Source organism: Rhinopithecus roxellana, chromosome 12 (assembly GCF_007565055.1).
Source record: "Rhinopithecus roxellana isolate Shanxi Qingling chromosome 12, ASM756505v1, whole genome shotgun sequence".
NCBI classification, from domain to species: domain Eukaryota; kingdom Metazoa; phylum Chordata; class Mammalia; order Primates; family Cercopithecidae; genus Rhinopithecus; species Rhinopithecus roxellana.
In genome coordinates, this window is record NC_044560.1 from 116,148,226 (window position 1) to 116,219,297 (window position 71,072).

At 43.8% G+C, this 71,072-nt stretch overlaps 2 protein-coding genes and 1 non-coding gene across 7 annotated transcripts; 1 reads left to right on the forward strand and 2 right to left on the reverse strand.

Annotated features, from left to right (window-relative positions):
- Positions 1-248: 248 nt before the first annotated feature.
- SIGLEC5 (sialic acid binding Ig like lectin 5) lies at positions 249-23,898 on the reverse strand. Of its 4 annotated transcripts, XM_010376555.2 has the most exons (9): positions 23,536-23,877; positions 23,069-23,452; positions 22,594-22,872; positions 22,300-22,338; positions 20,956-21,213; positions 20,584-20,868; positions 20,270-20,369; positions 18,949-19,030; positions 1,790-2,290 (listed from the first exon to the last, which is right to left on the reverse strand). In XM_010376555.2, exons 1-9 carry the CDS (start codon positions 23,720-23,722, stop codon positions 2,099-2,101), a joined length of 1,806 nt encoding a protein of 601 aa, XP_010374857.2. In that variant the 5' UTR covers positions 23,723-23,877; the 3' UTR covers positions 1,790-2,098. The 4 variants fall into 4 exon arrangements, with proteins under 4 accessions (XP_030769376.1, XP_030769378.1, XP_010374857.2 ...); XM_030913516.1 differs by lacking the exon at positions 18,949-19,030 and having other exon boundaries at positions 249-2,290; positions 23,536-23,886; XM_030913517.1 differs by lacking the exon at positions 20,584-20,868 and having other exon boundaries at positions 23,536-23,883.
- A 14,065-nt stretch (positions 23,899-37,963) lies between these two features.
- On the reverse strand, positions 37,964-44,550 carry LOC115891977 (sialic acid-binding Ig-like lectin 14). 2 transcript variants are annotated; one of them, XM_030913519.1, is made up of 7 exons: positions 44,388-44,550; positions 43,921-44,304; positions 43,446-43,724; positions 43,127-43,180; positions 41,416-41,673; positions 41,171-41,306; positions 37,964-38,365 (listed from the first exon to the last, which is right to left on the reverse strand). In XM_030913519.1, exons 1-7 carry the CDS (start codon positions 44,422-44,424, stop codon positions 38,326-38,328), a joined length of 1,188 nt encoding a protein of 395 aa, XP_030769379.1. In that variant the 5' UTR covers positions 44,425-44,550; the 3' UTR covers positions 37,964-38,325. The 2 variants fall into 2 exon arrangements, with proteins under 2 accessions (XP_030769379.1, XP_010374858.2); XM_010376556.2 differs by lacking the exon at positions 37,964-38,365 and adding an exon at positions 40,588-41,047.
- A 20,875-nt stretch (positions 44,551-65,425) lies between these two features.
- LOC115892588 lies at positions 65,426-65,529 on the forward strand. Its single transcript, XR_004052454.1, has one exon. It is a non-coding gene; the product is annotated as a small nucleolar RNA U13 (small nucleolar RNA).
- The last annotated feature ends 5,543 nt before the right edge of the window (positions 65,530-71,072 follow it).

Sequence of the window (71,072 nt, forward strand, 5' to 3'; positions counted from 1 at the left end):
ACCTCGGCCTCTCAAAGTGCTGGGATTAACAGGTGTGAGCCACTGCACCTGGCCGGTTTACTAAGTTTTTAATAGTATACCTTTAATCATCACTAGGTTGAAAGTTATATATTATGATTCTGTTCTTTTAGCCATCATGATACAAATTTACAGCATGCATAATTAACCTATCAAAGTCTTTAGTAAATGAAAACCTCTCTCTCCTCCTGGATAATATATGGATATTAGGACATGTAAAATATGCTTACCTTGGTACTTAGCTGCTGTGTTTGTCAGGAATTCTAAATTATCTTTTGTTTTTATTAAAGTTCCCCCATTTACTTGCTCTGAAAGTTCATTATTGCTCTCATTTTTGAGTTGACTTTACTGCGTATAGATTACAAATTGATGTTAGAAATAGTATTTGCCTTCTTCTACTCTCCAGGTTGCTACTGATAATTCAGCTGTCAATTAAATGACTTTTCTTTTGAAGGCGATCCTTTTTCTCTGGTAGCCGTTCAGATTTTTTTCTTTGTCTTCAGTTTTCTTTGATTCAGCCTTACTTGACACAAACCCAATGTGGAGATGGTCTCTTTTGACATTCCCAACCTTTCGCTGGGCCATAGATTTGACCTTCATTTCCAGAGCCACATGCAAGACCACAGAACCAAAGCTCCCTTTTTCAATATGAGCAAATGCCCTTGGGAATTTTGGCTTAGTGATTCTGCTTACTTTTCTGGGTTCAGGCTTTCCCCAAAATTTTGGCCTCCTAAGCTCCTATTTTATTTTCAGGCATTCTGTACTATTTAAGGGAAGTATTCTTTTTCTATTCTCATTTTTTCCCCAAAAGATTTTATTATTTTCAACACAAGGCTTGATCAAAATTATCCAACCTGTCATAACCAAAGCAGTAGTCACAATTCAACTTCTTTACAGTGATGAAAACGAGGTTTGGGTGGTAGATATTGAGAATCAGTGTCCTCCCAGTACTCCACTGGAATTATCCATTCATTTCCTCATGGCCACTTGCTAAAGTTTCTAACATCATCATTTATCTGGGTTTGGAGAAAGCTAGATAAGTAACTGGCGAATTTTTAGCTGCTTTTGGTTTAGCATTTAAAAAAATTAATTAGTTCAATTTTAGAGGAAGAAGAGCATAATTACTTTCTTCAGTCCACTCTTCCAACCCAAGACCACCCATGAACTCATGTTTGGAGGAAAAAATAGTGTAAGCCAGATGAAAGCAAGGAGGCACGACTTCCAGGAGGAGTAATCTCAAATTGCAAAGAAAGTGTTGTATGAACCAGCATGAAAGGCTTAAGGAAGGGTTGGCCAAGAGGAAAGTATAAATAAATAGATAGCAGGGAGGTCATGAAGGACTTTAAGTGACAGGGGAGGTGCTTGTGATGTATTGTCTAAGGGCAGGGGGCCATGAATGGGTTTGGGCAGGAAAGAGTTAGACTCAACTCTTTGGCTGTTGGAAGGATTCCTGTGGGTCTCATAAATGAAGGACTGGAGCTGACGGAATATGATGCAAGGATTGCAGGTAAAAGTGGGCAAAGATATGACCCTGGCAAGGATGTAAGATCCCACATCATGAACCAAGTGCCAGGCTGAGGGGCTGGTCTCTCCTAGGGAGTCTTTGAAGAGTTCTGGGAAGGGGAGTGACACCAACATATTGCTGCCCTCTTTTTTTGTACCTGGTCATCCCCAGCCTTGACAGAATTTGCCAACAGGACCTTCCTATTCAAGGAAGAGAGACCAGCAAGCACTGAGCACATGCCCTGTGCCAGGACCTGTGTTGGTTGACTTCCATGTGTTGCTTTCTTTAATGGTCACAACAACCTTTGAGGTAACATGCATGATCTCTGATTTACAGAATGGGAAACTGAGGCACAGAGGGATGCAGTGAATTGCTTGATGACAGTACCAGGGCCTGGGTTTGAGCCCACCTCTCCAATTCCATCATCTATCTTCTTTCTGCTCTGCTTGGAGCACTTACACATCAGTTAATGTTAGTCACAAGGGCTCTTCATGCTTCAGCAAGTGGTCCCTGACTTGTCCTTCCCCCCAGACAGGCTGTGGTTCCTCCGGCCAGGACTGAGCTCTGGGTGAGTTCTCACTTGCTTGTCTTGACCTCTGAGTACTCCGTGGTGCTTGGGGCCTCCTGGTCCTTAGTCTCCCTCGACTTCATCTCAGAAAAGCTGAGGGAGGCATAATGGAGCTCCTGTTGTTCTCCCAAGGGAGGGGTATCCCCAGCAGGAGATGCTTGGTCTCTGGGGCTGTCTGACCAGGGCTTCTTCCTGGAATCCTGAGTAAAGGAGAAGGAAAGGTGTCACAGTAGGAATAAAAAGGCAGCATAGAATAATGAGTTCTTATATTTATATGTTGCCTTGGGATTTATTTTGAACCTAAATTGGACCGTCTCATGCCAGAAGCAGGGCTTAGTCACCTGGACACAATTTCCAATTCTCCACCTCCTCCCAGTTCCCCAAGGTGGTTAATCCAGATGTCTGCCTGATACAACCACCTCCTTGTGACCAGCTCCCTATGGGACTTACAGCTACAACCTTCTTGACTTACCTCCTCCCGACTCCTGTGTCCCTCATAGGCTGCACAGATATACTGCGGCAGCCACATCTCAGTCACAGTGTGGCTCCACAGAACTCCTGCCTGCTAGCTCTAAACCCCCAGTTAGAACTCCCTGTGGGAAGCCTGCTTGGGTTATGCCCTGGACTCTAACTAAGGCTTTGGCTCATGGGTCCTTCTCTCTCTCTCTCTCTCTCTCTCTCTCTCTCTCTCTCTCTCTCTCTCTCTCTCGCTGCCTACCCACTGGATGAGTACTTGTGTCCTGGTCAGTTCCCTCCTTTCCATTCACCCTTCAAGGGCTGCTGTGCCGTCTTCTCTCTGGGACCTGTGAGTAATAAACTGCTTCTGTTATTTCATGTGTTTTGTTGTGCTGTCTCCTCTGTGCCCCACCCACCCGACAGACCTGAACCTGACTTCTTTTCTGGTTGGGGCTCTCCTAGAGGATAGCTGTCTTGGTAGGAATAAACTGGACACAGGTCATATGAGAGCTGCAAGGACATCTGCCAGGATAAACAAGTTTCCTCTGAGAGGGACTGCTGGTCACAGGCCGGGCACTTAGGCAGTAGGCGGTGTGCCAGGATAAAGGAGTATTCTGTGAAAGTTACACTGTGAACATATGGCCAAATCCCTGGGGTTCCCATTCAAGGCAGGGCTAGAGTTTATGACCAATCCCCAGAAAGAGGCCTCAACACCAAAATAAGAGGAAAATACAATAAATGGTTCCCACAGGGAAGTTGGGCTGATGTGACATTTATCAATTCATCCTTTTATAATCCACTCCTCCTAGCAGGCCACAGGCTGCTTAGGTCAGGGTCTATGTCTGATTTCTCACACTGTACGTGCCCAGGACCTGGCACAGGGCAGACAGGGCTGGGTTCAAATCCTGCCCCCACCTGTCCATATGCATTTCCTGTGAACTCAACTATTCACTCATTCTTTCAAAATTTTGTAATACTATGATTGGTTAGACCATATTGAGGACTTACTAATCACACTGAATCGTCACAAAAAACCCACAACAGTATAAAAGATACCCTAATTATCCCCACCTTACACACAGGGAAACTGAGGTGGAGAGAGGTTAAGTAACTTGCCCGGGGTTATTCATCTAATACATGGTGAGACCAGGATTCGAACCCAGCCCTGTCTCCTCTCTTTCAGGTTCTGGGCACATACAGTGTGAGAAATCAGATATAGACCCTGACCTAGGCAGGAGGAGTGGATTATAGATGAAGCAAATGTATACCTTCAGCATATGTTACAAGGTATCTTATGTGCAAACCAGAAAAGAGATGGCAATTCTGATCCTGGACCCAGGTTCCAAGAAACAGAAACAAAATGGAGCAGATCCTAAGTCCCCAGCAAAGACGGTACCCAGACACAAGAAGCAATTTCTTTCCTCTCCCACCTTCACCCATATCCCTACCCATCACACTGTGGAAAAGTATGTTGAAAGCAATATGAGTCTTCCAACAGTAGCTCAGAAATTTTCTTTTTCAGACAGAGTTTCACTCTGTCATCCAGGCTGGAGTGCAGTGGTGTGATTTCATCTCACTGCAACTTCCCGTCCCTGGCTCAAGCAATCCTCCCACCTCAGCTTCCTGAGTAGCTGAGACCACAGGCACATGCCACCATGCCCAGCTAATTTTTGTAGAGACAGGGTTTCGCCATGTTACCCAGGTTGGTCTTAAACTCCTGGGCTAAGCAATTGGCCCACCTTAGCCTTCCAGAGTGGTGGGATTACAGGCGTGAGCCACTGCACCTGGCCATAAAGTTTTTTAAAAAGGACTCCATATGGTGGCTCAAGCCTGTAATCCCAGCACTTTGGGAGGCCAAGACGGGTGGATCACGAGGTCAGGAGATTGAGACCATCGTGGCTAACACGGTGAAACCCCGTCTCTACTAAAAAATACAAAAAAAAAAAAATAGCCGGGCGAGGTGGCGGGCGCCTGTAGTTCCAGCTACTCGGGAGGCTGAGGCAGGAGAATGGTGTAAACCCGGGAGGCGGAGCTTGCAGTGAGCTGAGATCTGGCCGCTGCACCCCAGCCTGGGCGACAGAGCCAGACTCTGTCTCAAAAAAAAAAAAAAAAAAAAAAAAAGGACTCCATAGTTAGGGGAAAAAAATGACTTCATTGTGTAAGAAAAAATAGACTTTCTGGAGAGAGCTGCTTATATTAGGCACAAGAAAGATGAAATAAAATGAAAAAGTGGCTATGCACACCAGCATTATGCAACCAAAGGAAGAAATAAAGACATATGTCTATCAATAGTTTGTGGTATATGAAATTAAAAAGGGTGAAATTGACAACTGAAAGAAAAAGCACAGCTCAGATTAATAAATAGGATAAAGCAGTATGTTCACCCTTTCACTCAATAACTCTTTGCTGAGTGCTTGCTTTGGGCTAGATGCCGTTCTTGTAAATGAGGACATAAAGCAGACTGAAACCACCCAAATACCTGCCTCTCATGCAGTTCCTTGTTAGACAGAAGGAAAAGTAATACTGGGTAACAATTATAAGTGAGCTCCCCGTGAGCTTGTCACCTTATTAAGCACTCCTTGTAACAATCTGAGACAGATATTAGCATATAAATAGCCCCCTTTCCATAAGAGAAAACAAAAAATCAGAGACGTTCGTTAGCTTATCCAAGGTCACACAGCTTGCAAGTGGGTGAATCTAGAACCTGAATGCAGGACATCAAACTCCAGGGACTATGCTGTGCCTCACTTTACCATTCTGCCTGTGGTATGGAAGTGTGCAGAAGGGTTGAAGGTAAAATAAAGGAGAAAACAAAGCTCTCTCTGCCATAGTTCTTGTCAAAAGAGTGAATTCATACACATTACTGGCTCTGTACTCCAAGACCTACCAAGGACGGAACTAAAGATGGAGCTCCTGGGTGAACAAAATTTTACAAATCAATCTGTGATCAATCAGTCACACTGATATCCATGGGGGAAATTAAAGGCTAATTTGAAGAAAAGGGGTGGGAGAACTGGGCAAGAAGGACAGCTGGCTTATTGATGAGAGGGTGGGTTACCCCAAACTTACTTGAATTCTGCTCCTTTCTCTCCTCTACCCTTCCATTGGGACAAACATTCTGTGCCCCTCACTGCAGAAGTCAGAGTATGGACAGGATAATGATGTGCCAGTGTCCAAGAGGCGTGTGTTGGGTAAGCAGCAGAGGTCCACTGGGGTGAGGAGAAGGAGAACAGAGGTGGAAGCTCACTGCTTCTCCTTGCCGTTTTCTCCACTCCAAACTCCCAGAGCTGGTGAGTCACAATGCAAGGAGAGTCTTCCACCAATGTTGCTTCTCCCCTCCATCTGAAGATGGAGGGATGATTTAAGCTGCCTTACTGGGGTAACAGGAAGTGAAACTGGTTGGGTGTGGTTTGGGTTCCTAAGGGGCTCCACCTTGGGTCTTGTTGCTGTCATTTCTCTCTCTCTCTTTTTTTTTTTTTCCTTTTATTTTTTGAGACAGAGCTTTGCTCTTGTTGCCCAGGCTGGAGTGCAATGGCACGATCTTGGCTCACTGCAACCTCCACCTCCCAGGTTCAAGCGATTCTCCTGCCTCAGCCTCCCAAGTAGCTGGGATTACAGGCATGCGCCACCATACCCAACTAATTTTGTATTTTTAGTAGAGACGGGGTTTCTCCATGTTGGTCAGGCTGGTCTCAAACTCCCGACCTCAGGTGATCCACCCACCTCGGCCTCCCAAAGTGCTGGGATTACAGGTGTGAGCCACCATGGCTGGCATCCCTGTCATTTCTTTGGCTCAGTAAGCCTGACACAGGCCACCATCTGCCCTTCCCTCGTTCAAGAAACACTGCCAGAGTAGCCAGTAACCCTAGGGGAATATGAGCTCACAACTCAGAAGGCTGGGCACCTTTGAAGAAAAGCAAACCAACAGAACCTGATAGACCACTAGAAGCACAAGTACTAGGACGCTTTGGTCAAGAAGCTAAACTGAGCATATTACATGCACTAAAAAGATGTGACAATATTAGCAGTATGAAAACAAGCATAAGAAACTTTGTCAATAACAAAGTGTACATGCAAAATGAATGTGAAACCTAATAAGGAATTATGTAATTATGTACTTGATGCAAAAAAGGCCATGGGGAAATGTCTGAAAAATATCATAGGAAGAATCCAATGGATGGGATGGAGAATAGAATGACTATAATTGAAGGCAAACTAGTGAGTTAGAAGGGCCATCAGAAGTATCCCCTAAAAGGAAGTAGGGAAGGATGAAGACTAAAACATGTGAAAAAAAGATTAAGACAGATGGAGGATAGAAACAGAAAACTTTGGCCAGGCGGGGTGGCTCATGCCTGTAATCCCAGCACTTTGGAAAGCCGAGGCGGGCAGATCACTTGAGGTCAGGAGTTCACGATCAGCTTGGCCGACATGGCAAAACCCTGTCTCTAAAAAAATACAAAAATTAGCCAGGCATGATGATGTGCACCGGTAATGCCAGCTACTCAGGAGGCGGAGGCACGAGATTCACTTGAACCCAGGAGGCGGAGATTGCTGTGAGCCGAGATTGTGCTACTGCACTCCAGCCTGGGCAACAGAGTGAGACTGTCAAAAAAAAAAAAAAAAAAAGAACACTTTAACATTTAGATAATAATAGTTTTCAAATAAGAAAGAAAAGAAATAGAGGCCGGGCGCGGTGGCTCAAGCCTGTAATCCCAGCACTTTGGGAGGCTGAGACGGGCGGATCACGAGGTCAGGAGATCCAGACCATCCTGGCTAAGATGGTGAAACCCCATCTCTACTAAAAACACAAAAAACTAGCCTGGCGTGGTGGCGGCGCCTGTAGTCCCAGCTACTCGGAGGCTGAGGCGGGAGAATGGCGTGAACCTGGGAGGCGGAGCTTGCAGTGAGCCGAGATCCGGCCACTGCACTCCAGCCTGGGTGACAGAGCGAGACTCCATCTCAAAAAAAAAAAAAAAAAAAAAAGAATATCAGAACCAAAGAGAAAATTATAAAAGTTTCCAGGGAAAATGAGTGGATTACCTACAAATATGTGAGATTAAGAATGACGTAAGATTTTTTTTTTTTTTTTTTTTTTTTTTTTTTTGAGACAGAGTCTAGCTCTGTCGCCCAGGCTGGAATGCAGTGGCGTGATCTTGGCTCACTACAGCCTCTGCCTCCTGGGTTCAAGTGATTCTCCTGCCTCAGCCTCCTGAGTAGCTGGAATTAAAGGTGCCCACCACCACGCCTGGCTATTTTTTTATTTTTAGTAGAGATGGGGTTTCACCACGTTGGCCAGGCTGGTCTGGAACTCCTGACCTCAAGAGATCCACCCACCTTGGCCTCCCAAAGTGCTGGGATTACAGGCGTGAACCACTGGACCTGGCCGACGTAAGATTTCTTAACAGCAATACTAAATGCAAGAAACAGTGGGGTGAAGTTTAAAGCACAGAAGGAAAATCACTTTAATTTTAGAATGTATATCCTGCCAAATAAAATTCAAATGTAAGAGGATAAAATATATTTCCAGGCATATAAGTCTTCAGAGGGCTTGAGGAACCCAAATTGAAAACCCATTGGGAGGAAGAATTCAAATACAAAGAGATAAAGAGAAAGTAAAACAGAAAATCTGTGATAAGTATGAGATAGAAAGGTAACAAAATACCTCAGAAAAATGTGTAGTTGTGTATTTTTTTTAAAAAATCAAATAATAGAAAAATGCTAAGTATGTTCATAGTAACACAGAACAAAAACTGCACCTCTACAGAAAATACCAACATTGTAAGAAGTTGAAGGAAGAGAGGCCAAGAGATATAAAAGCACACCAAAATTCTTTTTGTTAGATGTAAGACAGAGATATTAATTTTTTTTTTTTTTTTGAGACGAGAGTCTTGCTATGTTGCTCAGACTAGATTCAAACTCCTGGGCTCAAGCGATCCTCCTACCTCACCCTCCCAAGTAGCTGGAATTACAGATGTGCATCACCGTGCCCAGCAAGATATTAAGCTTCTAAGTAAGAAAGGAGAAAAATTAAATATTGAAAAAATGGAACTAAGTGAAAGTAAAAGGTAAAATAGTAGAAAGAAATTCATATATGTCAGTAACCACAATAAATGCCAGTAAACTCAACAAGGGATGTCAAATTGGATTTTTTAAAACCTGGTTATATACTGTTTACAAAAATCACTGCTAGAGCATAAATACATAAAATGTTGGGAGGATGGGAGAAAATGAAAAAGTATCAGGCATCTAACGAATCAATAAGAAACTAGAGTAGCTATATTAAGATCCATATGCCAGTTCATTCCAGCCTGCATGAAACAGTGAGACCCCGGCCCAAAAAAAAAAAAAAAAAAAAAAAAAAAAAAAATCCAGTCAAACAGACTTTAAAGCAAAAATCATCATTATGAGCCAGGCATGGTGGCTCATGTCTATAATCCCAGCATTTTGGGAGGATGATGTGGGTAGATCACTTGAGCCCAGGAGTTCAAGACCAGCCTGGTCAACATAATGAAACCCTGTCTCCATTAAAAATACAAAAATTACCTGGGCATGGTGGTGGGCGCCTGTAATCCCAGCTACTCGGGAGGCTGAAGCAGGAGAATTGTTTGAACCCAGGAGGTGGAAGTTGCAGTGAACCAAGCAAGATCAGGCCACTGCACTGCAGCCTGGGTAACAGAGTGAGACTCTGTCTAAAAAAAAAGAAGAAAAAAAAGAAAACAAAAAGCACCACTATGAAGAGAAAGAATTACTCTGTTTGATAAAATGTTCAGTTCACTGAGAAGATATAATGCTTTTCTAAAATACATGCTTTTAATTTAAAAGTACCTCAAATATAAGAAACACAATTGATAGAACTACAGTAAGAAATTGACAAATACATTATCATAATGTCAGATTTCAACACACCTCTCTCAAGTATTGACAGGTTGGGAAGATCTATCTACGTCTAAAGATTTGGGTTTGAACATTACAATTAACACACTGGCCTGTTAGTTTAAGAAATAAAAAATATACATTGTCGCCCAGGCTGGAGTGCAGTGGCGCGTGCGATCTCGGCTCACTGCAATCTCTGCCTCCTGGGTTCAAGTGATCCTCCTGCCTCAGCCTCCTGAGTAGCTGGGACTACAGGTGCCTGCCACCACCCACCATGCCCAGGTAATTTTTATATTTTTAGTAGAGACGGGGTTTCACCATATTGGCCAGGCTGGTCTTGAACTCCTGACCTTGTGATCCACCCACCTTGGCCTCCCAAAGAGCTGGGATTACAGGCATGAACCACTGTGCCCGGCTAAAAATATACATTATTCTTAAGCACACGGGAAACATTTATAAAAATTCGTTGTGGCCGGGCGCGGTGGCTCAAGCCTGTAATCCCAGCACTTTGGGAGGCCGAGATGGGCGGATCACGAGGTCAGGAGTTCAAGACCATCCTGGGGAACATGGTGAAACCCCGTCTCTACTAAAAATACAAAAAACTAGCCGGGTGAGGTGGCGGCGCCTGTAGTCCCAGCTACTCGGGAGGCTGAGGCAGGAGAATGGCGGGAACCCGGGAGGTGGAGCTTGCAGTGAGCTGAGATCCAGCCACTGCACTCCAGCCTGGGCAACAGAGCAAGACTCCGTCTCAAAAAAAAAAAAAAAAAAAAAAAAAATTCGTTGTATACAGGCCACAGATCAAGTCTCAACAAATTTTAAAAATAAATATCATAAAACCATGTATTCTGACCAAAAAGCATCTACTTAGAATTTAATTATGAAAGATGTTTTAAAATCTTCATACCTTTGGAATTTTTAATCCCAAATAATTTAAGATTCAAAGAAGAAATCACAATGTTGTTTTAACAATATCCACAACTGAATGATATTCAAATAATATATATCAAAATTTGTGGAAGGGAATAAAAATGAAATTCTAGAGAAATTTATCCCTAACTACGTTTTATAGAGAATGAAAATATATAAACTAAGAAGGTAAGTATCCAGCTTAAAAATTTATCAAAGATCATCAGAATAAACCAAAACAAGTAGAAGGAAGGTGCTGAGAAAATGAGAGTAAAAATCAATAAAATAGAAAACAAAGATACAGTGAGAAAATTCTACAATCCCAAAAGTTGGTTCCATGAAACTGATAATAAAATAGGGAGAGCAATTAACAAGATTTAGCTGGGAAAAAAAGAAAGAAGTCACAAATAACCAATGTCAGGAGTATTTCCAAAAGGGGAAGTAATCTCGACAAAAACAAATAACATAAAGACAAGAGAATGCCACCTATATCCTTTTGTCAAAAAAGAATATGTAAAACTTGGTGAAATGGACATGTCTCTAGAATAAAGCTCGCTGAAAAATACATAAAATGATTAAATTAGGAAAATTGCATAGTGACACCACCAGGCCCAGGTAGTTTGATAAGTGACATCTATCAATCATTGAGGAAACAAGTCATTTCAGTTTTATACACACTTTTCCAGACAATAGAAAAAGAGAGACTAGTCCCCAGTTTCTCGATCTTATCTTGATGCCCAGACAAAAGAAACAGGAGGAAAAAGGAAAATGACAAGTGTATTTGACCCATTGCATATAGATGCAAAAGTGCTGAGCAAAAGATGATCAAACTGAACCTACTGGAGTATTTTTTAAAATGCTATGTACAACCTGCTTTTCTCCCAGGAATGCAGGAGTAGTTTCATATTAGAAAAATCTTTGTGATTCCCCATGGTAAGAGATTAAGTAGGAAAAAATCCTACCAGTAGATGCGTTCAAAAAATACAACTGATAATAGAAAGGAGCTTCCTTAACCTGATGAAAGTTCACAAAACCAAGTGGCAGGACACTGGGTGCATTTCCTTCAAAATCAGCAGTAGCAAAAGATGCCCATGGTCACTATGTCTACTCAGCTTTGTCCGTAATCTCACCCAGCATACTGAAACAAGAAAAGGGAAAGAAGTGCTTAGGACAAAAGGAAGAAATGAGATGTTATTACTTTGCAGATGATATAATCATCTAATTTGAAATCCCAAAAGATTCTAAATAATACCCAAGACCAACGTGTGATTTTTTTTCTTTTTGTAGAGATGGAGGTCTCACTATGTTATTCCCCGGCCTTGAACTCCTGGCCTCAAGAGATCCTCCTGCCTCAGCCTCCCAAAGTTCTGGGATTACAGGCATGAGCTATCAAACCTGGCCTAATTTGTGATTTTTTTTATTGAAAAAAATTTATTTAAAATACTTCAATTTCTATAACAAGTTATTTGAACTAATAAGGGAGCTTAGCAAGTTGGAAGGAAATGAAATCAATTAAAAATGTAATTGAGTTTTACTTGCTGCATTTACCGATAGAATTAAGACAATTCTCTAAATCCAGAGAGCTGACACCCCAGAAGAGGTGGGTGTCACTATCAAGAGATGCACAGTTATAGTGAAGCCCCTCGAGGAACCCAGCCGAGAAATTCAACTCCATCAATGCGGGAAAGAAAAAGGAGAAGTTCGGTGTTGCCAAATGGTGAGGAAATGAAAAGTAACTGGCTACTATTCAAACCCTCCGTAGTCATGAACTGCCCACAGTCTGAGGTGTTACATGGACTTCCGTTGCCAGAGGTTTGTGTGTCCTCACTTCCTCATCAAAGTGATTATTCAGGGCAGTGGGTCAGTTGTTGAAATCTGACATCCCTTAGAAGAAAAACACATCTGCAGAGTATGCATGAGGACAGGCATTTCTTGCTCAGTACCTGAAGCCCAAAAGGATGGTTGATTCTTGAAGAAAATAGCATTACACTTGCATCAAACCCAGCTGCTTTGATTCAGCAAGTCATGGCAGCTAAAAATAGGAATATCACTAATTTTTCAGATGATATCTATATTTCTGAAAAAGAAGAGATCAGCAGGCTTATAAATAAGATCTAAGAATTCTCCAGCTACCAAAGCAAAAAGATTCTAAAGGACACATGCAAGACCAACTTGTGATTTTTTTTAATTACAAAAAAATCAACCCCTCTTATATTTTTAAAACACTTTCACTCTGCATTGTGATAAGGAATCAGAAAATGCACTTTTAAAAAGATAGCGTTTACAATAACAACAAAAACTGGTATTTAGGAAGAAAAATAACGAAAGATGTGTAAGACCTGTGTGAAGAAACTCTACATTACCTCTTAAAAACACTTAAAAAGATTTAAAGGAATAGAGAGAGAAAGACCTACTCTCATGGATAAGAAGGCATGAATTTCTTTTTTTTTTTTTTTTTTTTTTTTTTGAGACGGAGTCTCGCTCTGTCGCCCAGGCTGGAGTGCAGTGGCCGGATCTCAGCTCACTGCAAGCTCCGCCTCCCGGGTCCACGCCATTCTCCTGCCTCAGCCTCCCGAGTAGCTGGGACTACAGGCGCTGCCATCTCGCCCGGCTAATTTTTTGTATTTTTTAAGTGGAGACGGGGTTTCACTGTGTTAGCCAGGATGGTCTCGACCTCCTGACCTTGTGATCCGCCCGCCTCGGCCTCCCAAAGTGCTGGGATTACAGGCTTGAGCCACCGCGCCCGGCCGAAGGCATGAATTTCTAAACAAGTAAAATTTTTCCAGATTGAGCTATAGATTCAATGCATTTTTTGGAATTTGACAACCTGATTCTTTTTTTTTTTTTTTTTTTTTTTTTTTTTTTTTGAGACGGAGTCTCACTCTGTCACCCAGGCTGGAGTGCAGCGGCGCGATCTCGGCTCACTGCAAGTTCCGCCTCCCGGGTTCACGCCATTCTCCTGCCTCAGCCTCCTGAGTAGCTGGGACTACAGGCGCCGGCCACCATGCCCAGCTAATTATTTTTTGTATCTTTAGTAGAGACGGGGTTTCACCGTGTTAACCAGGATGGTCTCCATCTCCTGACCTCGTGATCCACCTGCCTCGGCCTCCCAAAGTGCTGGGATTACAGGCGTGAGCCACCGTGCCGGGCCTTGACAACCTGATTCTAATATTTAAGTGAAAAAAAAAGGACCAAGAATGGTCAAGATACTATTGAAGGAGATTAAGGAAGGGGTTTTGATGTACTCGATATCAGGACTTATTTTTGAATTTATAGACAGTGATGACTCAGGGACAGTAAAATTGACTATTGGAATAGAACAGAGGCCACAGAAAGAGACCCACAAAATACAGAATTTCAATATGTGGCAGAATTGGCATGTAGCTCAATGGAGAAGGGAGAAGGACTATTCAGAAATGAAGGAGAAACATATCTGGATCAACACTATACACCACACACAAAAGTCATGTTTGGATGAATGGAGGCAAGATGGTGCACTTCCGGGTTCTTCATCCCCCCCCCAACTTTTCCCGCGCGTGCGAAAATGCAGCCGGCGACCCGGGAAGGTGCAGACCAACTAGGCATGCGCCAGGTGACGTCAATCCGGAGAGACCAAGATTTACCTGGTCGAACCTGCGGAACGCCCCCGACACGCCTGTGCCCCGCCTATCGCCCTCCCACTCCTAGAAAAGCCGCTCCGGACGAACGCCACGCACGGACTTCCCAGCTTCCCCACTGCGGTGGGGACTGTTGGAACTCCGTCGGAGAGCTGCCCGGGTGACTCTGTGGGCCTCATTTGTCGGGGGCCAACAGACCTCTCCCTACCCACCTTCTTCCCCTGAAGCTAGGTGACCAAAATAAACTTGCAGTTTTGCTCCTACACTTGCCTACTCGCTGGTTCTTTTGTGCCCGCTCTGGTGGTCTTAGAAAAACAAATCAAGTCAACCCCAGATAGAGTGAGTACTTAAATGTCAAAAGAAAAGCATACTCTCTATGTCCATCAGTTCAATTTTTTTTAAGTCTGAGATCCCACAAATATGTGAGAACATGCCATGTTTGTCTTTGTGTGCCTGGCTTATTTCACTTAACATAATGATCTCCAGTTCCATCCATGTTGTTGCAAATGACTGGATCTCATTCCTTTTTTGGCTGAATAGTACTCCATTGTGTATATGCACCACATTTTTTTTATCCGTTCATCTATTGATGGACACTTACGTGGCTTCTGGATTGTTTGCAACTCAGTGGATCAATGCTTGAGGGAATGGGCACCCCATTCTTCATGATGTGTTTATTTCACACTGCATGCCTGTATTCAAACAGTTCATGTACCCCATAAATATATACACCTAACATGTATCCACAAAATTAAAAATAAAAAAAATTAAAAAGAAAAGCATAAAACTTTTAGTAGAAACTATATTTGAATATCTTTCTAATCTTAGGATGGGTGAATTTTTTTTTTAATGAGATCCAAAACGTACTCAATAGAAAAGAGAGGATTTGTGAATATGATTATATTACAACTAGGAACTTATGTTCATTGAAGATCACTTTAAGAAGTGAAGACAAGCTACGCATTGGGAGAATATATTTATATTTATGACACATATAATGAGAAAAATAGTGTAAAGATGTATAAAGCCCTCCAACAAATTCAATAAGAAAAAGTCAAACACCCAATAGGAAAATGGGATCCAGATGTGGCCAGGCATTTTACAGAGGATGAAAACACAGAGAGATTTTTCATCTTCATTGGTTACCAAGGAAATGCAAATCAATACCATAGTAAGACAGTAAAATAACCTCCAAAATTGAGAAAACTGAGAAAAGCAAGTGCTGGAGAGATGAGAGAATGTGGGGAAAAGAAAGAGAGATCAGCCTGTTACTGTGTCTATATAGAAGGAAGTAGACATAAAAGACTCCATTTAGTTCTGTATTTGAGATGCTGTTAATCTGTGACCCTACCCCCAACCTTGTCCTTGCTAGAGACATGCGCTGTGGTAACTTAAGGTTAAAAGGATTTTGGGCGGTGCAGAATGTGCTTTGTTAAACAAGTGCCTAAAGGCTGCTTATGGTTAAAGGTCATCACCATTCTCTTAAATCTCAAGAAAGAGAAAAACATTTGTCTCCTGCCCCTCCCTGGGCAATGGAACATCTCCGGGTAATACCCATTGTGTGCTTTGTTTACTGAGTGAGGAGAAACCGCCTTTAGGAATAAGGTGGGATTTGCTGGAGCAATACTGCTAAAAGGTTTATGGAGATGTCGCATATACATCTCAAGGCACAGCATTTTCCTTTAGACTTATTCATGTTACAAGGATTTTTTGTTCATATGTCTTACTGCTGATTTCCTCCCTACAATGATCCTATTGTCCAGCCACTCCCTTATCTTTTTATGGTAAAGATAATTATCAATAAATACTAAGGGAACTCAGAGGCCGGTGCCGGCGTGGGTCCTCTGTATGCTGAGCGCTGGTCTCCCGGGCCCCGCTTTTCTTTCTCTACACTTTGTCTCTGTGTCTTATTCCTTTTCTCAAGTCTTTCGTTTCCACCTAACGAGAAACACCCACAAGTGTGGAGGGGCAGGCCACCCCTTCAACAGAACAACAAGATTTCCTAGGCATAGATGAGAGTATAAATGGATGTAATTGCTTCGGAAAGCCATTTTTCATGACCTTGTAAAGATGCCCGTTCACATGCCCAGCGACGCGGCAACTCAATCTTTAAAGAAAAGCTCTTACGTGTCAATACCATGAGACAGGGATAAGAATGTTCAGAATGGCTCAAATGGAAAAAGTCAAGTGTGCATCAGTATGAGCTTAGGTGATAGATACAATCATAAAATATAATATGATAGCGGTCACACCTATAATCCCAGCACTCTGGGTGAAAGAGATCAAATGGAAAAAACTAAAAGGCAGAAATGAAGTCCACAGGCTCACAGCCCGGGCGGCACCCTGACAGCCCGGGCGGCGCCCTCAGCCTAGTTAAAAATCGACCCCGGACCCAACCGATTAGGTTAATTAGGTTATCTATAGACTCCGGACATTGTAAGGACAAACGTTGTGAAAGTCTCTGTCCTGCTCTAATTACCGGTGTCTGCCACATATCTTAGTCCTGGGCCCAGTACAAACACAATCCTCTATTTTTTCCCAACTTCCTGAGCCCAACACATCCCCCCCCGACACACATCTCAGAAACACCACCTAGAGAGCCCCTGATAAGATCACAACCGTTTGTAGTTTTACTAAAAGCGCGGGAACAAATGGAAAACTGTTAATTGTATTAACCAATTACCAGTTGTAATGCTGCAACCAAAAGAATTCCTTTGTACCTCTGTAACCTTACATATCCTGTATGCATCGGGCTATAAAAAGCGGCCACATGCATCATTCAGGGCCCTCCTGTATGTTGTAGAACAGAGGGACCAAGTTCGAACTTGCATTAAAGATCCTTGCCGCTTGGCTTTGACTCTGGATTCTGGTGGTCTTCTTCGGGGAACAAAGGGTCTGGGCATAACATGGGAAGTCAAGGCGGGTGGATCAAGACCAGCCTGGCCAACATGGTGAAGCCCCATTGCTACTAAAAATACAAAAATGAGCCTTGCGTGGTGGTATGTGCCTGTAATCCCAGCTACTCAGGAGGCTGAGGCAGAAGAGTTGCTTGAACCTGGGAGGCGGAGGTTGCAATGAGCCGAGATCGCACCACTGCACTCCAGCCTGGGCAATGGAGTCAGACCCTGTCTCAAAAAATATAGATATTATAACTGGGAAAAATGAATACAACTGCAACGTCATACAACATGGATGCATCATAATACAATGTTGAGTCTACAAAGCAAGTCCGAGAAGTGTGCATGGAACACGATACCCTCTGTAGATTCATAAACAATTAAAACTAAATAGTGGTATATGTTAAGTCTACATATATGTGACAACAGTAGGAAGACAAGATTCACAACAGTGGTTACTGGGAATGGATCAGGGAGCAACACAGGTGGATATAAGTTATCACCAATGTGTTAGGTCTTAGGTTGGATGGTGGGTTCGCAGTTATTTATCATATTATGAACAAAAGTGAAAAAGTAAAAGTAATTGATGCTTGTTCCAGTGATTATAGCTTGGTCATGAACTAAGCATTTTGGATAATTCCATTTGGGACAACACTAGATCAATTTTATAAAAGAGGAGAGGAGACATGCTGGACAGAAACAGCGTGAGAAAAAACTGCAGGGGCTAAAGAAGCCCCAGCCCCTGTCCTTCAAGAATTCCACAGATATCAGCCAGGCACGGTAGTTCACACCTATAATCCCAGCACTTTGGGAGGCCGAGGCAGGCAGATCACCTGAAGTCAGGAGTTCGAGACCAGCCTGGCCAACACGGTGAAACCCCGTCTCTACTAAAAATACAAAAATTAGCTGGGTGTGGTGGCACATGCCTGTAATCCCAGCTACTTGGGAGGCTGAGGCAGGAGAACTGCTTGAGCCTGGGAGGCGGAGGTTGCAGTGAGCCGAGATCGCACCACTGCACTCCAGCCTGGGTGACAGAGCAAGACTCCATCTCCAAAAAATAAAAATAAAAATAATACAGAATGCCACATATACGATGAGGGGGTGGAGACAGGTAAAGGCAGTGGTGATGTGTGATGGGGACAGGGATGCATATAGTGCTGTAAACATAGAACAGAAGGGGTAGATGTCAAAGGGAGGGGAAGTGACTAGAGTAACAGATACTGAGATTAGAGCTGGAAGGATTAGATCAAGTAGTCTGGTGGAAATGGGGAAGGAAGGATGGAAGAAACTGTACTTGCAAGGGCTCTAAGTTGTAGGACAGCAGGTCTGTATGGAGACAGAAGGCCAGCGTGGCCAGGCCAAGGGGCAGGATCAGAGGTCAGGAAACAGGCTGAAGTGGCCACCTCGTGGGGGACAAGGAACACGGGCCTGATTCTCTAAGCGACGGGAGCAAACAACAACTCCAGGATGCCTGGGAAGTAATAGTTTTGGGGCGATGGTTCTGGCAGCCTGAAGTTTGGGATGAGAGATGGAGGCAGGGAGGAGGTGAGGCAGGATCTGTGGTCAGTAGAGGTAGGGAGGGAAGATGAGCAGAGGACAAGTTAGTTTTAGTTTTAGAAAGAAGGTCGGTGGCCGAGTGCGGTGGCTCATGCCTGTAATCTCAGCACTTTGGGAGGCCGAGGCAGGCAGATCAACTGAGGTCAGGAGTTCAAAACCTGCCTGACTAACATGGCACAACCCCGTCTCTACTAAAAATACAAAAATTAACTGCACGTCATGGTGTGCACCTGTAATCCCAGCTACTCGGGAGGCTGAGGCAGGAGAATCGCTTGAACCTGGGAGGTGGAGGTTGCAGTGAGCCGAGACTGCACTGTTGCACTCCAGCCTGGGTAACAAGAGTGAAACTCCGTCTCAAAAACGAACAGACAGACAAACAAAGAAGGTTGAATGGGACATAATGATTTCCTGGATCTGGGATATGAAGGGCGAGAACGGGAGAGAAGAGAACTCCCAGGAGACGAGGGAGGAGTGGGTTTGGTGGAAGGCTGAGGAGCTCAGCCTGGACTTTCCGAGTGGACATGCACAAGGGAAGATTCCCAAGCCACTCACCCAGGAGACGGTACCCATAATGGGGTCTTCATCATCTATTTTTTCTGGTCTCCCAGCTGCTTGCTTCCTGCGGACTTTCACTCTAAGGAAAGAAACCAGTACAGTGCAGCTGGGACCACCCAGGTACATGTTCGCAGGCTGCCCCATCCCGTGTTAAGATGGTGAAAATGACAGTGAAGTCATCCAGGCCCTGGAACTGAACTCGGAGACCTTCCTGACATGGGAATGAGGGCTCCATCCTCCTGGATAACCGGAGATTTGGTCAGGGTGCCATGGACTGAATTTCCATCACATAGACCCCCTCTTACACACAAAACCATGGCAGGAATTGTCATAGCAGTGTTATGCATCATAGCCAAGAAGTAGAGGCAACCCAATTGCCCATCAATGGCTGAGCAGACAAATCAAATGTGTTTCATTTATACAATGGAATATTATTTGGAAACAAAATGGAATGAAGTATCGATGCATGCTACAACATGGATGAACCTTGAAAACATTATGCTGAGTGAAAGAAGTCAGCCACAAAGGACCACATATCACATGATTCCATGCACACGAAGTACAGCTGCAGCTTCAGGACAGACAAATCCACAGAGACAGAGAATAGGTTAGGGCTGGGGGAAAGAAGCGGGAGTGATAGCTAAGGGGTGCAAGGTTTCTTTAGGTCTTCGTTTTCCACTTTAGGCTAATGAAACAGTTCTATAATTGATTTTGGTGACGGATGCACAACTCTGTCAATATACTTAAAGCCATTGACTCGTACACTTTCAGTGGATGAATTGTACAAAGTGTGTACCTCAATAAAGCTATTAGAAGAAAGAAAGAAAGAGAGAGAGAGAGAGAAAGAAAGAAAGAAAGAAAGAAAGAAAGAAAGAAAGAAAGAAAGAAAGAAAGAAAGAAAGAAAGAAAGAAAGAAAGAAAGAAAGAAAGAGAGAAAGAAAGAGAGAGACGGAGGGAGGGAGATAGGAAGGAAGGAAGGAAGGAAGGAAGGAAGGAAGGAAGGAAGGAAGGAAGGAAGGAAGGAAAGAAAGAAAGAAGACCTCGCTGGATCTACTCAGTTCTGCTTTTGGTTTGGTTTGGTTTTTCTTTTAAGACAGGGTCTTTCGCTCTGTGGCCCAGGATGGAGTGCAGTGGCACAATCCCAGCTCACTGCAGCCTCAACCTCTATGATCAAGCTATCCTCCTGCCTCGGACTCCTGAGCATCTGAAACTACAAGCACACATTACCACCTCTGGCCTTAGCTCTGCATTTCTGACATTCAGTCTCTCCTACTCCCTACAAACACCAACCTGTACCTTTCCTGGGACCAAGACTTACATTAAAAAGAAGATGAGGCACAGACAGATACAGAGCAGGGCCATGACACCAGCACCACCAAGGGCTGCAGGAACCACGCCTGTCCTGAGGTTCAATCTCCCTGCAGAAAAGAGGGGCATGCAATAACTCACTCTCAGGACTCAGACTCTTGTCCTCCCACCTGCTGGGCAACTTGCTCCAGGGCCCTGCTCAGACAGGAGATGAAGAACCCTGTTCTCCCCACCACCAGTCCAGCCTCTCTCTCCTACCATCCATCGCTCTGGGATCCATGCCCCTCCCCTCAGGCCCCTGCCCTCTGCAATACGCCCCCTGACCTTGCAGCAGCAAGACAGAGCCGCTCTGGGACCCATAGGTGTTCCAGCCCTTGCAGCTGACTTTGAGGCCAGAGGTGAGCCCACCGTGGAGGATCAGGGAGCTGTTGGTCCAGAGCCCAGCTGAGCTGGAGTTGACCTTGAATGAGCCCTGGCTGCTGTTCCCCTCCAGTGGCTTCTCCCCAAGCCACCAGTACAGGGAGGGGGCTGGCCAGGCTCGAAAGGAGCAGCTGCAGTGCAGACTCTCAGCCTCCCAGGAGCAGGAGGGGCCCAGCAGCTGTGGGAGGGCTGTGGGGAGGGAGGACAGGACTCAGCAGGGAGCCTCTTCCCTCTTTAATACCATACAGTTCCTGCTCCAGCTGCCCCCACACTCACAGTAAACTGAGAGATTCAGAAAAATGTGCAGGGAGCCCAGCAGGTGCTGAGCACGGCAGGTAAAGACTCCTTCTTTTGCAAACTCTACTCGAGGAAGCGCCAAGATCCCAGTATCGGAGATGGGGGTGGCGTTCGGGGCAGAGGATGCCTGGAACCAGCTCAGGTGTGCAGGGGGATTGCTGGGAGCTTCACAGAGCAGCCACAGAGCCTGGCCCTCCAGGACCAGAAGGGTCGAGGTGTTTTGCAGGATCTCTAGGGCTTTGGGGAGAGAGGGGCAGGGAGAGAGAGATGGGGTCAGGGAGGCTGACAGTCCCTATTGTTCCCTCCTTCCCAGGATCCAGATGACATCTCCCTCTCCTCCCCTGGCCATGCTGGCTTGGTTCCATCCCGGTTCAAACGCTGGGCCTTTGCACACTCAGGAAACTGACCAAAACTGTCTGAGTCTCATGTCTCCAGAGGAGGCTCAATATCTCACTGGTACATGCCTGGACTGTGGTGGAAAGAGGACAGAGAGCCCCCCGATGGCATTGGGAAATACAGTCCGATAGTGTGGCAGGACATAAGACTGAGAACGCAGGAGTGGAAGGGTGAGAGGAGAAGAACCACAGAACTAGGCTGACTGAGATGAGAGGGACATGGACTGGTCCTTGGTGACTGTGGGAAGAACCAGACCACAGGAGGGATGGGAGATGGGAGAGGTCTAAAGTCTGTTCACCGCTTTGAGCAGAGCGCATGAGTGTGCACCTGTGTGCGTGTGCGGGTGTATGTGCATGTGTGCGAGTGCGGGTGTATGTGCATGTGTGCGTGTGCATGTGTATGTGCGTGTGTATGTGCGTGTGTGCGTGCATGGTGTATGTGCATGTGTGCATGTGCGAGTGTATGTGCATGTGTGCGTGCATGGTGTATGTGCATGTGTGTGTGTGTGCCTGTATATGTGCGTGGGTATGTGCGTGTGTGTGTGTGCGGGTGTATGTGCATGTGTGCGTGTGTAGTGTATGTGCGTGTGTATGTGTGTGCGTGTGTGCGTGGGTGGTGTGTGTTCATGTGAGCGTGTGCATGTGTATGTGCGTGTGTGCATGTGAGTGTGTGCGTGTGCATGTGCGTGTGTGCATGTGAGTGTGTGCATGTGTATGTGCGTGTGTGCATGTGAGTGTGTGCGTGTGCATGTGCGTGTGTGCATGTGTGCCTGCACATGGGGCTCACAGAAGGTGGAAGCCAGAAGACAGTAATTCTCATTCTTGCTCTTCCGAAATCTGATTCCATTCAAGCTCTGATTCTCTACATCTGCTCAGAGACAGACCCAGACACAGGTCCCAGCTTCAGAGAGGAGAAGGTCTTTCCTACCTGTTCCATTCCTGAAGATGGTGATGTTCTGTGGAGCATCTGGGATAAAAAGATATAACCTTGGCTTCAGCAGTGAGGAGTGAGATGGGCATGGGCCCAGGAGGCACCCAAAGAGGAGCCACAGAAACCCACCAAGTGGGGAAGGCTGTCCTGGCTCACTCCCTCCCAGATCCCAAGGCTCAGATCCACACACAAGGCTTCTCAAGTTATTGTTTTCTTTCTCTCTTACACACACACACACACACACACTCCCACTGCCCTTGGGGACCCAGCTGTGTCCCCAGCACCACTCACAGGAGACATTGAGCTGGATAGTTCTCTCCGTGGTCACCTGAGCTCCTCCGCGTTTCACCTGACAGGTGAGGTTGGTGCCATGGTCCTCGGGCCTCGGGGTGAGGGTGAGCTCCGAGGAGCGGGTGGTTTCGGGGTCCAGGGGGCTGAGGGCATCCCCCGTCCAGGAGAATGTGAGAGGTCGTCCCACTTCACAGGATCCTGGAAGGCTGCAGCTCAGCCTTGTGAGGCGGCCGGACTCCAGAGGCTCCAGAAAGTGGACATCGGGTTTCTCTGTCAGGGCTGAGGAGGAGACAGGGAGATACCTGGGCCCCAGGGGCCTGAAGACGTACGGTGTGACCCCGAGAGTGGCCAGGCCTCAGGCCCCGACCTGCCCCAAGTCCTACACCTCCTCCAACCGCCCCTGCCCAGGTCCTGTCCCTGTTCTCACACGGGAGTCTCCACGTCCCAGGGTCCTCTCCAAGGGCCCCCGCCATACCTGTCACCTCCAAGTTCAGCTTATTCTGTACGTAGGTATGTTTTACATTCCTTCCTCTCTCCACGCGAAAAGAATAGCTTCCCGCGTCCCCCATTCTGGCATCTCCAATGCTCAAGGAGCAGTTCTTGTTCCTGACATCCCCAAGGAGGTGGAATCGGCCCTGGGTCTCTGACTTCACTTTTCTGCCTAGGTTGTTTGTGGCCACAGGCTCATCATAGTATGGGCTCTTCTCGTTCAGGAACCAGTAGACGTAGAGTGGGGGAGGGGAGTACCAGGCATTCCAGGGGTAAGAGAAGGAGCAGGGCACGAGGACGCACAGACCCTCCTGCACCGTCACCGACTTCTGCACTTGCAGCTCATACCCTGGCTCCTCCTGCAGGGACCCTGGCGGGGCACAGAGGCTCAGCTGCAGCTCCAGCCCCACCTTCTCACCCCCGTACCTGTCCCTCCTCCCTCAGCTCACTCACCCCCCCACAGCAGGGGCAGCAGCAGCAGGGGCAGCATGTCTCCATCCGCCAGGGCCCCAGCCCGGTCCCAGGTCCCTCTGTCAGGGAAGGAAATGCCCCAAATGTGGGGTGGGGCTGAAGAAGCCCCGACAGGAAGCCGGAGGGTGAGTGAGAGCTGTGGCTGTAGACAGAAGGAGAACTTGGGCATCACGTGCTGTCTGGGTGAGGCGGGGGCTGGGAAGCCATCCTGCTCCCACCCCCACTGGACGCTGCAGGTGAAGATACTGAGGCCCCCAGACGATGCAAGGCTTGTCCAGCTGGGGATCTGGAGGTGATCACCCCTCAAATGATGTTTCAGTCATGAGTGAGATCCTCAGGGGGGTGAATGCAGAAAGAAAAGAGAGAAGAGGGCTTGTCCTGGTGATGAGGTGAGATGTCAGAACCACCCTCCACCCAAAAACCATGAAACATTCTGGAAATACATAATTTTAAATTTGATTTTAAATGTTCAAAGTGACCAGGCACGGTAGCTCTTGCCTCTAATCCCAGCACTTTGGGACGCTGAGGTGGGAGGATTGTTTGAGCCGGGGAGTCTGAGACCAGCCTGGGCAACATAGCAAGACCCCATCCCTAGAAAAAATAAAAGCTATTAGCTGGTGTGGTGACACACCTATAGTCTCAGCTCCTCTGGAGCACTGAAATAGGAGGATTCCTTGAGCCCAGGAGTTTGAGGTTGCTGTGAGCCATGATTGCACCACAGCATTCCAACCTGGGCAACAGAGTGAACCCTTGCAAAAAAAAAAAGTTCAAAAGTGCTGGAAAAAAATTTTTCTTTGACCCAAATTGAGTGGAGGGTCAGAACATGGGAGAGCTGAAGCACTCTTATGTTAAGAAGATTCTTGGGACACAGCACAGTCCAGTTTGGGTCTTGATGGACCTCAGGGTCTTGTAGGATGGTGGTGAAACACAAGCCCCTGCTAAAGTCTCATCCTATTAAGGAGCTACAGAAGCAAATTTGCCACCATCAGGCTAATGAAGCTCAATCTTCAATGCCCTCCCTTCCAGGGTCCACTTTTCAGAAGCCCAGAAGGGGCCCAAGCAATGTGTGGAAATAACCTGCATTGTTACTGCTCTTTTATGAAAGAAATTTCATAATAGTTTCCCACAATTTAACAATGACCTTAACAAATGGTCACATTCTGATTAATGTGTTGTGAGAATAAAGACAGTTTCTTAAGCTAACAATGATCAAAACAAATGTCAACCTCCCATGCCCGAAGAAATACCGACTTCTCTTTCTAGTCTATCTATAAAACTTATATTATAAAATTATTCTCCAATATTGGCCGGGTGTGGTGGTTCACATCTGTAATCCCAAGCACTTTGGGAGGTTGAGGCGGTGGATCACCTGAGATCAGGAGTTCAAGACCAGCCTGGTCAACATGGTGAAACCTCGTCTCTACTAAAAGTACAAAACTTAGCCAGGCGTGGTGGTGCACACCTATAGTCCCAGCTACTCCAGAGGCTGAGGCAGGAGAATCACTTGAACCCAGGAGGCAGAGGTTGCAGTGAGCCAAGATCACAGCACTGCACTCCAGCCTGGGTGACCCAGCAAGACTCTGTCTCAAAAAAAACAAAACAAACAAACAAACAAACAAAAAGCTCCATTATGAAGGCAATCAAAGAATATCAGTCAAAAATATAGGGAAAAAGTATGCAGGTATAGCAGACAGGTAGACTACACTATTAATAAAAATAGTATGCCATTTTTCTGAGTTGTCTCATATTTTGGCATTTTAGATTTTGTGATTTGATGTGTTTTCTCAGTCCAAAAATCATCCCATGTGTGCCAAATTTTGTATTTTTGTATTTTTTTCCTAAAGAGTCACAAAGACTCTCTTCTTAACTATACTTCCGAAAGCTCCTCTGAGCCCTTTTTTCAACCAGGCTTTGTCCTTGGACAGCCTTGTCCGGCTGTAGCAAGAATCCTGCTAAGTCGATTTTGCAAGATTCTTGATATCTGATCACCTTCACTATCTGATCAAATTCCCTAGCCCTCACCCTTGCTATCTGATCATGCTGGCCTGCTTTCAGCAAGAATCCTGTTAAGTCAGTTTAGAAAGAATCCCGGTATCTTCAGCGTCTCCTCTTAGTAGTTTTCCATCCATTGACATACACACCCAGCCTCCCTCACCTGCTGCACCGTGTGTCTTGGCTATAAACCCCCCTTGTCTTTGCTGTATTCTGAGTTGAACCTGATCTCTCTACATTATTGCACTAGTCTTTTTTTAAAATTGATTTCTGTTTGTTTGTTTGTTTTTTTTTGACAGGGTCTCACTGTGTTGTCCAGGCTGGAGTACAGCGGTGCAACCTTGGCTCACTGCAATCTCCCCTTCCCAGGTACAAGCGATTCTCCTATCTCAGCTTCCTGAGTAGCTGGGAGTACAGGCGCATGCCACCATGCCCTGCTTATTCTGTATTTTTAGTAAAGATGGGGGTTTCACCATGTTGGTCAGGCTGGTCTCGAATGCCTGACCTCAGGTAATCTGCCCAGTTTGCCTCCCAAAGTGCTGGGATTACAGGCATAAGCCACCGTGCCTGGCCTGCACTAGTCTTGATACCTGTCTCAGTCATCCTGAATAGCCAATGTCAACAGGTGTCAGAATAATTTTTTCTTTTTTCTTTTTCTTATTGCAAATTCTGAACCTAATTTCTCATTTGAACTGTGAAAGTAATTCATCATACCGACTAGTAGGATCTAAAGATAAAGACTCGATTATGTAGGAACATGGCATTTTTGTCTTTATGTTAAAATCTTTATATTAAATTCCCTCTGCTAAAATACATAGTATGGTTTCTGTTTTCACATCAGCCCTTAACTAATTAAATCTCAAGAGATGAATGAATGAGCATTGGGTGATTTCAAATCCCTTTATGATATAATTCATAGCCAACTAGAAATTCTCTTTAAAGAATTTCCCAAAAAAGATAAAGGGTGTCTTCAGCAAACATCATACACCTAATGAAGTTGCTTCAGGTCCTAGCAATAAAAGAAGGCAATAAAAATAAGTAAAAGGTACAGCAATTACAATGCAATTTTAACAGAGGTCTTTATCAATCACATGATTGCGTACATAGAAAAATCCAAAAATATATACAGATACATTTGAAGCCTTAATAAAATATTTACAAGACTGCCAGAGATTAATCAAATTACAAAATCAGTTATCTTTCCACATCACAGTAATAAACAAAAATGGAATTTTATAAAAGATGCCTTGACAAAAGCTTCAAAAATTATGATATAATTTTTGAATATATAGAATATATCTAACTATTAGAGATGTATCGAACAAAAATATATATATGTCCCCTCTGTGGAGGAAATTATAAATCTGTATTGAAGGACATTAAAGATGTAAATAGGCTGGGCACAGTGGCTCACGCCTGTAATGCCAACACTTTGGGAGGCCAAGGCATGTGGATCACCTGAGGTGACGGGTTCGAGACCAGCCTGGCCAACCTGGTGAAACCCCGTCTCTACTAAAAATACAAAAATTAGCTGGGCATGGTGGCAAGCGCCTGTAGTCCTAGCTACTCGAGAGGCCAAGGTAGGAGAATCACTTGAACCTGGGAGATGCAGGTTGCAGTGAATCAAGACTGCACTATTGCACTCCAGCCTGGGCGACAGAGTGAGACTCCATCTCAAAAAAAAAAAAAAGTAAATATATTGAAAAAGAGGCCATGTTGATGAGTTTGAGAACAATATTCTTCTCAAATACTGCACAAATGTCAATTTTACCCAACAATCTACAGCGTCAAAGGAATATGTCATACAATCTCCCGGGTGATTTTTGTGCAACTTGATAACTCTATTGTAAAATTTACACTGAAATAGAAATGTTCGAGTATGATCAAGACAATCATGAAGAACAATGAATGGTTTTGCAAGATAAAAAGATGTATTATAACATTGTAGAAAATATGACCATTTCAGGCTGGGCACAGTGGCTCACATCTATAATCCCAGCACTATAGGAGGCTGAGGCAGATGGATCACTTAAAGTCAGGAGTTTGAGAGCAGCCTGACCAATATGGTGAAACCCTGTTTCCTTTTCTAAAAAATAACAAAAATTAGCTGGGTATCATGGCATGTGCCTGAAATCTCAGCTGCTTGGGAGGCTGAGGCACAAGAATTGCTTGAACCCAGGAGGTGGAGGTTGCAGTGAGCTGAGATTGTGCCACTGCATTCCACCCAAGGTGACAGAGTGAGACTGTCTCAAATTTTTTAAAAATTGAGAAAATAGGCCCATTTCAATGGTTCACACTTGTAATACCAGCACTATGGGAGACCGAGGCAGGAGGATTATTTGAGTCCAGGAATTCAAGACCAGCCTGGGCAACATGGTGACACCCCATCTGTACAAAACACACAAAAATTAGCTCGGCATGGTGGCTCATGCCTGTAGTCTCAGCTACTTGGGAGGCTGAGGCAGGAGGATCACTTGAGCCCAGGAGGTGGAGGTTGCAGTGAGCCAAGATTGCACCACTGCACTCCATCCAAGCTGACAGAGTGACAGAGTGAGACCTTGTCTGGAAAAAAAAAGACCATTGTGTATTGACCAAGTAGAACAAAACTGAGTACCTGGAAATAGACCTCAACCATAGGAAACATCATGTGTGATACAGGAAGTGGCAAATGATAAATTTTCTTTCTATTTATTTTGGTTTTTATTTATTTGATTTTTTTTTTTTTTTTTTTTTTTTTTTTTGAGACAGTGTCTCTGTCATGCAGGAAGGAGTACAATGGTGTGATCAGAGCTCGCCACAGTCTGAGTTTCTCTAGGTTCAGGCAATCCTCCCATCTCAGCCTCCCGAGTAGCTGGGACTACAGGAATGCACCACTACTCTTGGCTAATTTTTAAATTTTTTTGTAGAGACAAGGTCTCACTGTGTTGCCCAGGCTGGTCTCGAACCTCTGAGCTCAAGCAGTCCTCCCACCTCAACTTCCCAAAGTGTTGGGATTACAGGCACGAGCCACTGTGCCCGGCCAACTTTTCAAAAAATACATGGGCAAAACTTAATGCAATCAAGTTTGCAGTAAGTTTAAAATGAAATTTGACCCCCAGCTCATGCATAAAAGTCAAGTACAGGTAGCTTGAAGACCTAAATATGACAGAGAAAACAATAGGGCTGTTAGAAAATAATATAGCAGGAAATCACTACGAACTTGAGGTAGGAAAGGATTTCTGAGCAAAACATAAATAACACTATTTATTTATTTTTATCATTTATTTATTTATTTATTATTTTTGAGATGGAGTCTTGCTCTGTCACCCAGGCTGGAGTGCAGTGGCGCAATTTCGGCTCACTGCAACCTCCGCCTCCTGGGTTTAAGCGATTCTCCTGCTTCAGCCCCCTGAGTAGCTGGGACTACAAGTACCCGCCACCACGCTCAGCTAATTTTTGAATTTTTAGTAGAGATGGGGTTTCACCATGTTGGTCAGGATGGTCATGATCTCCTGACCTCGTGATCCGCCCACCTCAGCCTCTCAAAACTGCTGGGATTACAGATGTGAGCCACCATGCCCGGCCAATAACACTATTTATAAAAAGAAAGATTGAAAACTTGACCCCTGGCCCAGACCCTGAGCTCTACCTCTCTGAGGTCTTGCCTCCACAGGACCTGCACATCCAAAGGTCTTGTCTCCCCAGGACCCTGACATCCTACCCCAGCTCCCACAAGCCATGCTAAGGAGGCTGGTTCTCTCCATGCTTCGCTAGCGTCCAAAGGGGAAAACTGAAGGACTCCTGCAGAGCACCTGAAGCCCAGAAGTAAAGGTGACCACTGAGACAAGGAGTGAGGTAGCAGTGATGGGTCTCAGGTCCCTGAGAGGGGAAGGCAGCACCTTTTTGAGAGAAGGTAATGGGTGGTTCCTCTTCACTGGGCTCCAGGGTCCCTTCTGAGTGATGAGTAACAAGAGATTTCATCCTAACTCCATGTGTGGCCTCAGCCTGGTCTCCACCTCTTGTTGCTCACTCTTGGAGAATTTGTGCCCCTGTCACTCTCACAGTGACTCCTTAGGTAAAAGGTGTATGTTATACCACATCCTCTTAAGATATATCTCCCACTAACTCCCATCTGGAATCCCCCAGTTCTCAGAGAAGAGTTATTGTCCTGGGAGCAACTGAGGAGGTGACATTGATCTTGGGAATTATATTTTTTATTTTCACCCTCTCCTTTGTGATCACTAGAGCACAGTTACCACGTGCCTGGCTACAGTGAGTTTTAGGATTCCAGGATCCCAGGTGTAGGAGGATGTACAGAACATTAGGTCACTTGTTTCCTTGGGTGAGAGACAGCGATACCTGCAGTGCCAGCCCCAAACCCCACCTGGTCCTCTCTGGCATTTGTCCCACTCAACACTAGAGGCATCTCTCAAGCTGGAGATTCCAGACCTTGCCCAGGGACAACTTCATTCCCCCAACCCCCATCCTCTGTGCTGTCTATTAAGAGCAAGAAACAGTTGGGGTGAGGGAAGAGGAAATTGCAACCAGAAGCCACAAGATATAGACAGAAGGGCAGAAAAGGAAATTTCCCCACAAACTCTACCAGGAAAGCTTGGCCCCAAAGGCAAGGAAGAGGCCAGATTGGCCCACCTCAGGGGCACAATGCCCATCCTAATAAAAGCAAAGTAACACAAAATACAGAATTGGGTGAAAGAAGGAAAAAAGGAATTGGGGTAAAGAAATAACCATTTTCCCATTCAAGAAGGGCTACAGAATTTGCCTTGAGACAGGAGTGTGTATATAGTTTATCACTACTTTGTTTTCAAATCAAACTGGTGATAGTATTTTCACTGAGGTGAAATTCAGATGACAAAATTACTAGTGGTAATTTTGGATGTATACACTTTTGAAGGATGAGGTGAAGAGGAAGTTAAAATGATGCTGGATAAGAAAAGGAACATGAACATTAAGGCTCCCCCTTATGGAGGATAAAGAAAGCATTTTTTAAAGTTCTGGATTCAGTGGCAATGAGATGAGGATTTGGGGGATGACCTCTTGGACTCAACAACGTGGTGATAGGCCACAAAATCCAGTGAAAGACTTTCTGTGGTGGGGATGAATGGTGAATTTCTGCAAAACGATGTCTAGCATCCAATTTAACCTACTTCTTATCCTGAAGGGCCATTCCTTTCTGCTGCTCCCAAACCTTGAATGAAAAATGCTACCCAAAATATATGTGTACAAAGTGCTGGGAAAGGCAGGAAAGAAGTCTTTGTTCTCATGTTTGGGGAAGGGATACCAGCTTGCATATGTCAATCACCCATTACCCTCAGGAACTCTCCCACATATTGTGGTTCAGTTGGCAGCTTTGGATTCTCTGTGATTATTAAGCATGAGAGATCCAGTTACTTTCTGGGGATCTTAAAATCTGAACAGGATGCAAGATTTGGGAACTACTGGTTCATACCATCAAAACTTAAATCTGCTCTTAAACTCTTGGAAGATATCAGCCTGGTACAGTACAATTTTAACAAATTCAAAGCAGGAGAGGAGGAGCTGAGAACAAAGTTACAACCTGTGACTGAGTTGATGGTATGATAAATTGAGGCAGGAATTATGTGGAGGCAATTATGAAGGACTCCAATTAGGAGAGGTGTGGACTGAGAGAACACTCTGGTAGCTATGAAGTCTTTACTTTTGATTGGGCATCCATTGGATAGATATATTTAGCTTGCATTTCTATTATGTTTGACTGAAAGTGTTGACCAAAAAATGTTTTATTTTGGTAAAATAATGCATAACACACATTTTAATATTTTAACCATTTTTAAGTGTATGGTTCAGTGGCATTGAATATATCCATCTTGTTGTACAACTATCACAACCATCCATCTCCAGAACTTTTCCATCTTTCCAAACTGAATCTGTGTACTCATTAAACACTGACTCTCCATTTCCTTCTCACCCCAGCCCTTGGCAAGCGTCATTCTACTTTCTGTATCTATGCATTTGACTACTCTGGGTATCTCATATTAGTAGACTCATATGACATTTGTCCTTTTCTGTCTGGTTTATTTCACCTAGCATAATGTCTTCAAAGTCATCCATGTTAAAACGTTTGTTAGAACTGCATTCTGTTCTAAAGCTGAATAAGATTTTATTTGATGCATGCTACGTTTCATTTATCCATGTATCCACTGATAAACATTTATGTTGCTTCCATGTTTTGGCTATTATCAGTAATGCTGCTGTGAACCTTGGTGTACAAATATCAGACCCCCTGCTTTCAATTCTTGGGGGTGTCTATTCAGAAGTGGAATTGTGAAATTGCTGAATTACATAGCAAGTATATGCTTTTTTTTTTGAGGAATTTTCATAACATCTTCCATAGTGACTGTACCATTTTACATCCCACCAGCAATGCACAAAGGTTTCAATTTCTCCAAATCTTCACCAATATTTGTTATTATCTGGTTTTGTTTTGTTTTTTAATAGTGGTCATTCTAACGTGTATGAAGTGGTATCTCCTAATGGTTTTGATTTGCATTCCTGTAATTATTACTGTTTATAGAATTGTATAAGTCTTTATGCATTGGAAATTATAAATTTGTTTTCAATATTTTGATATTGAGAAGTATTAAAATAAGATGAACTTACTCAACTTACCTTTCAAAATTGGGAGATCTAGCACTCTCCTTATGACAGTGATTAACTGGAGATGAACAGGAACTGCCTCTTTCACTTTGCCACACTTTCTATTATGTACTGTGGTGGTCCAAGCTGTCTCTTCCAACAAAGTTACCCAAACAATAAAGAGGGGAAAAACATAGGATGGAAAAGATAAATTGTTTTAGTCCATTTGGGCTGCTATAACAAAATACCTTAGGCTGGGTGATTTATAAACAACAGAAATTTATTTTTCATAGTTCTGGAGGCTGGAAAGTCCAAGATCAAGGTGCCAGTGGATTCAGTGTCTGGAGAGAATTCTCTGCTTCCTATATAGTATCTTTTTGTGGTATTCTCACATGGCAGAAGAGGAAAACACACTTCCTTCTATTTCTTTTATGAAGACACTAGTCCCATTCATGAGGATGGCACCTTTATGGGTCAATCACTTCCCAAAAGGTCCCAACCTCCCTTAATACCATCATCTTGAGGTTTAAGATTTCAACATACAAATTTTGGGAAGACATACATTTCTATTGTAGCATAAATAGAGTATATCAAGAGTGAAAGCATATAGAAAAGAAGTAAATATTGTACTCTCTTTGCTACGTGTACTTACAGAACTTAAAAGAAAAATACCTGAGGTGTATAAAATTTAAATTCATGAAAAAAAATGAAGAAATTATAAAAGCAGCAAGACATAGGTAGATATTATCTTAGATGGAACCACAATAAGAAACTGATGACTGAATTGTCATGAGAAACTCACCACCCTCCAAAGTGGAATGACATCTCCAAAAGGTTAAAAGAAAAATGCAAAGCTAGAATTCTTCATTTTGGAAAATTATCCTTCAAAACGAAAGAGAAGGAGAAGTGCTTTTATTATGAAGGAGTAAGCTCCTAGCAGAGTGAACCCACCACAACAAAACAAAACAAACAAAAAACAATCCCTACAAGTTATAAGCTTTGAATGGGAAAAAAAAATCTACTTGTAAAATGGGATAAAAGAAAATAGATTCCAGATGGGAGTCAAAATTTGGGGAAGGAGACCAACAAGGAATAAATAGCTTTATTTCAATGCTAGGCCAGAGCTACAATGCAGAAATGGGCTGCTCAAATTCTAATAGAACTTCCATCTTTCTGGACTGAGAAACAAGGGATGAAGCCCAGGGCAACTAGGAACACTGAAACATGAGGTGAGAATTCTGGAAAGGAGAGAGCTAGGGAAAAGGAACTCCAGCTTCTGAGTATAAATGCCTCCATGTCTCTGACCTCAGAACCATGTATGTGTAGGGCATTCAACAAGCACTGCAGGTAAAGATGACAGAATTGCTATGAGACTTGAGCTGTCACCCATCACAGGCAAGGAATAGTCTGCAATTTGACTTGAACCAAATTATTTGCCTGCTTTAAAAAATACTCTTTAAAGTAATATAACTTGCTGCAGAGTCTCCACAATGTAACCTTAAGAACATTTAGGATCCAATCCAAAGCTACTCAACATATGAAAACACAGGAACATAGGAACTACCTGAATGTAACAACACACAGAAAAGGGGAAAAGTGAAAGGCAATACACAGAGGCCAATGCTGAGATGACCAAGTGATAGAAACAACAGACCAGGACTTTAAAGCAGCTACTATAACTATGCTCAAGGAGATAAAGGAAAACATAGTCATAATGAATAAAGACATAGGAAATCTAAGCAGTGATCTAGAACGTATTTGTTTTAAAAGAGCAAATGAAGATTTCGAAACTGAAAACTGCAGTACAGTATCTAAAATTTTCAAGGAAATGGATAACTGAAGAAAGATCCAGGGAATGTGAAGATAGATCAATGAAAATTATTCAACCTGGAAAAAAAGAGAAAAAATATTAAAACTAATAGGAAACAGAGACTCAGGGACCTGTGAGACAATATAAATACGTCTAACTATTTGTAATTGGAGTCCTGAAGGAAAAGGAAAGACAGACAACAATATTTGAATAAAACATCCAAAACACCCTAAATTTGGTAGAGACATGAAAGAAACCAAAGATTTAAAGCAATCCCTCATAAAAATAATATCCAGCCCCAACAAATGGATGAAGAAGTACTCAGTCTCATTAGTAAGTGGGTAAACTTAAGTTCACAACACTAGCAAAATACTACACACTCTCCAAATTGGAAAACTTTTAGATGTCTGAAGATGTCAAGTGCTGGTAAAGAGTGGAACACTGAAAGACAAAAATTGTTCCCATCACCATCTAATAAACTGAAGATATTCATGTGCAATGAGGATGCTGCTCATCAGACCTGATGTCTGATCCTCTTGGCAAGTAGGCTGTCTGTGGGAGAGGAAGGAATTGGTTCTGGGTTAAGGGTAATTCCTGTGCAACACTAGAGGTCCCCAGCTTCTCTTCGTTCTGGAGCCAGATTCACAGACAGAATCTCAGAGCAAAGAAGATATTTATTGTCTGAGTCCTGGGAGTGGGGATTGGAGGCCTAGGATGTCAGTTGGGGCAGGACAAGCAGTGGATGGAATAGTAAAGAAATCTGAGCCTGAGGGCATTTGGGGTGATGAGTCAGTGAGGCTGGGAAATCCTCTTGGTAACATCCCCAGTTGACCCTCTGTGTCCTGAGGAAGACAGGAGTTTATCCTGGCCTCCAAAGCTCTTCCCATCTTGGAGAGTCTCAGCATCTGCAGTGAACACAGAGCTGTGGTTGTAGGGGAGGGTCTGGACTCCCTAGGAATGAAAGAGCTATGCCAGCTGGTGTAGAACAAGGGAAGGCTACAGATTAGAAGAAAGATGACTCCCAAAGAGATTTCTCACCCCAGCAAAGTTAGTACCCAAGGTCAGGAGCCCTCCTGCTGCCCCCTCAGAGACAGAGTAAAGATGTGGAAGTAGGGGAGGGACAGGGAGGAATTGGTGCCAAGATCAAAACTCCACCCACACTACTCAAAGCTCACCCAGGACTCAGGTGATCTGCAACCAGCTCATAACATTTACCCTGCCCTGAGAGCGGGGGATGTGCTCCAGTGTGGGGCAGCTCCAGGATGTTCTGGTCTAAATGAACTTAACCAGATCCTTCCGGCCTTTTCCTGCTGCCCTGACCTAAGCTGAAAACCGAGGACTCTGCTGCTTAGTGTCATATCCATTCCCCAGCCAACAGGTTGTGCCTCTCCCAGGGCATGGAGGTCCTGCAATGACAGTGACTCACAGGCCATGCTCAACAGTGTGGTTCTCTCTGTGGTTGCCTCAGCTCCAAGAAATGGCACCTGAACAGTTAGGCTGTTTTGATCTCCTGGAGAACCAAAGTGAAGGTAAGCATTAAAGTACAGGGCATCTCAGGCCCCCAGGTGGAGAGGATAGGTGTTATTCAAGAGAAATTGAGGGTCATGTTCTCACCACAGTTTCTGGCTGGTTACTCTCCATAGCATGAATAGCAGAGGGTCCTCTTGAAGCTGGGCTTTGATGCTTCCTCCAGTCCCCATCTTCTTGCTGTCTCCTTGAGAAGACTTATACCTGTCAGTCTCACAGCAAGGCTCTTATGTCCCAGGGTACATCTCATATGAGAACTCCAAGTACCTCTCAGTTCCACCTACTTCAACAACCTGAGAGATTCTAGTTCTCAGGGAACTGTTGATTTGAGGGTCTCTAAGAAGTTAGAATCAACTTGGACTTTATTTTGTATATTTGGATCTAGAGTCATTTATAACCACTAGAAAAAAAAGATTGAATTAGCTGCTCATGTTTATTAGAAGTTTGTCCCAGACCATTAGCTTAATTGCAGTCAGTCTTGGAATTCCAGGTGTAGGAGATGGCATGGAGCATGAGGTCACACAGATCCTCCTATTCCATGAAAGAATCTACACCTCTTCTACAGGACAGGCAGAGACCACCAGCAGCTCCAACTCAATCTCCACTTGCATTCCTCACCCCCATTCTCTGCCCCCCCATTCCACTCAATAGTAAGAACTTATTGTCAAACGATAGTAAGAAAATATTAAAAACAATCAGATATGTGAAATATACAACTGATTACTTTCAATGAAGTGACAATAATGATGAAGATGATATAACAAAAGGAACTGTAAATCAGAAGACAATAGAGTGATATCTCTAACCTATCATCCCGATTTCCATACCCAAAGAATTCTTCAAAAATTAAATTAAAATAATATTTCATGTTTTAAAAAAACTTAACACAGCTGAACTCCAGTAGACTTGCAGTATAAACAAAAGTAAGTTCTTCAGTCTAAAAAGAAATAATTTTTGACAGAAGTCCTGAATTTCATGAGCGAATCATAACCATGTAGGTGATTTTTAACAGTTGTCATTGTTGAAATCAAACTATAATGTTCTATGAAGTTGATAACATTTACAGGTGTAAAATATAGGATAACAACAAAAATGGTGGGAGGAATGGTATATGTATCTGAAGATATAGTTGTTCGTATTATTCAAGAGATAAAAATACTGATGCAAGAAAGATTGCAATATGCCAAGGATGCATATTTTAATAACCAGGCAACTATAAAAGAAAGTAATAAAAGGCAAATAAAAATTAAGAGGAGAAGACCGGGCGTGGTGGTTCATGCCTGTAATCCCAGTACTTTGGGAGGCCGAGGTGGGTGGATCACGAGGTCAGGAGTTCGTTAGAGACCAGCCTGACCAACATGGTGAAACCCTATCTCTACTAAAAAATACAAAAATTAGCCAGGTGTGGTAGCACTCACCTGTAATCCCAGCTACTCAGGAGGCTGAGGCAGGAGAATCATTTGAACCTGGGAGGCGGAGGTTGCAGTGAACCAAGATCATGCCACTGCACTCCAACCTGGCGACAGAGCGTGACTCCATCTCAAAAAAAAAAAAAAAAAAAGTGAATTTTATGGTATGCAAATTATATCTCAATGGAGCCGTTAAAAAAACCGCAGTCGATATGGCCAGTTACAGTGGCTCATGCCTGTAATCCCCAGCACTTTGGGATACTAAGGTGGAGGGCTCACTTGAGCCCAAGAATTCAAGGTTTCCGTGAGCTATGCACGCCAACCTGAGCTACAGAGCAAAACCTTGTCTCAGAAACAAAGAAATCACAGTAAATAAATTGAAACAGAATACTAAAATATGTTTGAATAATCCCAAAACAGGGCAGGAAAATGGTAGAAATAAATAAGATAAAATAAAATAAATAATAAAAAAGAAAAATAGGAGTAATAAAATGGTACACCTAAATTCAAGCATATCAATAATAACATTAAATGCAAATACTCTAAAAATTTTAGAGATTGTCAGAATGAGTTAAAATTGAAAGTGTGACCCATATATATGCTTTCTAAAATGTTCACCTCAAATATAATGAGGTGAGGCTAGGACTTAAAGGGTGTAAAAATGCATACTATGCCAACACCAGTCAAAGAAAACTGGAATAGCCATGTTAATAGCAGACAAAGTACACTTAAGAGCAAAGAAAATGACCAAGAACAAAAAGTGATGTTACATAATGTAAAACAGTTGATTCAGCCAACTGTGGAGGCAGGTGGATCACCTGAAGTGAGGAGTTCATGACCAGCCTGACTAACATGGTGAAACCTTGTCTCTACCAAGTACAAAAAAATTAGCCAGGCGTGGTGGTCCATGCCTGTAATCCGAGCTACTTGGTAGGCTGAGACAGGAAAATCATTTGTACCTGGGAGGCGGAGTTTGCAGTGAGCCAAGATCGCGCCATTGCACACCAGCCTAGGCAACAAAAGTGAAACTCCATCTCAAAAAAAAAAAAATTTTTTTTAAGTTGATTCTTTAAGAAGACATAAGAATTCTTAATATGTATGCACCTAACGACAGAGTTTCAAAATACATGACACAAAACTGATTGAACTGAAAGGAGAAACTGAAAAATCCAACATTATGATCAGAGACTCCAACATTCCTCTCTCAGTAATAGACGGAGCTAGTAGACAAAAAAGTTACCGGATATAAAAGTGAACACCATCAAGCAACTATGTCTAATTGCCATTTAACATTTGTCCCATACCAGGGCAATGCACATTCTTTCCAAGCACACGGGGAGCATTCACCAAGATAGACCAGTGTCACAAGACAAACTTAACCAATATAAAAGACTCTCACCGTGGGTGAAAGTGAAAATTAGTTCAGCCATTGTGGAAGACAGTGTGGCGATTCCTCAAAGACCTAAACACAGAAATACCATTCGACTCAGCAATCCCGTTACTGGGTATATACTCAAAGGAATATAAATCATTCTGTTACAAAGACACATGCACACATATGTTCATTGCACACTATTAACAATAGCAATGGCGTGGAATCAATCTAAACACCTATCAATGGTAGACTGGATAGAGAAAATGTGGTACATATACACGGTGGAATACTATGCAGCCATAAAAAAGAATGAGATTATGTCCTTTGCAGGGACATGGGTAGAGCTGGAGACCATTATCCTCAGCAAACTAACACAGGAACAGAAAACCAAATACCATATGTTCTCACTTATAAGTGAGAGCTAAATGATGAGAACACATGGATACATAGAGGTGAACAACACACACTGGGGCCTTTCAAAGGGTGGAAGGTGGGAGGAGGGAGAGGATCCAGAAAATGACTAATGGGTACTAGGCTTAATATCTGGGTGATGCAATAATCTGTACAACAAACTCCTATGACACTTTACCTATGTAACAAACCTGCACTTGTACCACCTGAACTTAAAAGTTAAAAAAAAATCATATCAAGCATGTGTATTTATTAAAATGGAACTAAAAACTCTGTCGCAAAAAAAAAAATTAGTAACAATGTGTTTAAAATAAAACACCATTTTTGGGCCGGGCGCGGTGGCTCAAGCCTGTAATCCCAGCACTTTGGGAGGCCAAGACAGGTGGATCGCGAGGTCAGGAGATCGAGACCATCCTGGCTAACACGGCGAAACCCCGTCTCTACTAAAAAATACAAAAAACTAGCCGGGCGAATTGGCGGGCGCCTGTAGTCCCAGCTACTCGGGAGGCTGAGGCAGGAGAATGGCGTAAACCCGGGAGGCGGAGCTTGCAGTGAGCTGAGATCTGGCTACTGCACTCCAGCCTGGGTGACAGAGCGAGACTCCATCTCAAAAAAAATAATAATAAATAAATTTTAAAAATAAATAAATAAAACACCATTTTTAAATAATGTGTTTAAAAATAAAAAAACAGTAAAATCTGTAATCACTTAGAAATTAAACAACACACTTCTAAACAATCCATAGATTAAAAAAAAATCTCAGGGGAAAGAAGGAAATATTTTGAACTAATATAAAAATATAACATAACAAAATTTTTGTGGTGCAGCAAAAGTGGTGATTAAAGGGAAAATGCAGAACCAGTGGATACAGAAGCCTGACTGCATAATATTCAAAGCAAAAAACCCACCAAAACCAAAAATGAGCTGTTGATGATACGTGTAACAACATGGATAAACCAGGAAAACCATACTGAAAATGAAAGTAGACCCTAAAGCATATATAATGTTTGATTCCAGCTATATGATGCACAGAACCTGACAATATAGATGGATATAGACAGAAGGAGAATCACTTGAACCTGGGAGGCGGAAGTTGCAGTGAGCTGAGATTTTGCCATTGCACTCCAGCCTGAGCAACAAGACAGAAACTCTGTCGCAAAAAAAAAAAAAAAAAAAAAAAAAAAAAGACATAATTTTTGTCTACAAACTCTCACAGAGGCATTAAAGAGTAAAATCGATTATGTTGCATTGTTTTATAAAAGTTTTACTTATTTTATAATAATTGTATTATATAATAATCACAGTGAGGTAGAGTTTTAACTGGAAAACAAATGCTGCCTGTCTGTGCCTATATGGATAAGGAAGTTGAGGAGACCAGAAATTCAAGTGTTAAGAAGGTAACTTTTGGTGGCCAGGCACAGTGGCTCATGCCTGTAATCTCAGCACTTTGGAAGTCCAACGCAGTGGATTGCTTGAGGTCAGGAGTTCAAGACCAACCTGGCCAACATGGTAAAACCCCATCTCCACTAACATACAAAAAAAAAAAAAAAAAAAAATTGGCGGGGCACCGTGGCTCATGCCTGTAATCCCAGGACTTTGGGAGGCCAAGGCGGGTGGATCACAAGGTCAGGAGATTGAGACCATCCTGGCTAATACGGTGAAACCCTGTCTCTACTAAAAATACAAAAAATTAGCCAGGTGTGGTGGCGGGCGCCTGTAATCCCAGCTACTGGGGAGGCTGAGGCAGGAGAATGGCGTGAACCCAAGAGGCAGAACTTGCAGTGAGCCGAGATCGTGCCACTGCACTCCAGCCTGGGTGACAGAGCGAGACTCCACCTCAAAAAAACCAAAAAAAAGCTGGGTGTGTTGGCAGGCACCTGTAATCCCAGCTACTAGGGAGGCTGAGGCAGGAGAATTGCTTGAACCCCAGAGGTGGAGGTTGCAGTGAACGGAGGTTGTGCCATTGCACTCCAGCCTGGGCAACAGAGCGAGACTCTGTCTCAAAAAAAAAAAAAAGGCTAGTTTTGAGTATTGGGGGTATAAGACCGAAAGTACGTTCCCTTCACAGGGCTGGAGATGGAGGATGGAGGGGGAAGAGAAGGGGGGGTGGGGAAGGGGGGGTGCAGATGGGGATGCAGGTGTGGTGGGGCAAGACTCACAAGCAGAGGGGGATAAGTAGACGGGTCTGGGGCAGAAAGGAAAAGAAGGGTAGTCAGTGGGATGTGAGCCTCCAGAAAGAAGCTGACAGTGATGTCCTGCGTCTGTCCCGCAGGGCTGGGTATCCACACCTCGGTTCTGTCTTGAGCAGGAGGGGCTCAGCCTGGCCTCTCAGCCCTGCTCCCCTGGGGGCCTCCACACCTAAAGAGCCAACACGGGCCTCAGATCAGCACCAGCCACTTCAGTTCTGATTTCAGGTGGGGCAGCACAGCTCAGCCCCACCTGGAACTCAGGAGCTTCCTGGAGACAGGCAGGCCTGCTCACCTGGTATAGTAGATCCAGGTAAGGCCGTAGGTGAGGAGGAAGCCAGCCCCCATGAGAGCCCCCCTGATCAGGGTGAGGACGAGGGGCCAGGAGCCCTCCTGTTTCTCGGTTACACATATGCAGGAAGAGGAGCTTCCTGGGGGAAAGGAGAAGAAGGTAAAGTGCTGTTCCCAGGCCTCAGTCCCTCCCACCAACCTGAATACCTCACCAGGTTGTCCACCCTCAGCACCTGTCCTGCAACTCACTCTGCACAGAAAGGATGAGGGACAGGTGCTGGGAGCCCAGCGGGTGCTGAACCCGGCACGTGAATTCCCCTCCCTCTCTAGCCCCTATGTTGGGCAGCTCCAGGATCCCAGACATTGAGGTCTGGGAGGGATTCAGGGCTTTTCCATCCCGGAACCAGCTCAGTGAGGCAGGGGGGTTGCTGTCAGCTGTGCAGGTGAGGAACAGGGACTGGCCCTCCAGGATGGGCACCGACATGCCATTGCTCAGGATCCGCAGGGCTGGGAAAGAGATACACAGCCAGGTGAGTGGAGCTGGGAGGCCCAATTCTCCCTCACTCCTCCCATGAGCTGTAAGAAGAAAGACAAGACTGTGTGGTGAGTGCTGAGGATGGACTAGTCATGCGTGAAGGGGTGAGGACTTGGTGATCAGGTCAGGCTATCAGAAAGAAGGTAGCTGAGCTGAGAAAAGATGGATGAGGGGGAGTTCTCACATTAAGAAGAAGTGGATGGACAGCTCAGGTGCAGATGTGCCAAGAACTGAGAGAAGAAGATGAGGAAAGAGGCTCCTATATCTGCAACCTGGCAGGGAGGACCCAGAGCTCCCAAGACACAATAATGGAGGTAGAGGAAGCAGGTTCACATCTTTTGGAGCCTTGGGTGCCAGGTTGAGGGCCTTGGGCTTTATCCTGGAAAGCAGTAGGGGGCTGTGAGCAAGGGAAACAGAGTTAGCGCTGGATCTAGAAAGATCCTGCTGGAGCCAAGGAGGTCCCGGACCAGAGGGAAGTGGGATGGGAGGCAGGGAGGCAGGGAGGCTGGGAGGAGGTTGGGACAATGGGCCAGGGTTGAGCATGAGACTTGATCTGGGCCTGGAACCAAGGGGATGAGGAGGGAAGTGATAATTGGTGAAGTAAACATGTCAAGACTTGCGGACTCATGGAGCAGCTGATGAGAAAGGGTGCTGTCCAGAGCGATGTCCAGAACAGCCCTGGTATGAACAGGGAAGGAGGAGCTGAGAAGCATCCGAGGGAGGTGGCTAAATGTGCAGATCTGTGCCTCAGAGAAAGGGCTGGATATAAAGTTGTGGGAGGCATCAGGACAGGGTCAAGGAAAAATCGGATCACTCAGGAATGTGGAGGGAAAGAACAGGGTTCTGAGACAGAGCTATGGGAGGTGGGAAAGTCGAAGGCTCCCGAAAAGGATGATGCGATAGAGATGAAGCAGGGCGTGCGTCAGAGGACATGGGGACAGGCAGAAATTCAAGAAAAGGGAACAGCATGTTCTGAGTACTCAAATTCACAGACACAGAAAAGTAGAATGGTGACTGCATGGTGGCAGGAGGGAGAAGTGGAAAGTGGCTGTTTGGTGAGTACAAAGTTTCAGTTTTGCAAGATAAAAGGAGCTCTGCAGTTTGGTTTCGCAACAATGTGAACACACTTAACGCTGCTGAACTGTACTCTTTAAAATGGCTGAGAAGACAAATTCTGTGCTGTGTGTATTTTCTCACAATGAAAAAATACATTTGAAAAAGGGAGCAGAGAAAAGGGAGAAGCTAAAAGCAATACTAGGTCTGTTCGTGCAAGATCTTAGTGACCGGGATGGCGGGGGGCTGGGAGCAGGAGGGACCCAGACCACAGGGTCTTAGGGGTGAGGGAGGGTCTCCTCTCCCAGTGCTGAACCCTGAGCTGATAGAAGGCTCCCATCACAGCCCCAGAGGGAAGACGATCTTTCCTACCTGTGCCTGTGCCATTTCTGAAGAAGATGCTGATGGTGAGATTCTGGGGAGCATCTGGGATAGAAAGATACAACCCCGGCTTCAGAGGTGACAAGTGGGAGGGGCGTGGGCCTGGGAGGTACCCAAGGAGGGGCCACAGAAACCCACCAGGTGGGGATGGCTGTCCTTCCTGCCCACACACGAATTTTCCCTGGTTATCATTCTCTTTCTCTCTCTCTCTTCTACACACACACACACACACACACACACACACACACACACACACACACCTTACTCCCACTGCCCTTGGGGACCCAGCTGTGTCCCCAGCAACACTCACAGGAGACATTGAGCTGGACAGTTCTCTCCGTGGTCACCTGAGCTCCTCGGCGTTTCACCTGACAGGTGAGGTTGGTGCCATGGTCCTCGGGCCTCGGGGTGAGGGTGAGCTCCGAGGAGCGGGTGGTTTCGGGGTCCAGGGGGCTGAGGGCATCCCCCGTCCAGGAGAATGTGAGAGGTCGTCCCACTTCACAGGATCCTGGAAGGCTGCAGCTCAGCCTTGTGAGGCGGCCGGACTCCAGAGGCTCCAGAAAGTGGACATCGGGTTTCTCTGTCAGGGCTGAGGAGGAGACAGGGAGATACCTGGGCCCCAGGGGCCTGAAGACGTACGGTGTGACCCCGAGAGTGGCCAGGCCTCAGGCCCCGACCTGCCCCAAGTCCTACACCTCCTCCAACCGCCCCTGCCCAGGTCCTGTCCCTGTTCTCACACGGGAGTCTCCACGTCCCAGGGTCCTCTCCAAGGGCCCCCGCCATACCTGTCACCTCCAAGTTCAGCTTATTCCGTACGTAGGTATGTTTTACATCCCTTCCTCTCTCCACGCGAAAAGAATAGCTTCCCGCGTCCCCCATTCTGGCATCTCCGATGCTCAAGGAGCAGTTCTTGTTCCTGACATCCCCAAGGAGGCGGAATCGGCCCTGGGTCTCTGACTTCACTTTTCTGCCTGGGTTGTTTGTGGCCACAGGCTCATCATAGTATGGGCTCTTCTCGTTCAGGAACCAGTAGATGTAGAGTGGGGGAGGGGAGTACCAGGCATTCCAGGGGTAAGAGAAGGAGCAGGGCACGAGGACGCACAGACCCTCCTGCACCGTCACCGACTTCTGCACTTGCAGCTCATACCCTGGCTCCTCCTGCAGGGACCCTGGCGGGGCACAGAGGCTCAGCTGCAGCTCCAGCCCCACCTTCTCACCCCCGTACCTGTCCCTCCTCCCTCAGCTCACTCACCCCCCCACAGCAGGGGCAGCAGCAGCAGGGGCAGCATGTCTCCATCCGCCAGGGCCCCAGCCCGGTCCCAGGTCCCTCTGTCAGGGAAGGAAATGCCCCAAATGTGGGGTGGGGCTGAAGAAGCCCCGACAGGAAGCCGGAGGGTGAGTGAGAGCTCTGGCAGTGCACAGAAGGAGAACTTGGGCATCACGTGCTGTCGGATTGAGACCGGGGCTGGGAAGCCATCCTGCTCCCACCCCCACTGGACGCCGCAGGTGAAGATACTGACGCCCCCCGAGGGGCTTGTCCAGACTTGTAAGTCTAGACTCCTGGGGTCACCAGGTCCCATAGCTGCAGCATTTTCCTTGTGCACTTTTGTCTACACAGGAAGGAGAACACCACCTGGCCAGCTCCCTGGGAATCAGGGCCTCGGGATCGTCAGCGAGATGAGAGAATAAATTCTTTATGACATGATAGGAGCTGTGGTGAGGGAAGTACAGGCTGGGGGTTTCAGGTGGGGAAGACTTTCCTCTTTCCAGAAGGAAGGCGAGTTCTCAGGGACAAACACATCAGGTGGACATGACCGGGTCCTTAGCAGTCAAGAGAGATGTGGTCCCCACACCCTTGGATTTGGGTCCCTGATCTCATCATTGTCCTTGTCCCAGGCAGCATCAGACTCCAGCCCTGGTGTTGACAGCCAGGTGAGGCTTGAGAGCTGGGCATTGGAAATGTGGAAGTTGAGAACATGGAATACCAAGTGTGAACCCAGACCCCTCACCTACCGGCTGTTGAACTTTACAAAAGTTGCCTACCCTCTCTGTGCCTCAGTTTGCTCAGCTGAAAAATGCAGACCATAATAGAATTGCTGTGTGGGGATTTAGTGAGGTCTCATGTGTAAAGTGCTTAGGACAGTGCCTGGCCCTGAGAATTCCCTCATCCAACTGATGCTTCATGGGTACCCATGGTGCACCAGGCCCCCTGTTTTAGGAGCTGGAGATACAGCAAAGGATAAACCCTTGGGATGAAAAGGTAAGTCAAAAATCCCAGTGGAGGCTCCTCTGAGCACACTGCCTATGGGTACCCCTGCTCCACGAAGAGCAGTAAAAAAAGAAAAAATAATAAAAATAATAATAAATCCTAGTGGGAAGACAAACATTTAATACGAAATTAAAATACACAGTCTGCTAAAGAATGATATATTTTAAGAAAAAATAAAAACAGGAACACAAAAGAGGAATCAGTGAGGACTGATTTTTTTTTTTTTTTTTTTTTCTGAGATGGAGTTTCGCTCTTGTTACCCAGGCTGGAGTGCAATGGCATGATCTCAGCTCACCACAACCTCCGCCTCCCGGGTTCAAGTGATTCTCCTGCCTCAGCCTCTCAAGTAGCTGGGATTACAGGCATGCGCTACCATACCTGGCTAATTTTGTATTTTTAGTAGAGATGGGGTTTCTCATGTTGGTCAGACTGGTCTCGAACTCCCGACCTCAGGTGATCTGCCACCACTTGGCCTCCCAAAGTACTGGGATTACAGGTGTGATGATAAAATTTTTTACAACAGGGCTTGGGGAGCCACTTGGAAGAGATGACATTTGAGTAAAGATGCGAAGGGTGTGTGGGAATTAGTCCACTGGTATCCATTCCAGGGGAACGGGACATTTAAAAGTCCCAAGGTAGGAACACACGTGGTGTGCTTGGAAAATAGCCATATGCCAGCATGGAGGGGTGATCAGTGGGGAAGATGGTAGGAGGGTAGGTCTGGGAGGTGTCCTGGGTCTGATCATGAAGAAATTTGGGGGCTCTCATAAGAACTTCACTTTTTTCTTGTCCAGCTGGTACCATGGAGGGTGGCAAAGAGAGGAAGAAAGAAGAAGAAGAAAGAAGAAAGAAGAAGAAGAGGAAGAAGAAGAAGAAGAAGAAGAAGAAGAAGAAGAAGAAGAAGAAGAGGAAGAAGAGGAGGAGGAGGAGGAGGAGGAAGAGAAAGAAAGAAAGAAAGAAAGAAAGAAAGAAAGAAAGAAAGAAAGAAAGAAAGAAAGAAAGAAAGAAAGAAAGAAAGAAAGAAAGAAGAAAGAAGGAAGGGGGAGGAGGAGAAGGAAGAGGAAGAGGAGGTTCCTGCTGTACCAGAAACCCTTAAGAAAAAGTGAAGGAATTTCACAGAGCTGAAGATCAAGGCCTGAGAAGGAAGTTTGCCCAAAAGATGCTTCAAAAGACAAGAAGGAAGCTTTTCTAGCAAAAAGCGAAGCACTATCACAAGGAATATAGGCAGATGGACAGAACTAAAATTTGAATGCAAGGAAGGCAAGAAAAGCTGGCAACTTCTATGCACCTGCAGAACCCAAATTGGCCTTTGTCATCAGGATCAGAGGTGTCAAGGTGGGAGCCCAAAGGTCCGAAAGGTGTCGCAGCTCCTTTGCCGTCGTCAGCTCTCGAATGGAAACTTTGTGAAGCTCAACAAAGCATCAATTAACAGGCTGAGGATTGCAGAACCACATTTTGCATGGGGGTACCCAAACCTGAAGTCAGTAAATGAATTAATCTACAAGCATGGTTATGACAAAATCAATAAGAAGCAAATTGCTTTGACAGATAACACTTCGATTGCTTGACAAATATGTAAAGATAGCATCATCTGCTATATGAGGATCTGATTCTTGGGACCTGTACGGCTGGAAAATGATTTGAAGAAGAAATAACTTTCTGTGGCCCTTCAAATTATCCTCTCCCCAAGGTAGAATGAGGAAAGAGACAACCCATTTTGTAGAAGGTGGAGATGCTGGCAACAAGGAGGACCAGATCAACAGGCTTCTTAGAAGAATGAACTAGGGTGTCTATCATGATTATTTTACTGATCTGGTCAGTTACTAAACAGTACCCACGTTCAAATTGAAAAGAAAAACTTGACTTTTGCTGAGTGTATTACCCAGGGTTCTCCAGAGAAACAGAATCAATGGGGTGTGTGTGTGTGTGTGTGTGTTTATTATAAAGAATTGACTCACATAATTATGGAAGCAGACAAGTCCCAAGATCCTTAGTCAGCAGGCTGGAGACCTGGGAGAACTGATGGTGTAGCTCCAGTACACAAGCTTCCAGGCTGGAGATCCAGGAAAAGCCAAAGTTTCAGCTCGAGTCCAAAGGCAGGAGGAAACTCAGATCCCAGCTTGCAGGTAATCAGGCAAAAGGAGTTCCCCTTACTCATGGGAGGGCCAGGCTTTTTGCTCTATCCAGGCCTCCAACTGATTGGTCAAGGCTCACCCACCCTGAGGAGGGCAATCCACTTTACTGATTTAAATGTGAACCTCATCCCAAAACACCCTCACAGGAACACCCGGAATAGTATTTGAGCAAATACCAGGGCACTTTATGGCCCTGTCAAGTGGAGACCTAAAACTAACCATCACCCTGAGCGAATTGTGAAGACAGGGGTTGAACAGAGAAGGGGCAGGATTTTATGTGTTTTCACCTGATCACTCTGCTTGCTTTCCTGAGACTAGACTCTGCTCAGCTGTTGCAATGCTTGGGATGTGAGAGGAGGGTGCTCAGGTCTGCAAGGACACAGTGGAGGTGGTGAGAAGCGTGGGAATTAAGCGTTTGTCAACAGATTGGATACACATGGGAAGAGAAAGGAAAGGGCCACAGATAATGTCCGTGTTTTTGACCTGAGCTGTTGCAGGCTTGAAGCTGCCATTGAGAGAAGAGGAAAAGACTTCAAGAGAAGAATTGGGAGCGCAGCTTGGGGCTTGGTGGGTTAGATGCGCATTAGACATACAAGTGGAGGTGGAAGGAAATGGGTTAGATCTGTTGGTCTGGAATTTAGGAAAAATAGGAGAAAGTTCTGGCTGGAGACAAAAGTGGGGTCATTCGTGTTCAAAGAGTGTCTGTAGTCATGAGCCTGAGTGACATCACAAAGGGCATGAGTTTATTTATTTATTTATTTATTTATTTAAGACATGGTCTAGCTGTCACCCAGGCTGGAGTGCAGTGGTGCAGTCATAGCTCACTGCAGCCTCAACCTCCCAGGCTCAAGCAATCCTCTCACCTCAGCCACTTGAGTAGCTGGGACTACATGTGCATGCCACTATGCCTGGCTAATTTTTTTTTAAAGTAGAGACGAAGGTTCCACTTGTGACCCAGGTTGGTCTTGAACTCCTGGGCTCCAGTGGTCCTCCTGCCTTGGCCTCCCAAAGTGCTGGGATTATAGGTGTGAGCCACCATGCCCAGCCAGGGCATGAGTTTAAACAAAAAAGGGACAGAGACCGTCTTCAGGGCTTCCGTGATCTGGATATCAGACCCACTTTCCCGCTGAAAATAACTAAAAATACAGGGAAGATAATTAATGCAAATCTTCTTAAAACCATGGAAGGGCTGACAAGAGAGAGAAGAATTTACAGTCAAAACTGCAGGAGATGGTGGGAACCAAGAGAGGGAAGCAGAGCACCAAAATCACAGGTGCCCTCCAGGAATTTTGAATGTGGGGAACTTGAATTTGGGGTTTTCTAGACCTGAGGATCAGAGTCAGACTATGCACGAGGTGTAGGGGAAGTGCAGCGTTCGTGCTCACTCTCTCTTTCTGCACGCTCCCAGGCTCCTTCTAGGGGAATGAAACTCAAGTGCAGCCAACCCCACCCTCTGGCCGCTGCCCCAGTCCATGGCAGGGAGGCCAGAAGCATCTCTAGGCAGGAGGAGATCCGAGTCCCTGCCCTGGAATCACCTCATTCTCTAATTCCATACTCTGATTCATCTATTAGGAGCAGGAACGCAGAAGAGATGGGTGAGCGAGAAGGCAGTTGCATTCAGAAGATACAACACGTAGACACAAGCACTCTGATTCAGTGAAAGAGGAAGTTTCCCCATGATATCGCCAGCCTGGGTCCCCAGTCACCCTTCTGAGAGTATCTGAGTTGATGTGGACATACCAACACAACATTATGCTCTTGGCGTCAGATCTCCAGCTCCAATGCTGAGTCCAATGTATAAATCTTGTAACCCTTGACAGACTTGACCTCATCTTCACTTCCTCCTCTACACTTTTGGGTTTTCCAAGTTTGAGAGAAAGGCAGAGGTCTCCGATGGCTCTGTTTTCCTATGCAGTGGAGTTATTGTTTGTTTGCTTGCTTATTTGTTGACTGCCCACAACCCGGTTCTTCGTCCATAGCCCTATTAGATTTTCCTTCGGAGAACTACCATTGTCAGCCCCACCCCTCGCTTCAGTGGGGAGTCTGTGAATTGTGCAGGGAGCACTGACAAATGAACATAGATCATCACCGACAATGCTGCAGCCAATTTTACAAACAAGCCCATGTCCAATTTCCTCTAAAGAATTTAAGTTCCAGGATTTTTGCCACACCTTCTGGAAAAATAGCTATTCACTTTCTCCTGGCATCCCTGGGTGGGAGAAATGTAAGCCTGGAGCTGCCTGAGAACAAAGCCAACAGAAGAAGGAAAAACTCTAGGGTTAACAAAGAAAAAGAATTTTAGAGACATCAACCAACTCTGGAACCTGCTGTGCCTGAAGCCAGTGTACTTCAGAACTTTTCAGCTAAGTAGGCCAATGCTTGGTTTTTATTTCCCAATAGGCCCATTTGAGCTGGATTGATCTTGCTTGCATCCCAAAGGGTTCTGCCTGATACAACCTCTCCCCTAACCACTGTGCTCCACATCCCCTCACCTACTCTGCGTCAGACCCTGAAGCTGCCAGAAGCCTCCCTGTGAGACTTGACCTCAATTTCAGAGTTCACAATCCTTCCATGGACGTCTGGGAAAGATGCTGACATATATCCCTCCCTTTTAACAACACCCTATGTGACATCCATCAACATAAGGTCAATTACCAGGCCTGGCGGCATGTGACTATAGTCCCAGCTATTCTGAAGGCTAAGGTGGGAGGATTGCTTGAGCCTAGGAGTTCAAGATCGGCCTGGGCAACATAATGAGACCTTGTCTCTACGAAAAATTTACAAATGAGGATTAATAACCAGAATATGTAAGGAGCTCAAACAACTCGAGGAGAAAATCTAATACTCCAATCAAAAACTGGGCAAAAGATCTGAACAGATATTTCTCAATAGAAGACATACAAATGGCAAACAGGTATATGAAAAGGCATTCGACATCATTGATAATCAGAGAAATACAACTCAAAATTACAATGAGATATCATCTCATCCCAGTTAAAATGGCTTATATCCAAAGATAGGTAATAACAAATGCTGGCAAGGGTGTAGAGAAAAGGGAATCCTTGTACACTGTTGGTGGGAATGTAAGTTAATGTAGCCACTGTGAAGAACAGTTTTGAAATTCCTCAAAAAATTAAAAATAGGGCTACCATATGATCCAGCAATCCCACTGCTGGGCATATACCCAAAAGGAAGAAAATCAGTATATGGAAGAGATATCTACACTCCCAAGTTTATTGCAGCACTGTTCACAAAAGCCAAGACTTGAAAGCAACCTAAGTATCCGCCAGCAGATGAATGGATAAAGAAAATGTGGTGCTTATACACCAGAAAGTACTACTCAGCCTTGAAAAAGAATGAGATCCTGTCATTTGCAATAACATGGATGGAACTGGAGGTCACTATGTTAAGTGAAATAAAGCAGGCACTGAAAGACAAACTTTGCATGTCTCACTTATTTGAGGAAACTAAGAATTAAAACAATTGAAATCATGGAGATAGAGAGTAGAAGGATGGGTTACCAGAGACCAGGGAGGATAGTGGGCATAGGGGAGGGGAGAAGATGGGGATGGTTAATGGGTACAAAAAAAATAAGATGAGGCTGGGTGCAGTGGCCCATGCCTGTAATCCCAGCACTTTGGGAGACCAAGGTGGGTGGATCACGAGGTCAGGAAATCGAGACCATCCTGACTAACACAGTGAAACCCCGTCTGTACTAAAAATACAAAAAATTAGTCAGGTGTGGTGGCGGGTGCCTGTAGTCCCAGCTACTCGGGAGGCTGAGGCAGGAGAATGGCGTGAACCCGGGAGGCAGAGGTTGCAGTGAGCCGAGATTGCAGCACTGCACTCCAGTCTGGGCGACAGAGTGAGACTCTGTCTCAAAAAAACAAACAAAAAAAAATTTGAAAGATGAAATGAGACCTTGTATTTGATAGCACCACAGGGTGACTATAGTCAAAAATAATTTAATTGTATTTTAAAATAACTTTAAAAGTATAATTGGATTGTTTATAACACAAAGGATAAATGCATGAGGTGATGGATTCTTCATTTACCTTGATGTGATTATTACATGTTGTATGCCTGTATCAAACTATCTCGTGTAACCCAGAAATATATATACCTACTATGTATCCACAGAATTTAAAATTTAAAAACTTAAAACTCAAAATTTAAAAATGTAAAAATTAAACTAAAAATTAAAACTAAAAACTACAAAATTAGCCAAGTGTAGTGGTGCATGCCTGTAGTTGCAGCTACTCAGAAGGCTGAGGCAGGAGGATCGCTTGAGGCCAGAGGTCAAGGCTGCAGTGAGCTATGATCATGCCAATACACTCCAGCCTGGATGACAGAAAGAGATGCAACCCTGTCTCCAAAATTAATTAATTAATTAATTAATTATTAAAACAAAACCAGTTGTAGAAATAAAGACCAACTAAATGAAAACAATGAAAGGTTATGTATTCAGATCTTGCTATGACAAGGGAGTCAACCACCATTATTTGTGTTTTGGCAGAGACTCACAGGCAGGCATTGGAGTGGGAGAGCTTCATAGTGGGGAAAAGAGAAAGCTTCAGGTGTGTCCTGATGGGAGGCTGTTGGCCTGGGGAAGCTGTAGGTGAGCCAACTAGAAGCAGGGAATCCTATGTGACTGGGTTAAGAAAGCATATCCACTTTCTCTGATTTGGTCCTAAGTAGAAAGTGGGGACAGAAATTAGGAAAGTTGTCAGTTATTAATCAAGTCCCAGCCATTTAGGGCCAGTTGTTACAGGGATCATTGTTTAGCTTCCTGGACAGTCTACCAGAGACAAGTCTGACTTACAGAGAGTAGCCTGGCTGCCTGAGCTGGTGACTGTGGATGATGGGCTGGTTTTTCAGGGCTGGTTGCTGCAAATTAGGGGTCAGAGTTCTAGTTTTACAAATGAGCTGGCCATTTCTGCATGTATATTCAGCCTCTCACAGGGTAGGAGAGCAATTTTCCACATTCAAAAAGAGATTCAAAATGTATTTCAGGGAGAAGACCTATATACTTGTTTTTCAAAACAAATTGATCACCTCTTTGGGTATCTAAACAGGAAGCCCAGGACTAGCCTGGAGGGTGAGCTGAAGAACAGGCTAAATTTTCTCTGCATAATATAATAATGTGAATCCTGAGATTGTGGCTGAGAGAGAAAAGACAGCAAAGGTCCTGGTCTTGATGGCAACGGAGGTGGTGGGGGCAGGAGCTGGTGTTCTCTTTTGATAGATGGGAACCCAGCAGCATGGTGACAACAGACATACAGCTGGTACCAGGTTCCGTGGGGTGGAGATGGATGGTGGAGATTAAGGTCCCATGTAGATTGCTCCATTAGGGCTCCCCCTGCTGGACCTGGTGAACCCAGCATTTTTGACACATTGTCTTTTGGGACCATTCCCTACTGTTTTTCCCAAACTTTTGGTATGTTTTACACAATACCACTGGATTAACAGGACCAAGGAATGCAAGAAGGAAGCGTTTGTTCCCGTGTCAGGATGAAAGAACATCACTGTGCAAATGACAATTAGGAGAATACTGTCATCTACAGTAATCTTCCCAAATAACCTGCAGGGTGGCAAGTTTGGGAATTACTGTACTTCTGTGGCTTGGGGTTCCATTTATTTCCTCTAGGCTTTAAAATCCTGGAAGGGTGCAGTATTGGGGGATGTCTGGTTTGTACCCTGCATAATGCAAAAATCCTTGAGGATATCAGTTTGGTATCACTATCATGTAGACATCACTGAAGGTAGGGAAGGGGAACTGAGAACAAAGGCAGAGCCTCCCCACGCCCCCTCCCCCAGCCCCGTCTGAGGATGTGAAACAATGTTGTGAAGCTGAAGTATGGAGAGGAAATGATGGACTCCAACTACCATGGGTATAGACCACAGGAAGGATGGGATACATGTTTGACCACTAGTGGCATCAGGGCTGAAGAAGACACCAGGCACCTGTAAAGAGTCTCTCTCCTGAGGTGGGTGGATCACCTGAGGACAGGAGTTCGAGACCAGCCTGACCAACATGGTGAAACCCCATCTCTGCTACACATACAAAAGTAACCAGGCGTGGTGGTGCATGCCTATAATCCCAGCTATTTGGGAGGCTGAGGCAGAAGAATCGCTTGAACCCGGGAGGCAGAGATTGCAGTGAGCCAAGATTGCGCCATTGCACTCCAGCCTGGGCAACAAGAGTGAAATTCCGTCTCAAAAAAAAGAAAAAAGGTCCCTCTCCCCTTGACTTGGCTTCCAGTGAGCAGGCAGGATCTGGCTCATCTTCACATTTTGTTTGACTGGGATGGTTTGGAAATATTTAACTAATTTACACCATTAAAATATTGGGCCAGGCACAGTGGCTCATGCCTGTAATCCCAGCACTTTGGGAGCCGAGGTGGGCGGATCACCTAAGGTCAGGAGTTCAAGACCAGTCTGGCCTTGAAACCTCGTCTCTACTAAAAATACAAAAATAGCCATGTGTGGTGGTGCATGCCTGTAAATCCAGCTACTTGGGAGGCTGAGGCAGGAGAAGGACTTGAGCCTGGAAGGCGGAGGTTGCAGTGAGCACACCACTGCATTCCAGCCTGGGAGACAGAGGGAGAGTTTATCTCAAAAAAAAGAAAAAAAGAAAAAAGAAAAAATTGGAAGATATCTCACACTGACATGAAAGACCCGACTTTCTTGGAAAATGGGAAGATGCGGTATCCTCACATGTAGCAATCAGCCAAGGCTGAACAAGAACCAATTACCTTTACTTTGCCGCACTCCCCGCCATGTGCTATCATCTCCCTCTACTAAAGCCAAAGTCCAGGTGCCATTTGTCGGAATACTTGCCCAGTTGTTTTCCTTATACAAATCCACTTCACTCATTTGCGGTAATTGCCTTGACCACGTAGAGGTGTGATTCAGGGGCACTGGAGCTACCAAACAAAAGATACCAGCTGTCTCTTTTTGGCTCATCAGCAGAGGTCAAGCTCGCTTGAGAAAGAAAAGGAAACCAAAGCCCAAGGGCTCCCCCTGCTGGACCTAGTGAGCTCAGCATTTTTGGCACATTCCAGACGTTAAACTTGAAGAGACACATTCCCAAAGTATAAATGTGCAAGGCCAGGCCTTCAACGGAAATGTACAAAAAAAGAAAGAAGAAAGAAGGAAGAAGGAAGAAGAAGAAGGAGGAGGAGGAGGAGGAGGAAAGAGGAAGAGGAGAGGAAGGAAGAAGAAGGAGAAGAAGGAGAAGGAGAAGAAGGAGGAGGAAGAGGAGGCGGTGGCGGAGGAGGAGGAGGAGGAGGAGGAGGAGGAGGAGGAGGAGGAGGAGAAGGATTTTCTCCTGACTCCAGCACAGCATATTCTAGACTTCCTGTCTCACCTGAAATGAATGGAGAGAAACTGAGACTCACTTGTGAATGTCATAAACCAGGGACACAGGTTCCCTAAAAGACGGGTATTTAATCACAGCATGTTTAATAATGACTTGCAAAGCTATACAGAACTTAATTCCTAGAACCTGTGAATGTGACTTGTGGTAAGAGATACTTTGATGGTGTGATTTAAGGATCTCAAGATGGGGAGATCATTTTGAATTACCTAAGTGGATCTTCAGTGTAATTGCAAGGGTACTTAAAAGACAGGCAGCTGGGCTGGGCGCAGTGGTTCACACCTGTAATCCCAGCACTTTGGGAGGCTGAGGCAGGCGGATCACAAAGTCGAGAGATTGAGACCATCCTGACCAAGATGGTGAAATCCCATCTCTACTAAAACTAAAAAAAATTAGCTGGGCATGGTGGCACGCACCTGTAGTCCCAGCTACTCAGGAGGCTGAGGCAGAAGAATCATTTGAATCCAGGAGGTGGAGGTTGCAGTGAGCCGAGATCGTGCCACTGCACTCCAGCCTGGGTGACAGAGTGAGACTCCATCTCAAAAAAAAAAAAAAAGAAAAGAAAAGCAAAAAAAAAAAAAGAAAAAGAAAATCTTCATCCCTTCCCAAGACAAAGCATGAATATTCCTCCCCTTGCTCTTAATGTCCAGCCGCTTCATGCATGATACCCTATATCTGTAACTGCCCAGTTCTCAGGAGCTGAGAAGTTGATTTGTAAGCCCAGCTCCCACTTCCCCAAACCTGTAGCTGTTGAATGAAGTCTGCACTACTTGATACTCACTGTTGGTTTCACATATTAGCTTCATGACTTGGAACAGGAAACAGTCCCCTTTCTAGGGTGACCGGGACCCCCAATAACAAGATGGGCCTAGGAAGGAAAAGCCCTGAGCACTCCCAGGCCCCAGTACCTGGGCTCCTGATTTGGGTAAGAACTGACTTCCTTAAATTATCCAATGTTCTGATCAGGCACGGTGGCTCACGCCTGTAATCCCAACATTTTGGGAGGCCAAGGTGGGTGGGTCACTTGAGGTCAAGAGTTCGAGACCAACCTGGCCAACATGGTGAAACCCTGTCTTTACTAAAAATACAAAAATTAGCTGAGCATGGTGGCACGTGACTGTAGTCCCAGCTACTCGGGAGGCTGAGGCAGGAGGATTGCTTAAACCTGGAAGGCAGAGGTTACAGTCAGCCCAGATCATGCCACTGCACTACAGCCTGGCAATGGAGCAAGGCTCCGTCTCAAAAAATAAAAAATTAAATAAAAATTAAAAACATTATCAAATGTTCTAACTCATCAGCATGGTATAGCTTGCCATTATTCAGGACGTTAATTCCTCTCACCAACATGCTCTAGCTTTCAGAGGTCTTGGAACCATTTTGTTAGTTTCACTTTTAAGAACACTGTGATTTGAAGTGCTATTTTAAAAGATACTGTATCTTAAGTTTAATTTTCTGATAGTTGCTACCAGAGATAGAGAAATGATTTCTGTATATTGACTTTGGATGCAACTGCTCTGCTAAATTATCATAGTTATATAAAATTAGAGGATATTTTGGATTTTCTGTGTATGTTATCTTGTCAATGAAACAATGATGTTTTACTTCTTCCTTCCCAATCACTATGCCTCTTACTCTTCCTGCTTCATTGAACCTACTAGTAGTTTTACTGCCATGTTGCATAAAGTGGTAATAATAGACATCCTTGTTTTCCTTGACCTTAGGGGAAAAGTGTTCAATTTTCACTATTCAGTATAACTGGAAGTTCATGCTACATAAATAGAGTAACTCCAGTGCCATTCACCAATAAAATTCCTGTTCATAATTGTATTCAATGTATATACAGTGTTTTTTGTTTTGTTTTGTTTTGTTTTTTAAGAAACAGTCTTGCTTTGTTGGCCAGGCTCTAGTGCAGTGGCATGATCACCACTCATTGCAGCTAACTCCTGGACTCAAGCGATCCTCCTACCTCAGCCTCCCAAAGTGTTGGAATTACAGGTGTGAGCCACCACAGCACCCAGCCATTTAAAAAATATTTTTAATTCGTGGGTCACAGTTTAAAATTTGGAGCTCTCTCCCAATAATCTGAATGCCTAACTTCTCTTGAAATATCTGACTATCTTGCATGCCCATGTAACAGCAATTAGCCCAGGGAAGCAGGAGCTGCCCCTCTTTACTATGCTGCATTCCCCACCAAGTGCTATAGTCTCCCCCGTGCTAAGGCCAAAACAAGTATACTGACAAAGCTTTGTCAATATCTTGCCCTATTGTTTATCTCTTCGTTGTTGTTGTCATTTGAGACAAGGTCTTGCTCTTGTCCCCCAGGCTGGAGTGCGGTGGCACGATAAAAGTTCACTGTAGTCTCCAACTCCTGGTCTTAAGTGATCCTTCCGCCTCAGCCTCTTGAGTAGTTAGGAACACTGATGTGTGTGACCATGCCGGGGTAATTTTTTTTTAATTTTTTGTAGAAGTGGGGTTTCACTATATTGCCCAGGCGGGTCTCAAACTCCTGGGCTCAAGTGATCCTCCCACCTCGGCCTCCCAAAGCCCTGGGATTACAGGTATGAGCCACCATGTCCCATCCCCATTGTTTATCTTACCCCAGGCCTACTTATTTTCTATACCTCCTTTCTCTTGTAGAGACTTGACTGTGTAACCCCCGGGAAAACAGATGCAGTGAGCCATTAAATAAAAATTCCTGTAGATGAAATCACTTGAACCTGGGAGGCAGAGGTTGCAGTGAGCCGAGATCGCGCCACTGCACTCCAGCCTGGGCAACAGAGCGAGATCCTGTCTCTCTCTCTATATATGTATATGTGTGTGTGTGTGTGTGTGTGTATATATATATGTATATACATATACATATATATATGTATATACATATATATATACATATATATACATATGTATATATATGTATATATATATGTATATATATATATGTATATATATATGTATATACATATATGTATATATATATGTATATACATATATGTATATATATATGTATATACATATATATATACACACACACATTCCTCCAGCCAGGCTGGGTGCAGTGGCTCAAGCCTGTAATCCCAGCACTTTGGGAGGCCTAGGCAGCAGGATCGCTTGAGCCTAGGAATTCGAGATCAGCCTTGACAATATAGTGAGACCCTCCTGCTCCCCGCCCCCCGTCTCAAGAAAAAAAAAAAAATTCCTCTAGCCGAGGGTTTACTCTCTAACTTCATTTCTCACCGTGGATCCCGCTCAAGCGGAGTCCGGGAGCCAATCGACGTCCAATTGTCCAATTGTGCCCCCTGCTGGACAAGGTTCACTTGTTCAGCGGTAACTTGAGGAGAAACGGAGAGCTCCAGTTGAGAGGCTCCAGTTCCCTCTGCCAACAGTTTAGTAACAGTCCAAAGGTTTTAAACACTATCAAACATTGATAAGTCCCAAATATACATCTTCATTCAGTTTGGAGCTCTAGATCCGCACATTTAATTGCCTGTTTGGATATGTACTCAGCGTCTCAGATTCATCGTGTCCAAACCTTACTTTAGACGCTTACTCCAAGCCTGCTCTTCCTACTTTCTTCCTCATCTCAGTAAATGTTAACTCCATTTTCCAGCTGCTCAGGCCAAGGATCTTGGAGTCTTCCTTATCACTCTTCCTTCTCTTACACCCTGCATCCAGTCAGAAATCCTCTCAGTTCTACATTCAAAATATACCCAGAAGCTGGGCACAGTGGCTCACGCCTGTAAACCCAGCATTTTGGGGAGTCAAAGTGGGTGGATCACTTGAGGCTAGAAGTTCGAGACCAGCCTGGACAACATGGTGAAACATCATCTCAAAAATTATATCTATATCTGGATTATATACATCTATATCTATAATCCAAATACATACATACATATATATATATATTCAAAACTACTTCTCTTCCTCCTGCTGCTCATTCTTCTTTTTCCTCTTCTTGTCCTCCTCCTCATTCTTCTTCCTTTTATTTTTTTGGAGACAGAATTTCACTCTGTCGCCCAAGCTGGAGTGCAGTGGCATGATCTTGGCTCACTGCAACCTCCGCCTCTCAGGTTCAAGCAATTCTCCTGCCTCAGCCTCCCAAGTAGCTGGGATTATAGGCATGTGCCACCACGCCCAGCTGATTTTGTAATTTTAGTAGAGACAGGGTTTCACCATGTTGGCCAGGCTAGTCTTGAACTCCTGACCTTGTGATCCACCTGCCTTGGCCTCCCAAAGTACTGGGATTACAGGTGTGAGCCACTGTGCCCGGCCTCATTCTTCTTTTCTTCTCCTCCTCCTCCCTCCTCCTCCTCCTTCTTGTCCTTCTTCTTCTCCTCTTTGGTCATCTTCATCCTCCTCTTCTTCTTTCCTCACCTCTTCCTTTCTTTTTCCTCCTCACCACTTCTTTTCCTTTTCTGATCAATAGAACCCTGAAGCCAACAGGTGGGGCAGAGTTAAGACAGATAGCTGTGCAGAGGTCATCTGGAATGGGGAGCTATTCCAGATGAGTGAGGAGGGTATCTACCCAGGGATGTCAGAGGGGAGTGTCAGAACCTGCGGAGGGAGGGCACTTACCTGTGTGTACACACAGGGATGGGCCCTCATGTACGTCAGAGCTTGAACAGGGTGAGTGGAGTCCTTTGCCAGAGGGCATCCCAGTAGTGGGAAGCGGGACCAAGCAGGATGCAGAGCCAGTCACGCTGGAGAGGAGCAGTGGCTGAGATAAGGGACTAGTTACACTCAGGGGATTGACTGAACAAATTAGTAAATATATCATGATTAATGGGAAACGAGTTTCTTATTCTCAGAGAAAGGATTTACACATATGGGATGGCAGAAAACTACAATGACCCATGTAGTACTGGATTGCAACTAGAGGTACAGGAGTGAATTCATGGATTTCAATCTGTTTCATGAATGAAATAACACATGAATGCAAATGAGAGACCAATTCCAACAAAGTCAGGATCAAGTCAATGGCACCCAACTATCACAATGATTATTTAACATTCTAACAGTGGGGTTCTTGGTTGCAAAGGAAACCAATTTAGGTTAACTTAAGCAACAAAAAAAGAATTCATTCATAAGACCTTGGGCAGCTGACAGATTCCATGAAAAGGCTAAAGTACCAAGTTTAGAAAATGGGTCAGAACCCAAGGAAACAATGAAAGAAGAACCTTCTCCAAGTTTCCCTAGGGACAGCCTAGTTCAGTGCCATCCAAATGGGTACTGAACCCTTCTTTATGTCTTTATAAAGTCTCAGTGTAAGTTTAGTCAGATACCTGCATGCTAGCCACTAGGTTTCCAGGAAAACATGTATCTAGCTTTTAGGTCCTTAGAGGTGGGAAGGAGGACTTCCTATCATGACTCACACAGTGATAGAACCCCCTAATAGAGAAATGTAGTTCAGCTGCGCACTGCAAACAATGCTCTGAGAGTGCTAGCCAAATGCAATTACAAAACAGAACCATGTAAATGGTATCAACCCTGGAAAGGATATATCTTTATTATTTGCAATTAGCATGATTACATATCTGGGAAATTCAAAATTAACTGGGAAAAGGATTAGAGGCAACCCAGTAACGCATTAAAGTATCAGGTTATAAAAGGGTTTTACAATTTGTCACTACTGACATTCTGAACTCGATAAGCCTTGGTTGTTGGGGGAGAGAAGAGATATTCAGTGCATTGTAGGATATTTAGCAGCATCTTTGGCCTCCAATCACTAGATACCAGTAGCACTCCCTCCCCTACCAAGTTGTGACAAACAAAAATGTCTTCAGACCTTGCCACATGTCCCCTGGGGGTAAGGCAAAATCACCCCCATTTAAATTGGGTTGTGCAATTAATTTATAAGAATCAATAACTTTCTTACATTAAAAAACTAACTAATTAAAAGTTATAATGAGGTCAGGCAAGGTGACTGATGTCTGTAGTCCCAGCACGTTGGGAGACAGGAGAAGTGTTTGAGCCTGGGAGGCAGAGGTTGCAGTAAGCCAAGATTATGCCACTGCACTCTGGCAGGGGCGATAGAGCGAGACTCTGTCTCAAAAAAAAAAATCATAATGAAAAATCATTTTTGTTCATATTTAAATCACCTCAAAATCAGATTAAATCCATCTGAAATGACTTTGTGTATGGTATGAGGTAGGGATCTAACTTTACTTGTTGATTCTTTACAAGATCCTGATTAGTGTATTTATCTTATATCTTGCCAAATCAAATAAATTTAATTTTATTTTAAGTTCCAGGATACATGAGAAGGATATGCAAGTTTGTTACATAGCTAAACATGTGCCATGGTGGTTTGCTGCACCTATCAACCCATCACCTAGGTATTAAGACCTGCATACATTAGCTATTTATCCTGATGCTCTCCTTCCCCTGGCGCCCCTGACAGGCCCCAGTGTGTGTTGTTCCCCTGCCTCTGTCCATATGTTCTCATTGTTCAGTTTCCACTTACAAGTGAGAACATGTGGTGTTTGGTTTTCTGTTCCTGTGTTAATTTGCTGAGGATAATAGCTTCCAGCATCATCCATGTTCCTGCAAAGGACATGATCTCATTCCTTTTTAGTATTCCACGGTGTATATTTACCACATTTTCTTTATCCAGTCTATCATTGATAGGCATTTTGGTTGACTCCATGTCTTTGCTATTGTGATTAGTGCTGCAATGAACATACACATGCATGTATCTTTATAATGGAATGATTTATATTTTTGGTATATACCTGGTAATGGGATTACTGGGTCAAATGGTATTTCTGAGAACTTGATTATTAGTTCTAAGGTTTTTCTGTAAATTCTCTTGTGTTTTTTTAGGTAGATGATCATGTTGTCTACCAAAATGACAATCTTGTCTTTTCATTTCTCATATTTATACCTTATTTCAACTTTCTCTCTGGCTATCTTTCCTAACACCACAAATGCAACGATAATTGTGGTAATAGTGGGATTCTGCCTCATTCCTGGCTTTAGAGCTTCATCATTATGACCAATGAGCACTTGAATATGGTTAGTGTGACCAAGTAACTTAATTTTCAGTGTTGTTACACTCTAATTAATTTAAACTTTAATGGGCTTGGCGAACCTGGCCCATCTCAAAATAAATAAAATCGAACTCCTATCTCATCTCAGACTATACACAAAAATACATGCCAGGCTTAAACATACAAACAGAAAAGTCATGAAAGAATTTGAAGAAAATGTAGGAAAGAGGCCAGGTGTGGTGGCTTATGTCTGTAATCCTAGCAATTTGGGAGCCTGAGGTGGGAGGACTACCTGATCCCCAGATTCAAAAGCAGTCTGGGCAATATAAGGAGACCCTGTCTCTACACAGAAAAGAAGAAAGAAAGACAGAAAGACAGGAAAGAAGGAAGGAAGGAAGGAAGGAAGGAAGGAAGGAAGGAAGGAAGGAGAGAGAGGAAGGAAGGAAGGAAAGAAAGAAGGAAGAGAAAGAAAGAGAAAGGAAAGAAAGGAAAGAAGGAAAAAGGAAAGAAAGGAAGGAAAAAAGGTAGGAAGGAAGAAAGGAAGGAAGGAAAGGAGGGAGGGAGGGAAGGAAGGAAGGAAGAAAAGGAGGAAAGGAGCGAGGGAGGGAGGGAGGGAAGGAAGAAAAGGAGGAAAGGAGCGAGGTAGGGAGGGAAGGAAGAAAAGGAGGAAAGGAGCGAGGGAGGGAGGGAAGGAAGAAAAGGAGGAAAGGAGCGAGGGAGGGAGGGAAGGAAGAAAAGGAGAAAAGGAGCGAGGGAGGGAGGGAGGGAAGGAAGAAAAGGAGGAAAGGAGCGAGGGAGTGAGGGAGGGAAGGAAGGAAGGAAGAAAAGGAGGAAAGGAGCGAGGGAGGGAGGGAGGGAAGGAAGGAAGGAAGAAAAGGAGGAAAGGAGCGAGGGAGGGAGGGAGGGAAGGAAGGAAGGAAGAAAGGAAGGAAGGAAGGAAGATGATGTGGCTGAGATGGTAACTTTCTTAGCTAAGAGAAGAAACCCAAAAGCTGTGGTGAAAAACAGTGGTCATAAATGACTATGTGGATATAAAAAACTTTTCTATGGTAAAATGTACCAAAAACAAAATCAGTGCACTAAGGGGTCAGGGATGGTAAATTTTTCAATGCATATGGCAGATAAAAGTCAAGGTCTATATTCCAGCAAGAAGTCTTACAAATTGAATTTGTTTAAAAAAAAAAAAAATCCAATAGAAAACAAGCAAAGAATGTGATTAGAGAATTCACAGAAGAGCAAATCCAAAAGGCTGAACATGAAACAACTACTCAAATTAACCAGCAGTTTGAAAAGTGCTTGAGTCAAAATAACATGTCACCTTACACCTATGAACTGGAAAAATTATAACACCCTTAAGCTGGCATGGATCTGAGGAAAGGTGAGCACCTTTAAGTTGGCATGGGGGTGAGGAAAAGGGTACCCTTTCATGTAGAAGCAATTTTGGATCATCCATTAGCAATACTCCCACACATTCACGTTATCTCAAAATCTACCTCCTAAGAATCTACCCCATTAAAACAAAAGCGGAACTATAGAAGGTAAATATACAAGGAGGTTAATTGTTGCATTATTCGTGGCAGCAAAACTGGAAATAAAGTTAATGCCCATCAATCTGATAATGACTGAGTAACTTTGGTTTGCCAGCACCACTGAGTACAGGACGAATGTTTAAAAATCACAACAAATTGAACAAAGAAGCAGCTAGGCAAAATCAATTTCCCTTAAGCCAGACATGAAAGAGATTTGCAAAAAAAGTAAAACAATGTCAGTCTTTACATTGATTTTTGTTTTTGAAAATGCAGGCATTTTTCATTAAATATATTAATTGTGTTAACAATTAACACATAACATGCATGGGGCCAGGTGTGGTGGCTCATGCCTGTAATCCCAGCACTTTGGGAGACTGAGGTGGGCAGATTGCTTGAGCTCAGGAGTTGCCAGACTGGCCTGGCAAAACCCTGTCTCCATGAAAAAATTTAAAAAGTAGCCAGGTGTGGTGGTGCACACCTGTAGTCCCAGCTACTAGGGAGTCTGAGATAGGAGAATCGCTTGAGCCCAGGAGGTGGAGGCTGCCATCAGCCAAGATCTCGCCACTGTACTCCAGCCTAGACAACAGGGTGAGACTCTGTCTCAGAAGAAAGGGGGGGAGGTTATCATTGTTATTTAAAATAAATATATAAATATTTTGAAAATAATTATCATTGAATGAAGATTATAAGGAAACTAGAAATGTAACTAGAAAAACATTAGACAACTCAATAGAAAAAATCACTAATGATCTGAGTTTATACATTAGTCCATTCAGGCTGTTATAAGAAAGTAGCACAAATAAACAAAACACCACTTCAAAACAAGAGAAATTTGTTTCTCACTATTCTGGAGGCTGGGAAGTCCAAGATCAAAGCACTGGCAGATTAGGTGTCTGGTAAGGGCCCACTTCCTGGTTTGTAGACATGAGGACTTTCGGCTGTGTCCTCACATGTTGAAGGGGAACTCTGGGGCCTTTTTCTTAAATGTCCCAAACCCATTCGTGAGGGCTTTACTCTCATTGCTTCATCACCTCTGAAAGGCCTCATCTCCTAATATCATCACATTGGTGATTCAATCTCAACATATGAGTAGAGAGGGACACACACATTCATAGCAGTAAACTTCACAAAAAGAAAATCCAAATGACCATGAATTATATAAAAGGATTCTGAACAATTTATTATTTTTAAAACATATGGCGAAATTAGCAGTATTGCACCAATATTAATTTCCTGGTTTTGAACATTATGCTGTGGTTATATAAGAGAGTAACTTTAGGGAAGTTCAGTGGAGGGTTGGCAGGAATTCGCTGTACCATTTTTTACAACTTTTCAAAACACTAAAATTAGCTCGGCATAAACAGTTAAAAATGTGGAGGAGTCAAATTTTAACATCTTACATTAGAGTATGGGAACAATGATTTCTCAGTACTTTTAGCTGTTACGTTTTTCTCTGTTCACCTTACTGCACAGTTCTGGTACTAAATAGATGCTCACTTTGCCAGCAAAAGGTCCTAGTGTTGGCCGGGCACAGTGGCTCATGCCTGTGATCCCAGCACTTTGGGAGGCCGAGATGGGCAGATCATGAGGTCAGGAGTTTGAGACCAGCCTGGCCAATATGGTGAAATCCTGTCTCTATTAAAAATACAAAAATTAGCCAGGCATAGTGGCGTGCCCCCGTAGTCCCAGCTACTCAGGAGGCTGAGGCAGAAGAATCGCTTGAACCCGGAAGGTGGAGGTTGCAGTGAGCTGAGATCATGCCACACTATACTCCAGCCTGGGTGACAGAGCAAGACTCCGTCTCAAAAAAAAGAAAGGTCCTAGTGTTAGTGATGTTGCCAAGTTATTAAGCTTCCTTCCTCACTAATAGAAACTAACACAAAGAAAGGATCACTTCCTCTTTGGGAAATCTGGTTAAAGCTGATGAGGCAATTTAATTAAAACAATACCACAAACTGAATCTTTGTTTACTGCTTGAAAAGCTACTTTCTAGATTCTTTTGTAGTTCATAAGTGTGATGGTTGGGTTTTCAGACTCGTGTATAAGATGTACCTCCCTCATTCTTTGTTACAACATCAGCACATTACTCATCTGAATGGGGAAAAAGAAAGATAGTTTCTGAATAGTTTCAGAAGTACATATTAAGATTCACCTTAAAGTAGTCATATAGGTCAAGAAATGAAACATACACAATATTTCAGAATCCCCTGCATGTGGCTTCCCCAATAATAATTCATGCCTCCCTCCAGAAGTCAGCAACATTCTAATTCTAACTTTTTGATAATTTTGCCCTCACTTTTCTTTTTATTGCTATTAGTTATACAGGTTTTTTTTGTTTTTTTTTTGGGGGGGGGGTTTGAGATGGAGTTTTGCTCCTGTTGCCCAGGCTGGAGTGCAATGGTGCGATCTCGGCTCACTGCAACCTCCGCCTCCTGAGCTCAAATGATTCTCCTGCCTCAGCCTCCTGAGTAGCTGGGATTACAGACATGCACCACCACGGCCAGCTAACTTTGCATTTTTAGTAGAGACGGGGTTTCTCCATGTTGGTCAGGCTGGTCTCGAACTCCTGACCTCAAGTGATCTGCCCACCTCGGCCTCCCAAAGTGCTGGGATTACAGGTGTGAGCCACTGTGCCCAGCATATAGTTTTCTTTTAGCTATCTTTAAGATTACATATTTACATGTATGGAACAAGATACTATGTGTTCATTTGATTTTACAAATTTTTATAATATCACATTGATGACAGTATTCTATGTACTCATGTAGCTGTATTTCATTTTTTTTCATTGCTGAATAGTATTCCATTATGTGGATATACTGCACTTCATCGATCCACCTGCCTTATAAGTGGGAGCTAAATGATGAGAACACATTGAGGGGAACAACATACACTGGGGCCTATTGGAGAGTGGAGGGTAGGAGAAGGGAAAGGTTCAGGAAACGTAACTAATGAATACTAGGTTTAATACTTTGGTGATGAAGTAATCTGTACAACAAACCACCAGGACACAAGTTTACCTATGCAACAAAGCTGCACATGTACCCCAAACTTAAAATAAAAGTTTTTTAAAAAGTGTATTCAAGGGTTGAGAGTTAACATAATTAATAGCTTTTACTGTCTCATCAAGCGCAATCTTAAATGAAGCTGGAATTTTTCTTAACAGTGAGTGTGACGTGATAAAGAATACAACTTCTAGTACAATTTAGTACCTTGCTTCCTGCCAAAAGGTACAGCCCTTTTATGTACCATTGCTTTTGCACCAGCAAAGTAATGTCAACACAGAGAAAAAAGCAAATAACATCTGTGTATTATTACTAAAATAGTTTTGACCTTGAAGATGCCCCCTGAAAGAATCTTGGGATCTCCTAGTAAAACCCTTTCTCTAGAGGATGCATCTTAGAGGAATTTCTGTATGCATGTGTGTATGCCTGTGTATAGATGTTCCTTAACTTATGGTAGAGTTTCATCCCGATAAGTCTGTCATAAATTGAAAATATAATAAAGTCAAAAGTAATTTTCTACTTAATATTTTCCATTTATGATGGGATTATACTGAATGTGTACTGAGTATACTGAGTACTGAATGTGCATGGCTTCGCACTATCATAAAGATGAAAAATTATAAGTTGAACCATCATAAGTCAGGGATGGTCTGCATGTGAGGGCATGTATATATCTCCTACTTCAGTAGATAATGCTAAAAAATTTCCCCAAACAATTGCATGAATTTACACTCCCAAAAGTGTACAATATGAGAGTTACCATTGCCCCACATCCTTGCCAACCTTGGTACTTTCCATTTTTAGCAATCTGAAGAGTATGTAATGGTATCCACTATGATACTGATTGGTTTCTACCTCTAAAGAGGTCAAGGACCTTTTCTTATACAATTGGAGTTCATTGGATTTTCTTCTTGTAAAGTCACTTTGAAGTGATTAGCCAATTTTGCTATTGGATTGCCTGATTTTTTTTTTCTAGTTGGATTTGTATTTTCCTCAGTTGATGAGAATTGTTATGGATAAAGATAGAATTTCATCAGACTCATTTCTGCCTTCACTGGGATAGTTATATTATGTTTTTTTCTTGTATTTGTGCTGGTGATAAATACACTAAATGAGTTTCTAATATTAAACCACCCTTGCATTCCTGACATAAACACATCTTGGCTATGATACATTGCCATTTTTATATCTAGCTCTATTTAATTTGCAAACTTTGGCTTAATATTTGTGCCACTATATGCCTAATTAAGATTTGCCTATACTTTTATTTTTTTCATATTATTGAGTTTGGGTATTAATTTTATAATTAGCCACAGAAAATGAGCAAGAGTTTGACTAGGAATAGAGTAATTTATTCCTAAAGTTTTGGTACAATTTGGTGGTATACCTAAAGTTTAGCCATCTTGACCTAAAGTCTGCTTTGTGGGATGATTTTTACTACTGATTCTTCTGAATAGTTTTAGAACTATTCAGGTTTTCTACTTGTTTTCTGAGGCTATTATACTAAATTACATATTTTTATTAATTTATTCATTAATCTAAATGTCAAAGTATGTGAAATTGTTCAAAATATTGTCTTATAGTCTCAATGTCTGCAACATCAGTGGTTATGTCCTTTATTTTATTTCTGACATTAACTACATGTGCCTTCTCTTTTTTCATTGTATTTAGACTCCCCAGAGGTTTATCAATTTTATTACTTTTTCACCAAACAAGTTAGGGTTTTGTTGATTCTACTGTATGCATTTTAAAATACGTATTATTTAGTATTTATTTTATTATTTTCTTATGTCTACTTTCTTGAGTTTTTTTAATCTCTTGAGAAGAAAGACCGAATTCAGTTTGTCTTATTTCAATTCCAGTAATATGATTTTAAGCTATTCATATCTGTCTTAGTCCATTTAGTCTTGCTTAAAAAGCAATACCTGATGCTGGGTAATTTATACAGAAAAGAGGTTTATTTGGCTCACAGTTCTGCAGGCTGTATAAGAAACATGGAACCAGCGTCTGCTTCAGGTGAGGCCTCAGGCTGCTTCTACTCATGGCAGAAGGAAATGGGAAGCCACCACATGCAGAGATCACATGAGAAGAGAGGAAGCAAGAGATAGGGATGTGGAGGTGCCAGGTTCTCTTTAACAACAGCTCTTGTAAGAACTAATAGAGCAAGAAACTCACTCATTACTAGGAGGATAGCACCAAGCCATTCATGGAGCACCCGCTCCCATAACCCAAACATCTCCCATTAGGATCCGTCTCCAATACTGGGGATAAAATTTCAACTTAAGGTTTGGAGGGGTCAAATATTAAAATATCCAAATATCCAAATATCTCTCTAAATGTTTTCTAATTTCCAACTTGACTGCTTATTTGACCCATGGACTATCATGGGTCACTTAGAAGTGACTTCTTAATTTTCAACCTTTCAAGAGTTCAATAATATTTTTGTTTCAGATCTCCATCTTAACAGCAAAGTGATCAGAAAATATACTTTTTGTGATATGAATCCCTTAACTGTGTTGAGATTTTCTTAATGGCTCAGTCTCTGATCAAGTTTTACAAATATTCTGTACGTGCTTTAGTAATGCATGTTTTGTTGCTACTGTGAGTGTAGTGTTTTGTCTTTTGCTTAAGTCAATTTGTTAATGATGTTGTGTAGATTTTCTATATCCTCACTGACTTTTTCCACCTGTTTAATTTACTCATTAATGAAAGAGATATGTTAAAAATCTCCCATTATGATTATGAATTTGTACATTTTCTGTGGTTCTGACAACTTTGGATTTATATATTTTGAGGCTGCATTATTTAGTGTATACTGATTAGGTTTTTAAATATTCTGATGAAACTATTATCATTGTGATATGATCATCATTACTGGTAAGTATTTTGCCTAAACACTTTGCCTAAATAAAGTTCATTTTAGCTGATGTCAATATGTCTACCCAGGTTTCTTTTGGTTAGTATTTGCTGCATTATATATCCATTTTCATCTTTTTTCTTTGACATTCCTGTATCTCTATGTTTTACATGTGTCTCTTGTAAATAGTGTACAGTTGGATTTTTTTGGCCCAGTCTAGCAAACTAATTTTAACTGAAGCCTTACATTACATTTAATGCAATTACTAATATATTTGGATTTAAATCTACTATTTTTGTACCTGCTTTGTGTTCTGCCTTTTTTTTTTTTTTTTTTTTTTCTGCCTTTTCAATTATTCCTTTTTTCTTCTTTCTGGCTTATGTTTGGACTGCTGGAGTAATCTTTATTCTTCTTAGTTCATTTCTTTTCCACCAGTTTAGAAGTTTTACACTCTATTGTTAGGTTTATTGGTTATTCTTTAAAAAATATAAAATACACAGTTAATAAAGTCTAAAGTTAGTGACCTTTTAAAGCTTCTCCAATACAAGATAGGACATTAGAACCCTTTACTCAATTTGCACATTCCAATATATTACTATTTTCTTATTTTACATGTGTCTTATATTTAAGCCTCCTACTCATTTTTATTGTTATGATTACTCAAATTATTACCAATGGTGAAATAACAGAGTGCAGGTGGAGGGCAAAGCATTGGGAGATTAAGTGGCACTCAGTCACCTTGGTGATAAAGGTTACTATGAAGACTGTGTTGCAGACAGGCTGCCTCTGACTAACTTGAAGACCAAACAAAAAGGAAAAGAAAGCCGGACATGGTGGCTCACGCCTGTAATCCCAGCACTTTGGGAGGCCGAGGCGGGTGGATCGCAAGGTCAGGAGTTCAAGACCAGCCTGAGCTACATGGTGAAACCCCGTCTCTGCTAAAAATACAAAATTTATCTGGGTGTGGTGGTGTACGCCTGTAATCCCAGCTACTTAGGAGACTGAGGCAGGAGAATTGCTTGTGAACCGGGAAGCAGAGGTTGCAAAGAGCTAAGATCCCACCACTGCACTCCAGCCTGGGCGACACAGCGAGACTCCTCAAAAAAAAGAAAAAAAAAAAAAAAAACAAGATAAATGAGTCCTTGCATGCCCAACTTAAGACATATGTTAGAAACATCAGAAAACATCTATGGTTACCTTAAAAGAATCCCTTATCTTTTTTTACCATGCCAGCTAAACGCACAACCCCTCCAGATTCCACACATTAAACAAGAAAATAATTTTAAAGCCAATAAAGTACAACTGTGGGCCTCATTACCCAGAAGCAGGTGACTTGATGTATTGATGAAATGACCTACTGAAGGCAAGTTATAGTGCCATCTGGAGGTAAATATTTGGTGAGGTTGGGTGAGATGCTATTGAACAGTATTTGCCTTAAACCAGCAACAATATACAGTGCCATTTCTCCCAGAGCCAGAATACACAATGTGAAAACCAAGAAGTGGGGGTAGGACTGGCCCCTCTTCCTTATTCCACCTAATCACACACTTATGCAATTTTTGCCTCCTACATTTGCAATCTTGGAGCGGGTGGGTTTGAGAATCCTAGTGTCTCAAGGAGAAACACTTCCACTAAAGAACCCAATTATGGTTTCAAGCGGAAGCAGAGACGGCCTCTTGGCCATTTTGGGCAAGTCATGATGCTAAACCATCAGGCAGAGAAGGAGGTACCTTTACTAAGCTAGTAAAGGTGCCAATTGATCCAATTATTAGGAGAAA

What these genes read in the sequence shown, in the direction of transcription:
- SIGLEC5 (XM_010376555.2), bottom strand. Translation starts at nt 23,722, where the DNA reads ATGCCCAAGTTCTCCTTCTGTCTACAGCCACAGCTCTCACTCACCCTC. An exon ending in TCTGAATCTCTCAGTTTACT is followed by an intron (nt 20,869 to 20,955) that starts GTGAGTGTGGGG and finishes CCCTCCCCACAG; the next exon opens with CCCTCCCACAGCTGCTGGGC. An exon ending in TTATGGGTACCGTCTCCTGG is followed by an intron (nt 2,291 to 18,948) that starts GTGAGTGGCTTG and finishes TCCTTTACTCAG; the next exon opens with GATTCCAGGAAGAAGCCCTG.
- LOC115891977 (XM_010376556.2), bottom strand. Translation starts at nt 44,424, where the DNA reads ATGCTGCCCCTGCTGCTGCTGCCCCTGCTGTGGGGGG. An exon ending in GCTGCCCCTGCTGTGGGGGG is followed by an intron (nt 44,305 to 44,387) that starts GTGAGTGAGCTG and finishes GTGCCCCGCCAG; the next exon opens with GGTCCCTGCAGGAGGAGCCA. An exon ending in CCTCATCCTTTCTGTGCAGA is followed by an intron (nt 41,307 to 41,415) that starts GTGAGTTGCAGG and finishes CCTTTCCCCCAG; the next exon opens with GAAGCTCCTCTTCCTGCATA.